Source organism: Channa argus, chromosome 3, assembly GCF_033026475.1.
Source record: "Channa argus isolate prfri chromosome 3, Channa argus male v1.0, whole genome shotgun sequence".
NCBI lineage: Eukaryota > Metazoa > Chordata > Actinopteri > Anabantiformes > Channidae > Channa > Channa argus.
Window position 1 is genome coordinate 7,542,242 of NC_090199.1, and position 70,749 is coordinate 7,612,990.

The 70,749-nt window shown below is 40.8% G+C and overlaps 5 protein-coding genes across 11 annotated transcripts; 3 read left to right on the forward strand and 2 right to left on the reverse strand.

The window, feature by feature from the left end:
- The first annotated feature begins 3,839 nt into the window (after positions 1-3,839).
- LOC137123550 (beta-1,3-N-acetylglucosaminyltransferase lunatic fringe-like) lies at positions 3,840-12,910 on the forward strand. The gene is made up of 8 exons (XM_067497433.1): positions 3,840-4,280; positions 8,269-8,317; positions 8,715-8,817; positions 8,895-9,048; positions 9,216-9,301; positions 9,395-9,554; positions 9,944-10,029; positions 11,356-12,910. The coding sequence occupies exons 1-8, from the start codon at positions 3,957-3,959 to the stop codon at positions 11,420-11,422; spliced, it is 1,029 nt and encodes a 342-aa protein (XP_067353534.1). The 5' UTR covers positions 3,840-3,956; the 3' UTR covers positions 11,423-12,910.
- A 1,935-nt stretch (positions 12,911-14,845) lies between these two features.
- Positions 14,846-38,460, reverse strand: LOC137123549 (protein tweety homolog 3-like). Of its 4 annotated transcripts, none has more exons than XM_067497429.1 (15): positions 37,916-38,460; positions 36,799-36,984; positions 29,881-30,077; positions 25,970-26,081; positions 25,654-25,874; positions 25,376-25,471; positions 25,170-25,242; positions 24,959-25,034; positions 24,176-24,231; positions 23,946-24,038; positions 23,139-23,231; positions 22,889-23,025; positions 20,889-21,062; positions 19,661-19,736; positions 14,846-17,709 (listed from the first exon to the last, which is right to left on the reverse strand). In XM_067497429.1, exons 2-15 carry the CDS (start codon positions 36,922-36,924, stop codon positions 17,575-17,577), a joined length of 1,665 nt encoding a protein of 554 aa, XP_067353530.1. In that variant the 5' UTR covers positions 36,925-36,984; positions 37,916-38,460; the 3' UTR covers positions 14,846-17,574. The 4 variants fall into 4 exon arrangements, with proteins under 4 accessions (XP_067353530.1, XP_067353531.1, XP_067353532.1 ...); XM_067497430.1 differs by having other exon boundaries at positions 37,810-38,460; XM_067497431.1 differs by lacking the exon at positions 20,889-21,062.
- Positions 38,461-40,013: 1,553 nt separating this feature from the next.
- iqce (IQ motif containing E) lies at positions 40,014-50,060 on the reverse strand. 4 transcript variants are annotated; one of them, XM_067498677.1, is made up of 21 exons: positions 49,598-50,047; positions 49,194-49,235; positions 48,980-49,025; positions 48,750-48,887; positions 47,878-47,979; positions 47,607-47,671; positions 47,153-47,266; positions 47,001-47,051; positions 46,844-46,914; positions 46,690-46,762; positions 46,384-46,424; positions 45,320-45,471; positions 44,605-44,660; positions 44,278-44,507; positions 44,019-44,126; positions 43,287-43,584; positions 43,082-43,168; positions 42,531-42,658; positions 42,334-42,425; positions 41,354-41,449; positions 40,014-41,100 (listed from the first exon to the last, which is right to left on the reverse strand). In XM_067498677.1, exons 1-21 carry the CDS (start codon positions 49,667-49,669, stop codon positions 40,976-40,978), a joined length of 2,187 nt encoding a protein of 728 aa, XP_067354778.1. In that variant the 5' UTR covers positions 49,670-50,047; the 3' UTR covers positions 40,014-40,975. The 4 variants fall into 4 exon arrangements, 3 of the variants coding, with proteins under 3 accessions (XP_067354778.1, XP_067354777.1, XP_067354779.1); XM_067498676.1 differs by having other exon boundaries at positions 48,980-49,028; positions 49,598-50,046; XM_067498678.1 differs by lacking the exon at positions 49,194-49,235 and having other exon boundaries at positions 48,980-49,028.
- A 3,044-nt stretch (positions 50,061-53,104) lies between these two features.
- Positions 53,105-59,246, forward strand: LOC137124061 (fascin-like). Its single transcript, XM_067498679.1, has 5 exons — positions 53,105-54,195; positions 56,427-56,583; positions 56,768-56,889; positions 57,190-57,360; positions 58,055-59,246. Exons 1-5 carry the CDS (start codon positions 53,364-53,366, stop codon positions 58,258-58,260), a joined length of 1,488 nt encoding a protein of 495 aa, XP_067354780.1. The 5' UTR covers positions 53,105-53,363; the 3' UTR covers positions 58,261-59,246.
- A 4,345-nt stretch (positions 59,247-63,591) lies between these two features.
- On the forward strand, positions 63,592-64,974 carry rasd3 (RASD family member 3). The gene has a single exon (XM_067498681.1). The coding sequence runs from the start codon at positions 64,028-64,030 to the stop codon at positions 64,661-64,663; it is 636 nt and encodes a 211-aa protein (XP_067354782.1). The 5' UTR covers positions 63,592-64,027; the 3' UTR covers positions 64,664-64,974.
- The last annotated feature ends 5,775 nt before the right edge of the window (positions 64,975-70,749 follow it).

Consider the following 70,749-nt stretch of genomic DNA (forward strand, 5'->3'; position numbering starts at 1 on the left):
CGGCTCACTTAAAACACAGAGAACTATTATTTCATCCTAAGCACACAGTCAAAACAGAGCAGTGCACCCAGCTCCTGACAAGACTGTAAATTCAGTTCACATCCATTCAGCCACCACAACATTCTCCAGATACTCACACACACACAACACAGCTTCAGCTCACACTGCGGTTGCACCGATATGGTTTCAGAGGAAATTAAAGCCATCGTTAAGAGAGGAGCTTGCGGACGAGGGCATGTGCAGGTCAGATGTTGGGCTGTGTGAGATCTGCCCCAGGATGAACGTGGAGGCCGCAGCCCATTCTCACCTTTGAAAGATTTTTATGACAACAAAACAAAGCAGAAGAAGAAATAATAAGAGGTCTGGTTTTCTTCTCCTGCTCATTCTCTCAACATGTGTCTGCTTCAATATCTGCTTAACTCGTGATAAGAAAAGCAGAAACCTGATGGGGCCAAAACATACACCCCATTAATCATAACAATATTTTTACTGGCAGTGAATGAGACACTGGACTCAAATATTGGTCCCAGTGGTCAAGCAAGCGTGGTAACTGACTGCCTCCGTGTTCATGCGGTGTGTGCAAATGGGAAAATGTGAAGGTGAAGTGTAAAAGACTTGGAATAAAATCACAGTACAAACACTAAATGTAGAATGAGAACAAGGTTCCATTGTGTCAAAGTAAAATTTATGTTAAATAACTGTCACCTGGAATTTCAGTTTAGATTAATATTCTGGTGCCTAAATCGAGATATTACAACTACCAACAATCAGTCGCTCCAGGCTTTCGTGGACCTGAAATTACTGAATTATAGTTTTTCTAAACAAAATGGTGATGTTATCATGTTTTCATTTACAAGGCTGCACAGAATTCATGGGAAACTGGTTGAATTGTTTGTTGGGATTGCAACATCCCAACTTCCTAAAGGGACTGAATAATGGTTCTTGACTCTAATAATCCGCTGACTTTTCTTCTAAAGCGCCAACTAAAAAAATGTCTGCACAACTCGGATATGAAAGACACACATCCAGACGCCTGTAGAGCCTCTTTCCCATTTTAACTCCAGACAATATCTGCAGAAATCACTTCTGCAGAAATCACTTGTGGACATTTGTGCCCGGCGATGGTCCGAGTCAGAAGCATTCTCACAGGAGAAACTCTGCTTGATTTCAGTGAGGGGTCAGCACATAAAGGAGGCAAAACATTTCCAAGCATCTTCTGTAAATGGTGAGAACAGGATGACTAATGGTTCAGCTGAACTACAGGGATAGATTGTGTCAGACAATGTGGGAGTTTTTATCCATTAGCAAGACTACTAGATCCCTGTGTCCCCAGGGGCTGTGTGGGGGCTGCAGCCAATCACAGCTGACACTGCACTAGAGGTGGCCCACACCCTACACAGGTCTCCAGTCAGTCACAGGGCTCAGTGGTCCCACGATGATGGGACAAATTACTGGAAGCTTCACTCCCAATAAGCAAAAAGAACATGTGTGCAACTTCCTACAGTACGCACTCAAACCATGACTTAAAAAATCCAAACATCTTCTGTGCAGCTCACTCGTAAACCACTTGGGATAAAAGCATCTGCTAAATGACTAAACGCTATGTCAGTGTTTCAGTAATAATGAGTTTTGTGACTCAAAATCAGAAGCAAGTCTAAAAGCTCAGTTCATTCTAAGTTTATTGCAGTAAACTTTTTTTTCCCCACTTTGAAAGTAGCAGTTTGCAAGGTTCACTTATAAAATGTTTCCAGAGCGTCATCATAGATTTCATTAGGATGTTGAGCTTTCATGGAGATGCAAATTTCGTACCATAAATTTTCAGCTGTTTTTCATCCAAAGCAATTTTCAAATTTTAACTCATTTTTCATTGCCTTAAACTGTACAAACTGCAGCCAGAGATGACGACCACATAGCGTGATCCAGCTTAAAGCCTGAGAAAAGAATGTGCACCCTGAATTTAGATTTAAAAGCCCAATGAAACCTTTTTGCTCATTTTAGCAAACTGCACTAGTCTGTGTTGTTCGGTGGTGGGTGTTTAATATACTTACTATATAAACCTTTTCTCTTTTCCCCTCTTTACAAGTGCTACATTGACTCATAGTTTTGTTGAGGCTTCTGGACAATTTCTAAAATGTAAGATTACACCGACTTTGCTTGAGGGATAAGCGCAAATATGCAGCACAGACAAACGACGCATTATTAGAGAGGAAACATTCCTCAGATGGTTGGTGGGTCTGGCAACCTGGCCATTTGGCACCCCTGTTGTCCTGTGAGTGTGTATGTGTTTGGAGTTGGCAGCACTACACACACTGCAATGTCACGGTCTTTTCCAACATCTGTCCACTTGGAGAACGACCCACCAGGCACGAACTGAAGGCACGCTGCTCTCCCGCAGCTTTTATCTGCTGTACGCGGATATAATGTGCAATGAGCTACCACGACAGAACAAACCCCGGAGCAGCACCTGCATTTTAATCTTCATATTATTATAAATACCAGGATTAGGCCTTATAATTAGGCCTAAGTTTGCTGAATAAAGAGACTAGAGAATGGTTTGTGATGTGATTCATTCAAGCCCTCACACGCACCAAACCTCAGCCAAGATGAAAACCTACAGGAGGCTTTGGGCTGAGCTGTTAGAACAGAGTGTTACCTTCTGAAAAAAGTGCAGCACTTCCTATTGGTCCAATGAGAGAAACTTGGAGAATCAATAGCAGCAGATTCAGTAGAGTTTTATAGTTATTGTCTGTGCAACTTTCTGCAAAATGCAGTTGTATCATCCATTAGCCGCCAAATCATTCAGTGATATACAGCAGAAGAAGTGATAGGCTACAGACCAGGTACAACCATGTACAAATACAAAATACTCCTATGTAAAAACTGTGATATTAAGAAGTGATCTGTAGGATAATACAAATCTGTCTACATGCTACTTTGCTTTAATGTACACAGTTGTTTGATTGCACAAACTGTTGTTAAGTATGTGGCATATGAGTGGGACACAATAGACAGGGAACAATTAATCTTGGTATTTGCGACAGACCTCCTTACTTCCTGTCTGGACCGTCTCATGTGGGCAATTCTTGGACCCATTTCTGGCAGGAAGTTCTAATTGGGTTTGCTCCTCCAGATATAGGCTGGTGGATTTTCTCTCTTTTCCTGGGCATATGGTTTGCGTCCTAAGTTGCCTTTTGTTTGTTTTGTTCTTCATTTAATTTAATTTCACACACACTCACTACAGCACGGGAGCCGCAGACTTACATATTTCGGAGTTTCTGTTTTTCTTTTGCGTTACGTTAAATGAAGTGTAACTTTGTCCTTACTCTTAATTGTGTATTTTATTTTAGCTTTACCTTTGCACGGATGTGTTTTAATAGAAATTCCAAAATCTCTTTCACTTAATTGTTGTTCTTTTAACTTTTTTTTTTTTTACCTTTCTTCAGCAAACCTATTTAAATTGTTCATATCAGTTGTTTGATATCTTGTACCTCACTGTAAAAGGAAAAAATTGGATCAAAACCGTCAAAGGTTTAGTTAGGGTTGAGGGGGGGGCAGAGGGTGACCTGAGCCCCCAGAGCCACCCCCTGTGAACATGCCTGTTCCTGAATGTGGACGTTCCCAAAGCACTGGCGCATGTATATGGTCACACAATGCTGTTATTCCCAAAACCCCAGCAAAGGAATTAGATTCTTCCGATGTGTTTATGTTAGTTGAAAGAGAAGCTTCTTCATAAAGTTGCCATGTGGCTCCACGGACCTTCCCCGCCCACACTGAGCGCTCAAAGCGGCCATTGGTCCAACAAGGCGCCGTCCCTCCCGCTGGTGGAGCTTTTAACGCAGCCAGTCAGTCGCTGGGACGGAGGGGGATCCACAAGACCCACAAGTGTCTGATATGTTTTAAAGTGGAGGAGAGACTTTAGTGGGCTTTTCTTGGTCAATGAACGAAGCTGTGTCACAATGTGGAAACACACCTCCAGCGCTGCCGCGGCTACCGCCGCGGTCACCTGTCTGCTGGTGACCGGGACGCTCGTCTTCAGCCGCGCGGAGCCGCGGGAGTCTCCGGCCGCAGCGGCGAGCGGCAAAGATTTCTCGGCCTATTTCAAGAAACTGACCCGGGAGAGGAGAGCGATAAGCGCCCCCGCGCGGAGCAGCGGTCCCCTCCGTCCGACGGAGCATCTGTCCCCCGCGGACCTGTTCATAGCGGTCAAGACCACCGGGAGGTATCACCGGCAGAGACTGGAGCTGCTGCTGGATACGTGGATCTCCAGAAGCGTGCAACAGGTGAGCTGAGAATCAAAGCACAACACATGAATGTGAGTGTTGAAGCTGTTAGAAAGCTTCAGTACATGGTTCAGACAGAGGTTTGATAGGGAATAACTACCCTTTGTTTTATGTCTACCTGTGCAGGCACTAGAAGAAAGTACTTTATTTTCATTTAGGCCAAATCATTTTGATCTTGCTTTATCAGCTGAAGGGCCACATGAAGGAAATGTTCTCTCCTAACTCAGCTCAAACGTCCACTATCTGGTTTGAAGGTGAAATATCCTCTGTAAATAAGGGAAGCTGGGTCCTAAACGTGTCCTTATCTCATGCAGCAAGCTGTAAAGCCTGTGAAATGTGACAGGCACGGCTCACTCTTTGATCCAGTCTGTGAACTGTAAAACAGAGATTGGGGCTTTTGTAATGTGTGACGGGCAGATCAGAGGTCTAACAGGACGACCACACTGCTGTTAATGGGATGACATGTAATTCAGGCAGGAGGGCCACAAAGAGGACTCAGGCTGACTCAGATGAATGAGCTCAGTCACATGGAGATTTGTTTCACGCCTGTAAATGCAGCAACGCATCAGGTGAAGTGTAGCATTAACATATAGAGACTTGGAGTAGTCCGCATCATAAAGGGAACACAGACGCGTTGACTTTATTATTTGCCTTAGAAAAGACAGTAGAAGTAAAAAGGTACTTGACTGTTCCCATTTTCGTGTTGCACACCAAGTCATATAACCGTTAAAAGTACTACAGTACATAAACTGATTACTTGCTAATTACTTTTCTGGGGATTTGTCCTGCACAACATCTAATGTAAACTCGTGAAATGTGATTCAGAGCTGTCCAATAGCATATTAAGCGGTAAAGACGATGTTTCACCTGGATTGAAGTGGTGCTTACACATTACTAAGCCTAATCCTGTAATTGAACCCAGCAAGGAGTGCGTTCATATTTGATTTTTACCTGCTCATATTTCACTGTTCTCAGTACATTGTTTGAATGGAGGTTCGTGTAAGTACACACTCTGTATTGTTTTCTTGTGTCATTGCTCCTTTTTGATTGTGTAATTAATCTGAATATGGCGGTAAATGATAATTGTCCATTTTGATCCAGTTTTTTGCAATTACAAATTTAAGTTTTGTCAGTTAAAATGTAGAAGAGAGGGGCCCAGGAGGTCTTGGGGCCCATGACGTCCTGGGGCCCATGAGCCAGATCCTGTACAGTTACTGTTCATATTTTCTGTTTTTAAAGGGTCAGTTAAGTGACAATTATTGACCACCAAGAGAAGCACAACAAGCACAAAAAGATGTAAAATGACTCAAAAATGATGAACAATGACGGGAAACTGTCTCAAATGACAGTAATTACAAAACAGACACAAAACCTCCAAAAATTGACACAAAATGAAATTGACAAAATCACAAAAAATAGACCATAGGCATGAAATGGCTGAAAACAGATACAAAACAACTACAACATGACAAAAAGGGTCAAAAACACAAAAACATATTCAAAATAGACACAACATGACTGAAAACAGACACAAAACCTTCAGACACAAAATGACCAAAATGAAACACAAAACAACGAAAAACAGAAAAAAAATGTCCAACATTTGATGCCGTACGACACCATGGACTAATTGTGAGAAAGTGGGGCCCTGAATCCATTCAAAAATACAAAACCTTATATTGTAGAAGCTAGAAACAGTGAATTATTGTTTGACTTTTGTTCTCAGCAACTCTCAGAATTTTAAGTTCAGTTAAGTTCATTTTAATAAAGTGAGCAATCATTGCAGCTCTAGACAATAATCCTTCCTCTTGCCGCTGATCATGTTCGAACTGTTTCGCCAGGTTGAGGATTAAAACATTAGGCCTGTGATCTGGAGGAGTCCTAACATGACCGCTGGAGTTGAAAGGGAGATGTTGGCACAGTCCCGAAGCCTCACAGATAAATGTCTGAGATCAAACGAGATGAACAGAGGCAGCTTTTTGGTGCGAGTCAAAGATGAATCTGCTGCTATAAAACACATGGGATTGTGGTAAACTGCACCCAGCAGCTTCAAAGCTGATAATCACATGCAGACGTAACTGTGGACTGTGCAGCGGTCTCTGCGATTTCCATGTAAGCCTCGGCGTTTGAGGAAGGACACGTTCAAGTCTCATCTCATGCTGCACCCACACTGTTGACATGTCAACAGTGTCTGTAGGGAAAATCAGCTGGTGTGTGTGTGTGTGTGAGATGCATATCTGCGTCAGCTCTCACGGTCAGGTGTGCGTAACTCTACCTTTTTCCCACTGCTGAGTAATGAAAACATGGCAACAAACACACACACACAAACACACCCTGGGAGCTCACCAGGCTTCTACACTTCTCATGGGAAGTTACAATGTGTCTGATCACAAGCGTAAACACACACACACACAACACTTTCTCCTGCCCCGTCATTTTCCTGCGTTGTAAGCTCAACTCCTGGTGACCCCCGACCCTCAAAGCCACATCTCCTCCTCCCTTAAACCCTCCCTGTAGGTATCACACACACAAACACTGAAGCAGTTGCACAGAGCAGAAGCGGACTGCTCTCATGGGGCTTAAGACACTCGGTGTGGAAAAAAAAGAGACTGACAAAAACTCACAGCTGGCTGGACTCTCTCCCTCTCTGCTCTGGCACTGATGTGATCACACAGTACTTGGAGCAAAGATTTACTGCTGAATTTGTGCTGCTGGCAGGCGGGTTGCAAAGTGGAATCCCTCAGAGCCTGCTCTTTTCACTGGGACAGTGCACGCAGTGAACTCAGAGTATCAAGATGTTCTCATGTGTTTTTACAATGCACAGTGAAATCAAAGTGTAACTGTGAAGTTAAAGATATGAAGTTTTACAGGTTAAGGGCGTTTCGTTTGACGGCTACAGGACAACAGCAAACCATCGACCCAATCACTGCACAACGGATTTAGGATGGATCTGATTATTTGCAAATGAGAATCAATTTGACCTCTACGTTGAATAGCTTTGGTATAAATGTGCTCTTCATCTTATTGTGAGGAGGTGCGGTTGACCCCAAACTGACAGAGCAGCAGTTCTCTCTCAGCTGGAATCTTACTGATTGTTGTCTGACTTTCCTCAAACGCCAGTCGTGAGGTTGACTGTTGTGGGTTCGGAGTGAAATATTTGAATTGCAGTTGTAATTGTGACATTCTAATACTTTCTTCCGATGTTTCCATTAGTGCCACCAGCAGATATGTTCAGTGTTTCCTTCTATAAACTAGCTACGATTTAGCTTGTGCAGTGTAACAGCTGCTGTAATGACTGTCCTGCTCACCAAATTCCTGGTCCCTAGAGGTTGAATTCCCTCACCAGATACATTTACCGTTTGGCCACAGAAATTTTTCAGGTCTTTGGGTTCATATCCTTGTTTCGTTTCCCTATGCTAAAATCCTAGAGCTCTAAATTCACTCAAATTAGCAGCATCCAATCCAAGTGAAGAGTCAGCTCTGCAACCTCACTCTCATTGTTTCCTTCCAAATGTATTGTCCTGGAAAACAAAGCCTCAGCATCAAGACTATGTGCACACTGCTGCAAATGTGCACCCGAGGTTTGTGTTTACTTCCTGTGGAAAGTTATGGGGTCTACATGGCTTCCTGAGTGCACAGTGACCCTCAACCCCATCACTCATCACATAAACACTTAAGCCCCCCCCCCCCCCCCCCCGCGCAACACACACACACACACACAGCTGCTCTGCTGCTGATAGAGGGGGCACTTACCTTTGTATTGGCCTCTGTCCATTGCCAACATCTAGCATTGCATGCACCCCACGTGTTGTGTGTGTGTGTGTGTGTGGGTGGGTGTGGGAGGAAACAGGTGGAGTCTCACCTGAGATAACAAACAATTATCTATGAACAATGATGGTGGAGTAGCGAGAGCTTCTGTATGATGGTGTTTATTTTCCCTGCTGGACACCGAGAGCTGCTGGAATCATGTCCTTGTGTTTTTCCACAGACGTACGTGTTCACTGATGGAGAGGACAAGGAACTGAAGAAAAGAATGGGTGAGTGTACACACACACAAACACACACACACACACACACACACACACACACACACTTAAACACGGAACAGTTTCGCTGACTAGCAGCAGTGTTATCTGCAGTGTAAGAGGCAGGAAAGCAGGAACCAGGCTGCTGATGAGGCACTACTGTGTTTCCATGAAGTGCAGGAAGTCACTGCAGGTTAATCAACAGGCTTTTCCTCATCTTACTCATGGAATTGTTTTACTTTCACTGAACTATTCTTTTCGCTATCAGACGCATTGTACGATTCAATGCTTAGGTTATTTTTAAGAAGATAACTTAAAACGCTTTTCTTGCTTTAGAACAAAACCTTTTTTTTTTCTTTCTTGTGTAATTCTTAACCTTGTGTGTGTTATGTCTATCATCAATCATCAGGGGCTCATCTGATCAACACCAACTGCTCAGCAACTCACAATCGTCAGGCGCTCTCCTGTAAAATGGCTCTGGAATACGACACTTTTATCAGCACTGGCAAAAAGTGAGACGCACGCCACACAGACATTAATCGACATACACAAACTGCATTTCACTGACTCGCGGCGCCCTCTGTTCCAGGTGGTTCTGTCACGTGGACGATGATAATTACCTGAACGTGGACGCCCTCCGCAAACTTCTGTCTCAGTACAGCCACGCGCAGGACGTTTACATCGGCCGGCCCAGCCTCGAACGCCCAATAGAGGCGACAGAGATGCTCGCCTCCACTGAAATGGTAACGTGATATAATTCTCACTGCAGTTACCCGCAAAGCTTCACCATAACATTTTGTATGGTTCAGTTATGTTCACAGCTTTTGTCTTAGTCTCAGTGCAGTGGAAAGTGTAAGAACGAGAGCTCTGGTCTGACAGATATCTCTTTGATCATGGCTGTTGTTTGTAGAAGAAGGTGCGTTTCTGGTTTGCCACAGGAGGAGCAGGCTTCTGTCTGAGCCGTGGCCTCGCTCTCAAGATGAAACCCTGGGCCAGGTAAAAAACCTCACCCCAAACTTGCGAGTTGTTCTTTTGGCCCTGTTTCAGCTGTTTAATCACACATCCCCTTCCATTTACTGTCTGTGTTAGCGATGGCACTTTCATGGCGACCGCCGAGCGCATTCGCCTCCCCGACGACTGCACGGTTGGCTACATCGTGGAGGCGCTGCTTGGTGCGAGCCTCATTCGCTCGGCCGTGTTCCACTCCCACCTGGAGAACCTGGGACTGGTGTCAGACATAAGCAACCAGGTATACAGATACGTAGAATTAGAGAAACCAAATTAGCTCTACCATGTAAACACATGACATGCATGACAAAAAAGGACGGGGCACATAGTTGAGAGAAAAGATCATCACAAATCATTACATGGAGTGATTTTGCCTCATTTGTAAATCAAAATACACCCAGAGCCCAACAAGATTGAAACTAAAAAAACTGTTCTGGTGAAGTTTAAATACGTTGGTCTTCACCTTACACTTTTCACAGGAGCTTGTGTGTGTGTCAGAAGAGACTGACAGCTCAAAGAGACACAGAAAAAACAATCTGAAACCTGATTTCTCCGAGTGAGCTGGTTACTTAAGTGGCCACACCACCTTCTCCTGGTCAAACTAACAAACTGTGCACTTGCTCCCATTAGGTGACTCTTAGCTACGGCACTGTGGAAAACACCAGAAACACCGTCAATGTGAAAGGACCGTTTCCAGTGAACGAAGATCCGACGAGGTAAAATGATGTGCATGACAGTGTTGAGTTGGTTCGTGTGGTTGCTTCACTGGGCAGTAAACAAAACAAGTGTGAAGCACATTCAGTGAGTGATAGTAAAGATGAGAATCAGCAGAAAAATACATTTGCACGGGAGGAAAATGTTCCGAACCACGGCGGCAGTTCATTGACCGTGCTCGCTGATCTAGCATATTTCCTGCTTGCCCAAACCGTGCGTGAACACACACACACACAAGTCATCACATTCTCTGATGGATATCTGGAAATTCTGGAGCCTTAGGAAACTTTTTAAACGCATGTAAAAGAAGTCTCCTTATTTGGCTGCTTGGTATAAACTGTTGTATATATTTTGATTATTCTGCTCGGCTCCTTTTTGTTGAAGAACCAGATTGCGTTTTTATTCATCCATCAGTTGAGTAGATTTGTAGCAAAGATAGAAGCCTGTTTGTGTTGTACAGTGTTTTCTATTTCAATATTCACATTGGATTCAAAGCTACTGGTTTCTGTTTATTGTCCTGTCTGGCGTCTAACAGTTTGGATCGGCTGCACTACATGCTGTTGAACAAAAAGCTAAACTTAGGTTTAGCTCACGAGTCCCAGAGGCCTCAGTCTATGATGCTCTACAAAGGATGAACATTGGCCCTCACATTAAGGGAGTTTAGTTTTTAATTGTTCCCAGCTTCCCCCTGGAAGCAGTGAAATAAGTTTGCTGACAAATTGGTGGAAGGTATAATGAAAAAAATTAAATATCTTTTCAAACAATGCGCAAGATATAAAGGCGTGGATGGATTGGCACAGGCCCAGGGGCTCAAAGGGTCAAGGAGCCCACAGAACAAGGCATATTTCTCACTGCAGTATCAGTAAGAAGAGAGACATTACTAAAAAATGATGAACAATGACCTGAAATGAGCAAAAACTGCCACATACCTATAGACATAAAATCACCAAAAACCACTAAAAGACTTAAAGGACCTAAAAGAAAGGGTGAGCGGGTCTTCCCCTGTCTCTTATAAAGAATCCGTCTTTGTGCAACGGTGAAGGTTTTTTTTTTATATTTTTGACACAATCCTAGGAAAAGCCATGGCTTTAAAACATGTGTAAGACCATTCTCCTTTGTGTAAGTGTGTCTGTTTGTGTGTGTTTTACTACTAGTATCCTGCCTTTGTTCATTTTGTGTATAAATATATATATATGTGTGTGTACGTGTGTGTGTGTGTGTTTGTGCATATGAATATGTGCACACAATTACTTGTATTCTTTGTTTTATTTTGAAATCCCCAGATTGTGGCTTCCAGGCATTGTGACACTCATTTCCTTCTTTTTCAGGTTCAGGTCTGTCCATTGTCTGCTGTACCCAGACACTGCTTGGTGTCCCAGCTCCTGGCGACTTTAACACCTATGCAGAGAAGCAGAGGGAGGGTCTGACTCAGAGAGACGAATAAAACTTATCTCGGACTAAACTGATTTTCTCCCATGGAGGCGGGAACTGTGGCAGAATAAAGAGAGGAAGTCCCACTGTTGCACAGTTTTGGCCTAAGGAGTCTCCAAACCACTTTCCTCCTGTCCCAACAGCGGCCCGAGTGTAACACTGACTTTTGAGAAAGGAGAACCACTTAATTAGTTTGACACCTGAACTCTGACCTCGTGACTTGTCGACCTGGTGTCAAAAGGTTAAAAACTGCAACAAGAGATGAAGAAGACTGAAAAGCCCAAATTCTCTTGTGGCACAGGAGATGAGAAGCCATGTTGCCACCCAACTGAAGAGGGGTTATCCTTCGTCTCTCTTCTGTTCAAACCTCAGTTGTTTTTATCAGATGATGCCATTGTACTCGCAAAAGTGACCGATGAGAGACAAGAACATGGCGAGAACACTAGGGTGAAGTACAGCGGAGTACGAATAACAGACCGTGTTAAATTCGGGAGCTTTACAAAAGTAACTATGTCTAATTTAGTGTGGGACATGTTTAAAATGGATCTGAGCTCGTAACTGCTTGATGCATTTATTTTTTTAGTTATGTTGCCACATTCCCAGATTACAGATCCCAGATTACACGTCGATGAGAAAAAAAAAAAAATGGAAATTTGACAGGTTGATGGTCTGCTGGTCACCATCTGTACCTGTGCAAACAAACTGACTGACGCCCCCTGAGCTACACCCAGGCCTCTAACTGCTGTTTTGCTTTTCCTCATGTTCTCGTACATTTACAGCACCCCATCTCCGTTTCCTTAGCAACGATAGATTACTAGCTTATGCAAAAATGTCACTTTATTCTGACATAGTCCAAGCATTGGATTCAGTACACTGCACAGGTTACAGTCAATACACTTTGTGAAGAAACCAGAGACGGAAAGATTAAACTTTACTCTTTTAGCATCAAATGATGGTGTTATACAATCCAGACTCCTTATCTGAAGTTTTATATCATCAGTATTATCCTCCCTCGGCAGGATGTTGTCACATATGAGCAAATTGCTGCGGTATTTCTGCTGTTTGCAGTTCATCAAAGAATAGTTTGAGGTTTTTCTGGAAATACGACTTCCATCAAATTCCCTGCAAGGTAATAGACATTTTCCAAAATATCAAACGATTATATTAAAAGCTGTGTATGGATAAGTGAATGAAAACTGTGCATTGGGATTTGAATGATGCTTTTTAACATGTTTCTAAAATGCTTTTATCCCCTTTGAGGTATGGTTGAGAAATGACTCATGTTGGGTCGCCTTCTATCTTTCTGTGCATTGAAAGCAGTTTGTGCAGCTGAATGAAAGTTAAGTTAAATTCTGTCCTGTGTTAAATGATTGAATATGATGTACGTGCTTTTTCCAGTATCTGGACTGAAGGTTGAAGTTAATAAAAACAGTTTTGTTTTGTTTTTTTCCAGATATTTGATTTAAGTTTTTTTTTTTTTTTTTATGAGAGACACAGCTCCAGCCTTTCACCCCTGATGTTGTTTGTGAGCTGTTAGGTTCCTGTTTGGAGATCCCTGCCGCCCCCCTTTGCTTCACCCATAACCCCACGAAATTCCACCACACACCCACACACACTCTGAAACAACAGCAGTGCTCTTATCTGATTGAGCCATGCACATGCCCTGCAGAGATAAAGGCAGAAAAGATTAGTGGGCTGCATGCCTGTGTGTGTGTGTGTGTGTGTGTGTGTGTGTGTGTGTGTGTGTGTGTGTGTGTGTGTGTGTGTGTGTGTGTGTGTGTCATGACCTCTCTCCCACTGTGAACTCAGGGATGTCTGGCTATGTGGACCGCAGGGAGCACAGTCATACAGTAGTAAAATACTTGCTGCTAAATGGAGTAGACAGTGACACTTGCTGGCTGCATGTGATCCTGGTATTAGTAGAAACTAACGTGCAAGTGGATCTACTGCACTTCAGCTTGTCCTGAGATGCTAATTCTGCCACAATATTAAAATCACCTGCCTATTGGACTCTGCAAGACCTGTGCAACTGTCGTCTTGGACCAAATCTCAACAGCATTAACTCATCATAACCATTCATTGAAAATGTTTTTGCACTTTTGCATGGTGCATTGTCGTGATGCAAGAGGCCACTGCCATCAAGGAATACTGTTGCCGTGTGTGTGTCATCATCCTCATCATCAGTTTCCATCACTTAATTGAGGTCAAGTCTGACTCACTGCAGAGCATTTGGACACAAGTCTTACTCTTGGTTTATAGAAACTAGATGGGTCATAACAACAGCCCCGTCACCGCTGTAAATATGGCAACCAACACACCGTTTGCCCGTCCATCCTCGATGCAACATTGAGGTTGGTGTGTCAACCATGACAGCCACTGATGTCCAAAGCAGATTGGTTTGCGAGAGGCTACTTAGGGCCAACCCAAACTACTCCTTAGCCTCCTAGAACTCCACCACCTGAGCTACCACAGTATTCAAATGGTGGCCACTGAAGATCCCAACAATCTTCTGATCACAGCTCAAAGCAGCCACTCCAACAGCACTTGGTAATAGCAGGGTGATAGTGGGGTAATATTTCAGAAATAGAAAGGTAATAAGGGGTAATATTAAGGTAATGGCACGGTAAGACAGGAGTAATAGCTTGTAATAAAAAGGGGATGAGGGGGTAATATTTCTGTAACAATACTGTGTTACGTTGACCATAAAAAGTAATAAAGTAATATAATGGTAATTTCTTATTGGTAATTTCAAGGTAAGAGCTTGATCTATGCAATAGATTTCTCTTCTTTGTTACTTTGTTTTATGTGTACTATATTTTTTATCAACATTAAAATCCTGTTGCAGGGTTTTTACCTTTACCTTGATATTAGGACAAATGACACCCCCATTTGCTTATTAATACCTAGATAATACCTCTATATATTGTTATTTACTAAATATTACCCCCTGCTATTACCAAGCTGTAACACACTACACAAATGTTACCACAACATTAGTTAGTTATTGCAAATGCTCTGTTTGTTTGTTCAGGATACAAAATTATGTCAGTAGATTAAATTTGATTTGGCTGAAGCTCACTGACCTGCACACTTTTCCCTTGATCAGCGTTTTTAGAAAGGGGTCGACACTGTAGGTCAAACAGTCAGGTTAGGTTTCATATCTGAACTGGTGTTTGCTCCCGTGCTGTTATGAAGAGACTTTGTTAAAGCTTGGTTTGTGTGATCAGTGCATGTGACCTTGATTTAACATTTCTCACTGAAGCCATTTAAGGATTTCTAGTTTGGTTTTCAAATGGTGGTATCATTCCCTGCTTACGTCACCTACTCCCTGTACATTTGGTTTCACACGTAATCACTCTGATTACGAAGAATCCACAGTCATGATCAGTACGTTAAAGTTGCTTTAATTTCATTTTTTTTAAAACATTTATTCCAGGCTGAATGATATCATTACCACAGTTTTGACATGTACATCATTAATATTTTTAGTTAAACTATCAGAAAATAAAAACAGCCATAGAAAACATTGTCACATCTGGACAGAGGTGTATTTGAAGTCCTGTAAACCCACAAACATTACGGACTCTTGAACGGGATTGTGGCTCTTTCTTAATCGAGTCCCAGACAAAACTGCACAGGAATTCAAATACAACTTTAAGTCAGGTATGCAGACTACACTGGAATAGTTTTATTAAAACATTGCAAGACAGAGAGTCATTCACCATTAATAAGAGAGGAAAAATGCTGCTCTTGCCTTTGTTCTCCTACAAAACAGGTAGCTATTATTTTATCTTTAAACTTGATTTTTACAAGACAGAACAAAATGTAAAAAACATGTTGTGATATGAAGTGTTGTAAGAGTTTAAAAACATTATGAAAGGCCATTAGTCTGTGACTAGTCCCCAAAGGAAAAAAAAAAAAAACACTGTAAAGTACTAGACCATAGGTAGCATTGTTACCATAACATGGACATTTTCTTTCGAGTAAAATTACACATGTAAGATTGTCTCGCTAATACGAGAAGTGGTCACTGATTAATAATGAAATATTAAAATGCTGTACAGGTGATTGAAAAGTGTTTCAATGTTAGGGCTCTGCTCACTCAGATAACGTCAAGCGTTCAGTTTTCCCTGTTTCTACCTACTACATCACCCATAATGCAAATGGTTATCAGTGAGGCAGGATGTGAAATTACTAGAGATCAAGATGTGAATCTAAATAGGTCAAAAGTAGGGTAAGACAGTTTTTAATGACACTGCGGTTTGTATTGTGTGTGTGTCTGTGTGTGTGTAGGTGTGTGTGGGTGTACATGAGGTCATGTCTGTGTAGAAATGACTCCGGGTAGATAGGCTGACCCTTGCTTGCAGCCAGTCAGACACACCAATCACTGTACTTACACACAGCTAACACTGAGATAGAGCAACGGCCAATTACGCTGCAGTGATGTCACACACACACACACGAGTTCACAACTACAGTTTTTATACACTGTACACAGAGTTGTAGAGCAGGAGGAAAAACCACTGGCAGTGTTGTAGGCAGTGTGTTTTACTTCTCCACCTCGCAAAGTCACCTTGAAGAGGATTTGTGCTTGTGGGTACAAAAAGGAAAAGGAAAAAAAATAAAAAATCACAACTGGTGGCTAGAGGTTGATCCAAGTTCACCAGTTAACAAAATAAAAGCACAAGAAAGAAACAACAAAATACTACAGTTGGTCACAGTATCACATCCCAAACATCAGCTTATGATAAAACATAAAAAAATACCCACTGTCCTAGACTTCCTAGCCCTAGACTCAGGGACATGATTTCTTTTTTTTTTCAGGTTTTGTGACTCAACTTCCATTCACTAATGTTGGAAAGCTACTCCTTTTTAGTGTTTCTTAAATATTTCTGAACACATCCCTGAATGAAACAAAACATGAAAGAGTAACAAAAATGTTTTCTGTCCTCTTCGATCCTGATCGTCCCCTGGGACCTTGACGGGCTTTTACATAGCACCTAGCAAACATGTAGTTGAGATTATTGGTCCATTGTTGCATTTTCAAGTGTCTGTCATGTTCCTTTTTGAAGGGAAAACATTCCACACAAACTTTTTCCGTTTATTTGGAAAACATCTGGAGGCCGTAGGAGGAGAAGACAAAATCAGGCATTTTTTCATTTTTATTTGTTTCTATAGTTTTTTGGCACAGGTTGAGCCATCTTATGTCGCTTGTCTCTCACTCCAACTCCCAAAATTCAAAGGAGTTATCCCACAACAGGATTCCAGGCTCATGTAAAAAAAAAAAAAAAGAAAAAAAAAAGCAAAGAGACGTGGTCACGCTTTTCAAGCTCATGATTCAAGTCTCATTTAGACAACTATGTTAAAAGCTAACTAGAGAATGTGGATGCAGTGGTAAAGGTTTTATCTAAACATGGCTTTGTGATTCACTGGCTTATTATTTGTACAGATGAGTGTTCAGTTAAACTATCCGCCTAATTGGAGGCGTTTGTCTTACACAGCAAATCGTTCCATGATAAACACGCAGCACACCACATTAGGATTCAACAGTCTACATTTCATGAACTCAGGATAAAGCACACGTTTACTATTTACAGCTCTGTACAGTCTGTCTATATGTGTGTGTTAACCGTTTGGTCTGAAAGTAGAACTGTAAAGGGTTTGAGAGGTGAAAATGGCATCTCTGTCTCCACTAGAGGGCAGTGTACAGATTCCAGTGGAGGAGGAGAAATTTCAAGACGGAGACGGTGCCAAGGTGCTTTTAAGGGTATGTGAGTTGATCCACCACAGTGATGGTGGAATGAGCTCGTGTGAGGTTTTGTGTCCACAAAGTAAAAGAGATGTAGATATAGTGATTTTCTAGGATGAAGATCACTATATCTTCTTCTTCTTTGACGTTTTAAACTTTGACCTTTAAAGTGCTGTCCTTTACTGAGGTGCTTGTTTGATGAGGCTTGCTTGTGCTGATCCATGTAAAATTCAGAGGATCTTTACAAACTGGGGGGTCCTGTTGGTGCTTAATTTACTCAGCTCTGGTTGAGCTCTGTTGAGAACTGTGTTAGGTCTTGTTGGCTGTGAGAACTGGATTAGGCTGTACTACGGTTCAGCTCTTATCTCTAGTGGACTGAGGACTGTGGTCGGGCAGCAGGGTGAGGCCGGCTAGCCGGGTCCAGCTGGTCATTAGGAACGGAGCGTCGGTTCTGGTCTGGCCGGTTGGTGGCAAGGTACTTTGCTCTCATACTGGAGGTGTACTAAGAGATGGAAGATGGATGTAAAAGGAAAAGAGGGGTTGTAGAGAAGAGAACAGCAGGTGGTGAAAGAGACACAATTGTATTGGAAAAGGACACAAACAGAGGGGGAAATGGGATCAGAACGGGGAAAAGAAGAATACACAAGAAAGAAAGAAATGGGAAAATACAAGAAAGACAAGAGAGAAAGATAAAAAAACATGGGTGGATTGTGATAAAAACATCTTTACACTAAATAAAAGAAGCACTCTCACAGTTAAATATATGCAAAGGTAGGTAGGTAGGTATGTAATAAGTAAAAAGATAGATAGACAGTTAGATAGATAGACAGATAGATAAGACAGATAGATAGACAGTTAGATAGATAGACAGATAGATAAGACAGATAGATAGACAGTTAGATAGATAGACAGTTAGATAGATAGACAGATAGATAGATAGACAGATAGATAGATAGATAGATAGATAGACAGACAGACAGATAGATAGATAGACAGATAGATAGATAGATAGATAGATAGACAGATAGATAGATAGATAGACAGATAGACAGATAGATAGAATGTGAGGCAAACACACAGGCACAGCAGAAACACTATGACCAGTCATTTGGACAGCCGGGGGTGTTTGATTACAACAGTGATTATACAGCTGATTAGGTCTGGATGATGTTATTGTAAATTAGCAGATGTGATTCATTTTTGTCAGTGGTTTGAAGTTAGTGCTCTAGTTCTGATGTAGAATGTTAGCCTGGCATGAGTTAGTGGTCTCTTCCTAGTTACAGTTGGAAGTCACTGGTTTCCACATCACTGCAGATGACAGGAGAGCATTTCTGCACAGGAAGGCGCCTGGTTGACAGTCCTGCCTAAGAATGATGACCCGTAGCCATTTTGATGGCTGCTACAGTTCAAAAGTGGTGGTGGGAAAACGTGCTCCTGTGAGTGTTTAATGGTGAAGGGTGAGGGGGGGGGGCACAGAAACAGAGGAGACATACACCTCAACCAGAGAATGCACACAAAGACACACTGTGGGAACAGGGGGGAGGGGCAGGAACTTTAAAGGTTTGGGCGTCTGTTTACTTGGGCAAGGAGCTGTCAAAGGTTTTCTGCTTCACTGCAGAGTATGATCAGGTGGCATGGAGCAAGCAATGCATCCTGAAAGGTGTGTAGAAGTAAAAATGGTGGATTTGTTGGATACAGTTTGACAGTCCATGGCTTTGTCGCCCCAACTGTGTGTATACAGATGATACTGCATGGAACAACATTCACAACTACAGGCCCAGCCGCACATTATCAAAGCCAGAATACTGTTAACATGAGGTGGGATTCAGACACCTGTCAGATCGTCAGGATTATCTTTTGGTACGGAAGGTGAATGAGCTAAAAACTACAGAGCTAAATATTAAAATCTTGTCTCATCCCAGAATAAAAAAAATATTTTGTAATCTGCAGGTCCTCTCGGAGTTTACAGATAGCCACAGTGAAACCTACCAGACTTTTTTTTTTTTTTTTTTTTATACATCAGAAATAGAGAACAACTTTGTATTAACAATATATTGGGGCTGATCAACAGTTACACTTCACTCAAAAAGTCAAGTCTCCCTTTTGATGCAGGTGCAGATCCTACTACAATACTGGCTTATTTAGAACTTCCAGGAAATCCCAGGCTGCCAAAATGACCTTCATGAAGGCAATCACTTATCACGGACTAGTTTCAGCACAGAGGATACTTGCAGTGGTGTAGGGATGGGGGACTACCTTCCAATATCCACACTAGCATGCTGTGAAGGCATCATAAATAAGATACAAGTGCAGTTATCGAAATTGGGCCTTTTCATCATGTTGTAAATGTATCAGATGCCATCTTGCGCGCGACGTTTCGAGTCTTTCACAGCAGCACTGTGGGTATTGGAAGATAGTGGAGGCAGAGTGAGATCTAGAAAGTGTGCACTTACAGAGGGTGGAGGGGACTCCCTGCCAATCAGGGGGGTGTTCTCACACCGAGGGTTCTGAAAGTTTGCGTTCTGGCTCCTGCATTACAGAATAAGAGGTTACTGCGTGTGGTCGTCCCACCACTGATGCTGAGCTGCCGAGCTGTGGCCAGCTCATAATAACAACTTAATGACTCTCTGACAAATAGGCTCAGTCACAATTAAAAGCCAGGGATTTAGTTAAATATAGTCAGGAATTGAACATCTCTGCCACATTTTTTTCTTAACAACGTGTATGTTTAAGCGTAAAATATTATTTTTAGGCCTCACGTGTTCATTTCAAGCACAATATAAAATGAGGCCAAATCGATTCTAGTTCCTTGTCAGTCAGACACCTACAAAACCTACGGCAGATATTTCTGATAAAATCAACAAATATGCTTTGCCTTTTTCTAGAGCTTCTGTGTGTATGATAGAATTACAGATTTCCGGTACTATCTTTTCAAACTGTACATATGTATTTTCACCCCGGTAGCTAAAGATAAACAAAAAAGACGTGAACACACATTCACTACTGTTCAATATTTAAAGCTCTGCTTCAGTTTGAAATGTCCTACATACTTATAGGGGAAAGCAAAAGTGGTTTGCAAATGTAAATGGAGTTTCCATAACCTTAAGATAATACAGGGACTAATTTTGTAGGGATTCAAAGTTTCAGATGTTTGCTAGCAGCAAACACCATAATGTGCTTGGTTACCTCACAGCTTAAGTAGTAGCAAGCAACGGAAGACTACAGATATATATGCTTATCTCTCTATTTCACTTATGTAACGTTTGTTTGCAGAGCAAGCAACTGCTGGCTTGTGGCAAACTAAACTGTGTAGCAAGCAAGTGAAATGATTAACTGATGCTATTGCGAGTGCAAACGTACTGCTTTGATCTGGGCTTTGCTACCGCCGTGGACTAAAACAGGCAAGCTGGTTGACAGCAAGTAGCTAATGTCTGTCGGCATCAAATGGAAAGCTGGAGATAGTTTGTACGTAACTCACCGAGTGTACATTTTACTTGTAGTGTGTCACAAAAGACGTGTGAGCCAAACATAGCAAAAGAACTAGCTATTTTAACTTACTGTATGGCAGGCAAAGATGCTGCTAGGCTGCTAGCCTGGGTCCTACGGGGCAAGCATTAGCTACCAATGGCAGGCAGTGTATTGATCCTGCCAGCCTCTAGCTGGCGGTGGGTGCTAACTCACATGTATTCAGTGACGGGGGCATTGCTGACAGTGTGAGCTGTAGCGGGCAGGCTAGCTTCGCTACCGTAGCTGGAGCCACAGCTGTAGAGACTGGGCATGTGAACGCGGTACAGGTTATCGTGAACACCACCCCGTGAGGCACCCGACTCGTCCTCTCCATCTTCCTCATCCGTCCTTCAATTGGTCAGGGTAAGGGCAGGGCACGAGAGGGCATGATGGGCAGGAGGGGAGAAGGTAGAGGGGGAAGGATATCCGAGAGAGACAAGAAAGTGTAAACAAGTGGTTGAAGAGGAGGTTAGGAGATGGGAAGATGTACTATGAGGAGTCCCCTCATACAAAAGACTGGTTAAGGCCATGCCTCCAGCTCCAAAGCAGCTGAACAAGAAGAAAAGCAACATGGACGGCATTCATCTACAAAACAGGTCCACTACAAGTACAAAGTAGTCTCTAATAATACTGCACAACCTAGAGAGGACCCATTAAGCTGTTGTGTGTTTCTGTGTGTGGTTACATATCAAATCCTATGGAGGTGCTGGATTCTTCAGTATTCTCAAAGTTCTCTTTATAGGTGGAAACATGCATTCTCTTTTGTCATGCAGTCAGCCTATGATGCCACCGAGGATTCAGTTCTGGAATTTACTTTCTACGAACCCGTACAATTTCAAGAATCTTTTATGTCATTCATGCATCTCTAAGTGCTCCATGGAAATTAAAGTAAAAAGGTCAGGAAAAAAAGGAGATAAAACCATTTTGAGACATAAAATGGTCAAAAAATGTAAAACGGCTAGCAACATAACAAAATGAGGCATTAAATAAGATATGTGCTGATTTGGAAGTTGGATCTCTGGCTACAGAAATGTACTGGCTTCTGCAGTGTTGGCTAAATTCCGTTCAAGTGCATTTTCAGAACGTAGGCTCAACCATTACGATTTTCTCTTTGCTGTTTCTGGCCAATCTGTATCCACATGCTAAAAAAAAGGTCACATCACGGTGGAAATGTTTAAAAGAAGTAAAAACAGAAGGCACTGGATGAAGAAAATGGTTTGGAAGGCCCTGTGTTAACAGAGACAAAAAAAAACACAGAGGAGATGCTACTATGCTAATTGGCCACCGGATGGAGCTGTTTCACTTATTCAACCAAAATGGAGCCCATCAAACAGACTCAGCTGTTGCAGGACAGTGAGCCTATAAACCATCCGTGAGTAGTTATATCTGCTAAATTCAGGCACATAATGGATTGTAGTTTAATACCTGCTAGGCCATACAGTTGCATTTCTGGCAATTCACAACCACCAATAAGCATAAACCACTATTATGCCACAGCTCATAATTCAAATCATTCACCAGAGTGAAAACCATCACTGCATGTATAGTCTAGAGGTTCGTTAAGTTTTCCACAGAATTATTTGGTTATTTGGACGGCTATTTAAATGGGTAGTTTGGACCATTCAGTTTGCTGAATTTCCTCAAAGCACCATCATTCGCTGAAGCCCAAAGTATTTCCAAATCAGGACAGGGAGAGAGGAGGTAGGGAAGGAACAGAAGGAGGACGTAGGTTATAAAAAACAAAACATGGCGAATACACAATCTAACACAACACTGGTGCTCCACAACAGAGAAACGAAGATGAGAGAGATGTACAAATATAGAAGCAAACAGCCAATGCTGTTTGACTGGCAGTGCTAACAGCCAATTACGACCAACATAAACAACATCTGCAGAGAAAACTGGATGGATGCAAAGATAAGCAGGAAGACATATGAAAGGATACAACAGCTGAGGCGCAAATACACCTTATGTATGACATGCAGCGGCATCTAGGGGATTCTTTTAGTATCAACTGAAGACGGTTAGAAAATCAGAGTTAACGAGTTAAAGCTAGGAGCTAGTAGAAAGTGTTAGCAGTTGGTGTACAGTGAACTACAAAGATGGGTTTTACACAGTAAAGCTTTCCCTGTGGCTCGTGTGACTCAGAAAGACTGTGTTCGTGTGTGTTTTACCTCTTGCCAGGCCAAGTATGTGGCACACTGCACACAATGGAAGAGAACATCAGAGCAGTGACAAAGGAGAAAAGAACCAGGTAGATGAGGCCCTCAACTCCATCATAACAGAGGCCTGTCAATGCTTGAACATAGTCCTACACAGACAGAAAAGACATAAGCGGCGAGAAGAAGAGAGGACAAAACATGAAAAGAAGACATCGGTTGAAAGTCTGATTTTAGAACGTCTCCTAACACACGCGTTACTCACCATGTGTAGGCTGCGACAGTCGACCAGTGCAGTCAGCTGGTGTAGACCAACCTCGGTAGAATTCAGCACCGACTGGATCTGCTCGAGACTCCCCTGCACATGTAAGGCGAAGGTCATAATTCTATGTTTGTGAACCAATTAGAATTTTCTTTATTTCTCTAAAAATGCGGCCTAGATAGATTTGTCCTACGTTCCAAAACTAGATAAAGGGAATCCAATTAAACAAACAAGACAAAAAAAAGTACTTATTACGTTATTTATTGTGGAATATTGGGGAAAAATATGTAACGTTGCCTAATTTATCCAAAAATATTCCTCCATTAGCTTTCTGACTTATCCGCATATCCTTGAACTGAGGACATACAATAATGTTTTTTGCGGAGAAGTGGCTTCCTTATTGCAACTGTGCCATGCACACTATTGTTGTTCCACGTTCTCCTGATGGTGGTGTCCAGTCAAACAGAAGCTGAAAATATCCTTTCTCTATGTTCTCCTTCAAATAAGTAAATTCTAGAGGTCACTTCAATAAAAAAGGTAAATTCTTTTGTCACTTTTCTCTTGTTGGCTTCCCTTTATCCAGTTTTAGGGCTGGTGTGAATATCTGATCATGGTTTAAGCCCTATTTATACAGAAATAGATACTAGGTAATATATAATGAAACAGATCATTTCAAGGGTTCACGAGCTTTCAAACGCGTTGATGCACATCCACACACACCACATAAAGTAGATGTGTTTTCGCTAACGCAAGTCCACTCATGCGAAAATATAAAGCCCAGGAGATCCCTTCACACACAAGCACACAAACCTTGGTGTTGGCATAATCACGTGTTGCTGATCTCAGTAGCTCTGCTACATCATCCTGCATCTCCACCAATGCTTTGTGGCTCCCTGACAGCCTCTACAAGAAATAAAGAGGCACAAGTGACAGTAACAAACACACACACACACATTGTTATTCGTTGTTGCTTAATAGGTTTGCCGTTGAAATAAAAGATCCATATGAATAGCAATTGTGACGGAAAAGGGTTCATTTACCTGCTGGAAGGGGTTAATTTGTCCAGAGCTGCATCTCAGGTAATACTGTAGGATATCTAGGAATATTCCGATAAATAGACAACAAGTGGAATTAGTACATACATTGAACATGCGGAGTTGAATGCAAGAAAGGAAGTGGGCATGAAAGCCGTATTACTCAGAGCCAGAGTAATTGTGTGTGTTTTTACATGTTATGGAGACAACATCTGTGCTCTAGAGCAAGACAGAGCAGAAACAACTGACAGACAACAGAACTCATTAGATGAGTGCAAAGAGGGAATTGAGGGAGCTACAGGAAGTAAATCAGCAAGTGAGAAGTAAAGAGGGATCTAAAAGGATGAAGAGAGAAAAAAGCACAAATGTGTTTGTGAGTGTCTACACACACGCACACATATATATTGTATCTGGGGCAAGCAGGAGGAAGCACGAGCAGGGAGTGTGCTGATGCATTGCAGTCAGCAGAACAAGTGCCAATCAAACACAATCCTCTATGATACACACATTCATACACCAACATAAACGCACACACTTGTTTCTATAAAAAGATGCAACACGTCAGGGATTTTTTAAAATTGCTTTGGCCTCTTAAGTCTTTCGAATAAAACAGCCTGAAAAGGTAAAACTCCCCTTTGGTTGAACGGCCCATAGCCAATTGACTTAGTAAACCTACTGTATGATAAGACACTGGTTAAATTTTTAGAAACACTAAGTTTGGAAACGCTGTTTATAACACAAAAATAGCTGCTGCCCGTTCAGTGATCCTGTAGTTTGTTGTTTGCATACCTTGGTCGATGACAGCATTTTCCCTGGTTACCCTGGTGATGTAAGTATCTGGGGAAACGCAGAAGTCGCTGGCTGACTGTAAGAAGGTAAGCACACATGACATTGTAGGCTACAGTAACATCCATGCTGAACACAGTGGCTCATGCAGTGGGTAGGGATTACATCACTGCAGAGCCAGGGAGCTCGGTGATGTTGCCATGGTTACACTTACAGCAGCGACAGCCAGTTCCAGTCCGAGAGACCCCCAGCTGATTATCAAAGTCAGAACCCCAAGCAGACACACTCTGAAGGACATAACAAACACAATCTTTTAAAAATCGGAATTCTGCTTAGCAACGTGAGATGACTTTAGATTTTACAGGATTTGACTCGACCAATAGGAGCAGCTGTAAGGTATGATGATGTTAAGGAACGTACCCTATCAGAGTGCCTCTAGAGTTGCGTATTAGGCCGAAAAGCACCAGCAGACAAATTAGTACATCAAACAGCAGCAGGCCCAGGTATCCCAACCACCTATAAATATACAAATTTACCACAGTGTGTGTCATACAAATTGGGGATACGCTACTCAATGCCACGGTCTGTCAACTACATCATGGTTGGTAAATGGATTTAGCAATCTGAAAGAATCATTTTTAAATTCTGAGTTTTCCCTTTGATGCATGAAATGAATAACATTACGTCATTGTACAGACCTGTAAAAGTCAAACGCCTCTGTCTTACGGGCCAAGTCCTCCAAGGAAATTTCAGTGTTGGACCAAAAGGGAACATCCACCATCAGCCTTACTAGCTCGTCTAGCTGACCCTGCAGCTTCTGGACAATGGACACGTAGTCTGTCTGTTCCTGGAAGGCCGTCTCTAACTCGACTAAGTTCTCCTCCACTGTCTGGTTTAAGGCCAAGGCGCTGTCGGACACCTAGACATGGACATTAACAGTAAAATCATTAAATTTTTATCATTTTAATTGGTAAGTTAATTCTTTGAACAAAAAAAAGAAAGTAAATAACCTACAAGTTTCTCCACCCCAGATACGGTGCGGTTGGCATGACGAAGGGAATATGCCAAACGACTGGCTCCATCACTTGACTCCCCATTTCCATAAAATCCTACAGCGATGCCAGCGCTGGAAGGCAAGAAAGAGGAAGTGCCAAGTGTTAACGCAATGACTAATTTAACCACCGGATGGCATCAAATTTCTCAGCATGGGTGAATAATATTTTTGTTTTCTCTCGAGCTCACAGCCATACATGCACACATTAAACAAAATAGCAGTACTGACTATTATTAAGTGCAGTTAATCTGTTAACCAGGAATAGGTGCCGCTGAGCTCTGGGTGCTTTGCTTTGGCGTCTCCAACAAGCACAAGACCAGCAAGAATGATGCACACGCACAGACATACACAGTCTACACAATAATTGGGTCACCAGACCGCACATAATATGATTCTTTTGCAGCTCTGTACCCAAATTCACACACAACACATACTTCAATATCTGAGGTCCCTGGCCTGAATATCCTTACCTCCAAACCTGAAAACTGTTTAACCGCATTCACACAACAACCAACCTGGCATCCACCCACCACCAGGACAGAGATCTTTTCTATACTCTTTATTTCGTCCCAACTAAATGGATTTCACTTCATATCCCTCCCCACCGTGCTTTTATTTTTTCCTTTACCGTGTAAAGCGCTGGTCCCCCATGTGTCTGTGTACTATTTGTATTCATGATGTCTCTTTCTAAACACTAACACTAGACAGACTTGTGCAAGAAAATTTATGGCCATTGTTAAAGCAATTCATTCTAGTCCATTAGATCTTGAGTAGGTCTATATTACATTAGGATTTACACACATCTGCACAACAATGGATGTGTACTTCAGAGCCTTATGTGGGACAGACACAAAAATAAACAAAATAAAATGAGGATCAATGTGCTTTTTATGTTGACCTCAACATCTTCTTTTTTTTATCCATCAATAACCCCCCCCATCCCACAGAAAATGACCTCCCTCCACTTATATTTACTCATCTTCTTTTTCTCTCCTACCACCTGTTCTCTTATCCCTCCTCCTCGTTGGCTCCTCTCTCTGTGAGATTTGTCTTACCAGTTCAATACCTGCTACTCCTCTCATGGGACTTCATGCCTTTATTAGCCAACAGCTTAGGATATGAGACATGAATGAAAAAGTCAAATAATTGACTGCAAACACTGACTAACTTAACTCTAATAGACAGCTCCCACATCCAAAAACACACATATAGGAAATCTTTTGCCTTGTTCTGGAAGATGCTAACTCAGATAGACAGGACAATGTTTTCACTTCTGTTCCAGTCCATTTTCAGCTGAAACAGACTTAGCTGCACCTCAATCGATGACAACCGTAAGAACTTGTAAAATCCACATAGAAAGGCCGCTAAAAGTGTATCTTTTGTTCCAGTACTAGTACCATCAATCTGCTCTTTCATTTAAACTGCAGGCCATAAACAAAAGCCTAGTAGGGAAATAATATTGCAATATAAATCAATTTAAAGCTACCACAGATTACCACTCCAATTCTAATTGGTGTATTGCGCCTACAAAATTTGAAAAAAAATAAAATAAAAAAGAAGTTTTTAGCTATAGATATTGGCCTAGATATTTAAACCATTCTGGGAAGCTGAAACCAGCCATTTGCTTAAACAATTACAAAAAATGTATTAATTGATCCAAAACATTGGTTAATTTTCTGTTGCAAACAAATTAATCAACAAATCAAATACTGCTGTAAAATCCAACAGTAAACAATCTAATAAAAGATACAGCTTTTATCTAAACAAAGTGCACCTGCACACAAAGGGAGGAAGTCCACATGTAGCCAGTGTTATGCCAAACAGCATATAATGTCATATTAAACTGTGGACAAAGACACATACACACGCACACACACACAAATTTGTGTATGCTCAGATCCATATCAAATATTCAAAAAGAAATGTTATAGATAATCATAAAATATTAAAACCTACAAAAAACACTACAGCACTGAGTCTCTCTCTCTTACACACACACACACGCACACACAGACGTAGCTTTCCCTGACTGTATAATTCATTTCTCGTCTCCGCATCAAATCTTCTACTGTCTCCATGGCAACCTTTCTAGGCCAGGGAGAAGGCTCTACAAAGAGAAATAATAAAAAAAACAGAGGTGCTACTAACAGAGATGAAGAAAGGGGGGAAGAAGTCAGGAGAAGGGAAGAAGAAAAGTGATGAGAGAGTAAATGAAAGAGGAATAGTTTGTGTTTTCATGTACATTTTTGTGCCAGGAAGAGCAGAGTCTAAAAGAGTCTACACATCCCAGTATCTGTGGTCAAAATACACTCCACGCTGCTGCTGGGTGTGTTAGATAAAACCTTTAGAGTCAAATAAACACAAACGGATGAGTGTAAGCACCTGGCTGTTACAGTTACCACATGGGGTTTCAGGCATAAACACGTATGAGTGAATGCAGTGCCATAGGATAGGCCAACCTGTACGTTAGGATCTTCCTGGTTCACTTGAGAAAAAGCGAACGGGATTTTTTATCTTGACGATTATTGCATAAAATAAGCTCTGTAACACATTTGTTCAGCAAGATATTCACCATTTTGCTGATTTAGGGTTGAAGATTACACACAATTGGGAGAAGTAAAAAGCTGTTGCTAGGCTATAAACAAGAAACACCACAATCACGTGACTGCAACGCCACTACCACTTTACTTTAAATTTTAATTTGATTTAGCGTTTACAGTCATAAACTAAACAAAGCTTTAAAGACGAATTAGTGAGAAGATGAGTCTCTGTATTCGGCATGATAATATTTAATGTTCCCAACAAACTTTGTAGTCCCATTTAGCCTCAAAACAATTGAGTGGGGTCTTTACTGATGACTTTTGTGTCTAAAAATAAAACATCTCTTTGTGTTACTCGGTTACATGCATTTAGGTATAAACTATTTCCAAAAACCCATGTTGCGGAATGAGAGAATCACAATTTCAAAAATACTAACTGATTTCTGGAAGTCAGGACTCTGGTGCAATATAGAGTCATAATATACACAAATGATGAAATCAAAAATTCTGACATTCTGCAAAACACATAAAGATATCAGTGTTTCTATGAACGAGAGGATCAGTGAACTCCATGAACTTTGATATATAAACTCATTGCATACATTACTAAACGTAGTTGCCTAGTTAGTACCGCATTTGTCGCTTATCTGGATATGAACCTGGAACACTGCAGGTACAGTATGCACATCCCTGACCTTCCTGCTCTTTTTACTTCCTGTTTCTTGGCTTTGCTGGTCAAGTGGATGCATTTAACAGTGCTATGAAAACAATATTTGTGGTTATTGAGGCAGAAGGAGGTTCTGTACCATAACATCAAAGCTGTTCTCATCAGCCTTTATTGAAGAATCTCTTTATCAAAATGCCAAAGATTGTTTTATATTGGGGCTTTTATTTCATTTTTTATGTTTAATAATAATAATAATAATAATTCATTAATGTCAACAAGTACTGCATGTGCAGACTGAGTTAACATGGTCAACTGTAGTTCAAATCTAATTTTTAGTTTTTTATTTGCACACTTTTATTTACATGGTCTATACATTTAAACAGCAGAAGGCTGCGTTTTACTGTCCATAGCCAGCAAATCAGGTCCAATGCTCCCCTGTCAATTTCCAGAGAGACGTTAGTCTCTGCTTTAGGCCCCAGAGCAACTGCTTTAACGGCGAAAAATATATAAAATATTTAAATCCTTACGCATTCCACCATGTTATAGCATGTGGCAATGTTGCAGGGGTACAAGTGGTTAAAACACTTGCACACATGATTTTATTGTAACTGTATTGTACTGTAACTGTATTTATTGTAACTGTATTGTAAGGATAACCCCTCACCTGCAGACGAGTGTGGCAATGATGACGCACCAGGCCGTGCAGCAGCAGTCAGCACTTGGCTGCTGCGAATGTGTATGGGAGTGTGAGGATTCGTCGCGCTTGCGTCGCCGGCAGCACAGCCAGAACGAGTAGAAGAGGAGAAACAGGAGGTCCAGGGCCAGACACACCAACGCCACAGCACCAAGCAGCAGAATAGACTAATAGGAAGAGGTAGTGAGAAAGAAACTGTTAGTGATAACAACAACATTTATGCTTTATGCTTTTTAGAGAAATGTTGGACTTGAATCAACCACAAAATGCATCATGTTAGAGAATTGTTCTCATTACAGGGAAAGAGACAATTTAGGAAATGGGGGTAGGATACAGGAAGCAGATTAGCTGATAGGAGTGGAAACCAGATACACAGACAAACCACTTGATTTTTTTTTTTTTTTTTTAGACGGATGCATAGAGATACACATATTGTGCTCCTCTCTCCAGCTATGTGAGACCACAAAAGAGGGGCTGTTAAATGGGCGTGGATACCACGAAATACACATTTGCACACCATCAAACGTGCACACCTTCATAGAGTGAGCGGAAGTGAGGCTGTTGGGGAGCTGTGTGCGCGAGAGACCCACCACACAGATCACACACCCTCTAATAGCTTTGAAGTGTAAAAGAAGGAAGGGCTGGTGGGAGCAGACAGAGAAAAGTGTGTTCGTGAGAGAGAAAGAGGAGATGGCTGTTGAGACACGAAAGAAAGAAGATGTGAAAGAAGATGACTGAACATTAAAATTGGACAAATGGAAAAGGACACAGATAAAGGTTTTATAGCAATTTGTATGGAAATCTCATTTCCTCATACACACTGCAGTGTTAGTTTTCCTTTTTCTTTGTGGGGTCGTCTGGAAAAGTCACTGTGCTCCACAACCACGCAGAGACAAGGGCACGTTTCAGGAAAACCAAACGTTCAACCTGCTAAATCACTTAAGACAAAGGAACGCAGTTCTGCTCAGTCACTAACTTCCAACATATTCAGGGGGCCTCCCTTATGGATGATAACACAATTCTACTCCACCTTCAAGACCCACAAAGACTTCCTGGCTTCCCAGACTTTTTTCACTGCTGGTTTTTCTACTGACCTCATTTTCCCTGGCGTTCCAGGCCCTAACCAAGTGGCTGGTATAGTGTACCGAAACATCTGTGCCAAGTACGGGCTGGAAGTCCCAGAATCAAAATGGCATACACCTCTTGTATGATTCCTAAAATAATTCAAATCACAGAGAGATAAGCGGAAAATGAAACTAAACAAAAGCCAAACTGGTCTCAACAGAGAGACAGGCGCTGTTCTAGGGTTAACAAGGCTACAAGTCTATAAGGAATAAAGTGAAAGTTGAGCTGAAGATGAAATGTCAGTTTTGCAGGTATTTGGATATAAACCAAATCACTGGACAATTTTGACCTGCTGACACAGTGAGAGAAGAAGTTTAAAGGGATAGAAAGGTATCCTAATGGTTACATGGCTTTCACTTTGACCATTTTAAGAAAAGCTTTTCAATTTCACAGTGTGGATTAAAAGGTTAAATGCCAAAACACACTAACATCTCTGATAGTACAAACTATTGCTTATCTGAATGATTCTTCCACCCTGTGGTTTGATTTGGCCAGCTGTCTTTCCTGAGGACCTCTGGAGTAAAACATCACATAAATCCCTGGTAACATTAACAACTCACACTGGAGCCAGATCACATGCTGTCACTAACTTGCCTTTGAAGGCACAAATCTCTTTTTACATTGCAACAATGCAGCCTTTTAAGATCAGCATTATGTTTGAACTGTGTCAGGTGGATCAGATGGATCAATCTGGTGGGTCAGGTTAGTAGGTTACAAAAATAGACCATTACAGCAGATATTGTAGGACACAGCACAATATTTGGAGAGAATAAACCTGCACTAGTGTGATGTGGCATCTGAAGGGATAAAAAGAGGCTAAAAACCTCAAGTTCTCAATTTGCTGACCAAAGATTTTACCTACAAACATTCAAATAGGAGACGTGAAGTCCAACATCCAAGTTGTTATCTGTAACGACTCACCCTGAGTAGGATCCTACTCAGGATCCACGCAGGGGGCTGGAGCCTATCCCAGCTGTCACGGGAGAAAGGCAAGGTATACCCTGGACCAGTAGGTTACTGGTGTCTTGTAATATTGGTGTTGGCTAGTGCTAGAGAAGCTAGGCTATAGTAAAGACGTGCTGTGCTCCACTTTTGCATTTTTTAATCTCTTTTGACATCAAATTCTATAACAGGGTTTAATAACGCTGAATGTTTTTATGGCATCCATTATAGATTGTGCAACAGGACCGATAACTGTATGACACAGACGCAGTGATTTTGAATAGAGCAAAAGAGGAGGGAGCCATAGAAACTGAGATTGAGATGTGGAGCGAAAAAAAACAAACAAGCAATCCACAGTAAATGAATTGGCAATTATTCTGAAAACTGATTCTGCTTTAGTTTAGCTTTAAAGAGCTTGTTATCTTTCTTTAAATAAAAAATTTCAATTTCAATTTGCAGTGATCTAAAACAATACAAGTGCAAACGTTTGGCTTGAGAAATTATGTTAACTGACGATGAAAACTGCTCTAACTGAAGCTGGTACTAGTATAACCCAAGTATGCATAAGCAGCAACATTTGGTGCCTAATGTATAAGCTTCAATATTAAACTTATAATCAGATTGCAGACCAGATGTCTGTAGCCACCTCACTCACTATGTATGACAGCCACTAGATTGACTTTCAGGCAGACAAACCATCACTTTAGATTAAGCGTGGATCAATTAGCTGCTAATAAGCATGGCAAGCTTGGCTGTGCATGTGCGTGTACTTACATGTAGCTGTGTGTATTTGGGTGCACATGTATACTGCTGGAGATCAGCTTGTAGGCTGGAGGAGGGGCTAAATGTTAAACAGCCAGGCACAGTGATCTACTTTCAATCTGTCCATTTAAGTGTGTGTGTGTGTGTGTGTGTGCACTCTTGTGAATGCGTCTATTTGAGCTGACAGGATCAATCGTTTCCACTTCAGTGAGTTGTCCTTGCACTCTCCCTGCCTGTGTGTTACTCTGTGTCCTGGCCACGCCTGCTGTCCTCTTAACTTCTTTCCTGAGGCGCTGACTGACCCTAAGTTCATTCTGCTAATATTCACCTGGACTAATGGTTCAAAGTGCAACCAAAACACTAACAGCAAAATTTGTATCCAGAAAAATGCCTTTTTTTTTCAATCTTCAGACACGGACAGCCCCATTTTTACAAGCACAAAAACAAGCAGAGAGCTTAGGGGCTTGGGTGTGCTGACACGCATGTAGCAAAGAGCAAACTGACTTGCAAGGATGGACTATCAATCAGAAAGTGTAGCGATTAGCAAATACACTCTTAGCCAGTCACATCCCTGAAACAGCTGTGCCAGTCAGAGACGCAAGACAACAGCTTAACAAATGAAAAGAGGCTTCTCCAAGAAATTCCACTGCCAACTGGATGGTGCAGAGCAGCACAATCTAAACACACAGCAGCCCCAGTCTGCAGCCACAGGCAGGTGGTGTGGTTTTTATTTAATCTGAACAGTAATATTAAAAGTAATTAATAAAACTGTATTCTACTGTATGTCATCATACCAAAAATGTGACGCATCCGGAATTTGCATTGTAATACATTTTAAGAATAAAGCTACTTCTGCTAAAAGGAACCTCGGAAAACAAGATTCATACCCTTCTCTAACCCTCTACCCTTCAGCTTTAAACCTAATAAATGCTAATTGTTTATGCCACTTTACACTCATATGCTTGTTGAGCACAGACCTATTTATATGGTTGATCTACATTTTAAGCATTTCTGGGGATCTGATCCATGTATTTAGTTTGAACTTGTTGAGAAAATCACAGAATGGCAGTGGCAGCAGATTAACAATGTATCTTAAACCGACAGGGGTCTTAGCTTATAACACTCTGCCAACAACTGACCTTCTGCACCAAACATGTGCTTGGCACCAAAATATCACGTTTTTCATTAGAAAAGTACCAAACGATCTGCGCTGTTTGCACTTGTTATTGTGATTCTACAACAATAGGGCCCATTGAAGATGAGAGTGGCACCTTGAGTCTTTAAGCCTTTTTTAACATGCTATGAGAAAATGCCTTCCACTGTACAAATTGTCGAATGCTCTTCAAAATGCCAATTGACTTACTTTTCACAGCTGTGTGTTTTATTACGGGTCACATGATTCCTCTGTAATGTTCTGCAGCTGTTTAACTGTGGCTGGTAGCTGACTCTGCTATTCTACTATAACACAAGCAGACAAATGCACACGCACACACACATGAATAAGCGCAAAATACAATTCCAATGTCTTGCAGAACATCAGGAAATGAGCTCCTATTTCAGCTCTTCCAAGAAAAAAAAAGTCATAGTCAGCATCCCTAATAAAGTCAAAGTCATCAAAAAGCAGCTGCACCAGTGCATGAATGTTAAACAGTTTGCATGTTAAGATGAAAAACTACTTCTTCACAACAAAAAGTGAGCGAGTGAGTGAGTGAGTGAGTGAGTGAGTGAGTGAGTGAGTGAACTATTGTGCAAAGAGAGTTTTTTGAGCAGCTTCAGAACTCAACAGCTGAATCCAAATAAACCTGTAAATTGTGTCATCAGTACACAGACGAAGCTCTTTCTATTGTGTGAGTGTGTATCATATTGTGGTAACAGATTCAGTGCACTGAAGGACACTCTGTGGGACATTGCTTGCATGTTCATGTGTGTGCGGGTATGTGTACGTGTGTGTGTCTGTCTATTTGTACATTTCTCAGCTGGATGAGTGGATGCATGAAAGCCTTTGAGACAGATAAACTAAACCAATCTAAAGGAGGGCTCCAGTGAAAGAGTGAAAGAAAGAAAGACAGCATTCTTTCACCACTGACTACAGCCCTCCCCTTCCCAATCTCTACCCCCCTTCCCTCCCTCTTCACTCCCTTCCCCTGCCCCATTCAACCTCCTTCTTCTTGTTCTTCGCACCCTCTATCCTTCCCTCTCCCTCCCCCTGTCTAGCCAGAATTAATGATTTCACCCTGAATAGAACCTCTATGTTCACTCACACACACACACACAAAGCCTGGGGGAGATCTGTGACCTCACCTCGACAAACATCACTAAGTGCTAAATACGCACTGACACTGAGAGTGATCATCATGACATATATATAAATATATACATATATCTATATCTATATATATGTGTGTGTCTCTGTGTGTGTGTGTGCAGCACATACAGTATAACATGAACAACCACTCTAATAACTAGAATAACATACGATATAATAACTAAGATATAATCTTAGTGCAGATTGCTCAGTGACATAGAAACAGTCCCATCTGCTAAAATATGTCAGGATGTAATTAGTATGAAAGGGGGTCCTTAAAATTCCAGTGGTCACACACATTGACACACACACAAAAAGGCTCTTAGTTAAACACTGAATAGCTCACAGGAAGTGGCTATTTGGCAATTTAGAAGCACCTCCCATGGCTCATCAAGCCTTCTCTCTCCTCTAGCCTCCAATCAGTCCCTTTTTATCTTTCTCACTCCTCCTCCCCCTTTCTCCCTGCCTCTCTCCAGTTCTCATCTCCCTCACTTGTTCATGGATGTGGGTGTCTTCCCACGCTCTGCTCTTGAACTTGCACGCCCTTCCTCCACTGCCTATACATGTCAGCAAACTGCATTAAGGGGGTGACGGCAGTCATGCAGGGCATGAAATGTGGGAATCTATATGATGTGTCTTGGCTTTGTGTGGGCTACCAAGGCTGTGTTTTCTGCTGCAGAGACCTGGAAGTCACCTTGTTTGATGATTCTAATGAAATGCGGGAAAAGTGGGCCAAAATCTCTCTTTCAGATGTGAGTGCTGCTCTCCAAAGCAATGCGGCACACTCAGGCAGTGTTTTATCAAAGAATGACTGCTTTAATGCTTTTAACTCATTTTTAAATGATAAACTCATTGTTTATCTAATGATATATAAAATAATAGTAACAAAAGTCCATCACTAGTACCCAGAGCGCCAGGTACTGTCCTAAAATTGCGTGTTATGTCCAAAAACAGTCCATACAAAATTAGTTTGCATCACATAAAACCTTTGGGAAAACAGCAGTGGGAAATTTAGGCTTTAAAACAAAGGAAACAATGAATCAATTATCTAAATTGTAGGTGATCATTTTCCGTCATTTGGCTAATCAATCCATTAGTTCTTGTAGAGCAGTACTCAATCACAGACTGGATATCTAAAAGATAAAGTTTGCTGTCCAAAAAGCGACTTTTTCCCTGCATACATTGTTTTATTTCAATAGTTTGGAAGAGGTAAGATTCTTCAACAGTCCAGAAGGAAAAGGCAAAAAACACAAAACATTTTACCCAGTGATAAGAAATGTTGGGTCTTTTTTTTCTACCTTGCTATTCATCCCGAAGATTTTATACTGCATCCTTTAGGGGTTGCAAGATTAAACATGTAAGATTCAAGAGTCAAGATTCCACTTTATTGATCCCATAGGGAAACCGTGTCGCCTTGTTCTAGCTGCTCCCCACGTGAAAGGCAGAAAAGAAAGGAAAACCAGGTTGGGAACCACTAGATTAACTAATAGTTTCTGCACTTCAATTATCTTTAACAATAATGGAGCGGGTAGGGGGTCACTTTCTCTCTCACACACACACACACACACAGATCGATGCAGAAAGGGATCCCACATCTCTGTGGTTGTAGGACAGCCTCAGTCACTACTTGGCCACTCTGCTGTGAAATTAGTGTGGGCAGGTGGCAGGAGGCAGGATGACACGGTGATGCTGCATGATGAAGGGGATGATGAATTCTGAGTGGGAGGTTAATTATTCTGCCATACTTGTCTTACCTTCTGGTAATCCGAGTCCTCGGGTCTGAAGTCACTGCTCACCATCTGAAATTCGATGTTGAAGTGAGGCAACCGGTGAAGCAAATTCACCCACCAAGGTGGTGAGTAGTTCACTACGGCGGCCATCCTGATGCAGCTACCTGCCAGCTGTCACTTCACGCTCAAAGCCAAATCTTCACACGGACGCTGTAAAGAAAGTCACGACTGTCGTGGGTAACAAAGCACAGATTATGCACGATTCAATCTACCTGTGATTTGCTTTAGTTAAGCTAGAAAACAGCTACTTATTACCAAGCACATTAAACAAGATAAAGTCACGTGTTGATAACATTGCCACCAAAACCTAAGGGGGCCAAAACTCTACAATACAAACATGACTTATTTGAGTTTTCTTTCAAATCCTTACAAGCTCAAATAATAAACCGGATAAATAAGATTATTTATTTCCAGTTTGGGCCGGTTTTCTTTTACTGATCCTGTTTAACTGTTAGTTACTGTTGGTTACTACCTTGTAAACACCGTGTGTCATTAATGTGCTGTAGCATGATAAGTGAACACATTAGTATTAATAAACAGCTCAGTCTCAATTCCACTGTTGCCCCAAATAAACCAAGTTAAATCCAGCACAGAGGGGACGATTTATCCTAAAAAAAAAAAAAAAAAAATTGAGCAAATATGAAGCCTATGTGGTCATACTATGTTTAGCCCCACAGCACATGAATTATGACATGACAATATCATGGCTGACAGCTACCTCGCATCACCCAATTTACGCCCATACGGTAAAACAGGCTTGGTGAGATAAATGCTTAGTAGACGGCGAAATGGCCGATTTCTCAAAGCCCAAAGATAAGCACCGCTCTATTACATTATATGTACTGTACCACCATCCTCCCATATTCAAACCACGAGCGTTGTTAATCACACATCTGCTACGTTAGGTCTATAAATTGTTAGCTAACGTTAAACCGGGATTAGCTAGCCTCATCCCGCTTTGTCCAGTAAAAATACCGCAGTCTTCGCGGTGTCGTCAAGGCAACGGGGAGAAGAAACTGCAAGAATCCGCTTCGGGTCTGCGTGTCTGTGGACATCCAAGCCGCTGTGTTGGGAAACCTACCAGGTGAAGTCCAAGCGGGTGTAGACTGTCGTTTAGCGGAGTCCTGGGAGTCCAGGCCGGCGTATATTTCACCTATTGTCTTCAGAGATCCGGTGGTGGATTTGAACACCAAAGCCGTGCGCTGCTGCATCAACGCGGCCGAACCGAGCTAACTCCAACGAGCGGGTCGGCTGCAGTCCCGACCACATTGAAAATAAAGCAATATAACGGCGCGGTCCGCTCACATTTCACCTAGCTACCTGGGGAGAGTACCCTTTTTTCTGAGCCCAAATGCTGCAGAAAACGAGGGGTTAAACCCGCTGACCCGCAGCCCAGTGTCCTTTTTTTTTTTCTTTTTTTTTTTTTTACAACAATGCCGTCGTTTCTCGGTTTGTGCCCGTCGGCGCTGCTCCCACGACGCCCGCCGGTTCCGTGTATCTGGCGCTGCGGTGCTTCAGTTGGATGCCGCTGTCGGAAGAGTGAAGCAAACACGGCATTTAAAAAAAAAAACACCCCAAACCTGGAGGACGGGGGTATTGCGGCAGCTCCCGCTCTGTTAATGTGTGTGGACAGGAGAGAGAAAGAGCAAATGCGCAAAGAGAACGCCCCCTAAAGGCCACATCCCGACAGTGCGTGTTTAAAAAAAAAAGTACTCAACACGGCACAAAACTGGACTAAAGTACTACAATCTTCTACTTTTTGTAAAAATGCCGTTATAAAAACAAGTCCTGCATTTAAAAAAGTAACCTAAAAAGTACAAAAGCGTACATACTGTATACTAGTTCACATTTCCTGACTATATATCAATGGCAGAGTTGCTAAGTAACCAAGTACATTTAAGCTAGGTAAAATTTTGAGGTACTTGCACTTTAATGGAATATTTCTAAGGTATGTTACTTATACATAATAAAAACAAATAACAATAGTACTGATTAAGCAACTGTTCAGTATAAAAGTACAGTTACCTAACTTAAATGTACTTAACACCTCTCAGGTAATGTGAAGTAGTATACAGTGTGTATCCTTTTGTACCTTTTTAGGTTACTTTATTAAATGCAGGACTTGAAGTTGAAGTGTTTAGTACTTTATTCGCCACCTATTGTTTTGCCCAGTGTTGTTCAGTGTTTAGTACTTCAGGTACTAAAAACAAATAATATTATGGATTAACCAGCTGTTCAGCAGATAGAAGTACAGTTAGAATTTAGAACGTCTGTAGAGGTTTTCTGGTCCACACCAAGTGTCTAGGTAATATTTGGTCTTTGCCATATTTTCTTTTACATTTGTGAGTTTCCAAAACACATGTGGACTAGACTTTAACTTTTATGCAATCACCATCACATTTAAGTGTTTAAATTACAATATCCTTGTAGAATTAATTCTTCACCTTAACTGGAGATAAGTGAAATCAAAGTTGTACATTTACTGGAGGTAGAGCATTGTTTCAGGCAAGTAATTGCACTACTAGTTGAGTACTGGTACTGTGTACAACTACCACCTCCTATCACTGAATTGTAGTGACTAATGCATTATTGTGTTTGACACTTGTGAAGCAGCTAATGAAGTTGGAGTACATTTGGACCAAATCACATGCCATTATAATTATACATTATATATTTTGAATCTAATAATTCTAAGATTCAAAATCCATTCACCCAGGGCATTGGATACTGATGCTGTGTCAAAGCCTGTGGCATGTTAAAGATGCGGACAAGGTACCTTTTCCTGTCTGCATGTGATGCACGGCGTTTGGCCTTTGCTAATGTTAGAATGCACAGCATGGGGCTATCTGTCAGAGCACCTCTCCAAAGTAGGAGATGGGGCATTTCTATACTTAAAACCACATATGAAAAGTAAATGTTTAATAACAAAACAAAACCCAAAACACACAATCCGAGGGTTGACTTTGTTTTGTTATTAAACATTTACTTTTCATATGTTGTTTTATCGTATCAAGAATATTATAGAACACACAACGACTCCAAATCGACTTGGAATCTATATTATAAAAAAAATGTCCCTCCAGGCTTTTCTATTTTGTTTTGAGACAAAGTACACATTTCAAGTGAAGTACAAATACCTAAACAATTAAGCCTTAGGGTAAAGAAAGCAAAAAACCGCAAAAGCTTAAAGGAGTTTTTATTACAAAAACAGTATTTTAATTGTGTCTGAAATTAAGTTACAGCCATCATGCGGAGAAAACTTCACTAATCCATTCTTTTTGTTGACCTCCTTTAATATTGCCATTTGTCCATTTCAGCACATTCAGACATTATGGGCATTAGACATATTCCCTGCATATTTTCCACTGTACTAGTGTGTTTTTGTATTGCAGCAGACTGGTCTATTATTCACAGTTTGGCTCAATAGTGCATCAGTTGATAATCATCCCTCAGTCATTCCTCAAAATCGGCCATAATTTATTCAGTATACATGACAAATGAGTGCTCTCACATTAATGTGTTACAAGTCAGGCATTATTAAAATATTTCAAGGCTGTGAAGCATAGAGGACTTCACAATGACATGGCTCATCGGAACCACAGAAATGAATACATTTACTAATTTTACTTTAAATATCCATGCATTAGGCACTTTGGCAAAGAAAACCACATTTGGCTCAAACGATAAACCACAAGAACGAAAGTTTTAATTAAATCCTAATTAAAGAGGGTGCTCATTTAATGTTTGCACGATTGCCTTTCCTCCACTTTAAAACACTAAAATAAACACTATAAACAGATAAATGCATGATTCTGTCAAGAAATTGGCTGCATTGTTCCTATCCAATATAAGAACATGATCAAATAAGGTCTTTATGTGCCATTATTCTGTCATAAAATATCTGCTCCAGACGTCCCAGAATCTTCAAGCTCTGGGACAGAGGACAAAATAGACAAAGAGCAAATATAGTGTATGTTCCATACTACCCTGAATAGTATTGAAATATCCTAGCTACTGCTTACAGGTTCAACAAGAACCTAAAAACTAAAACATGGCCCTTATTAGAAACACACACACACACACACACAATAAAAAAAAATCTCTTTCTCTGTCACACAGACACACACACACCTCTGAAAATCTATAAGATTGGGTCTTCTCTGGTTCTCAGTGGACGCGATGGAGACACGATTATGTCATCTGAATCATCAGAATCAACCGCAGCGGCTCCTCCAGACTCAGCTGTGCAGTGGAGCTCTGTTTGGTCTGTAGGAGACATACAGGTACAATTGCGTTCACTTGTTGGGCATCATTTTAATTAATTCCATTTGAAAACACAGCCCTAAAACACAAAACACCTTAGAAATAAGACATCAATATTTCTAATATCACGAAGACTTGCTTAATATAGCATTGTTCCCTACGGCAAAAATGTTATGTTAGATGCACATCGCCAGGTATAAAATAGAGGTTAACCTTAAAATTGTACATGCTTTTAACAATGCAAAGAAATGCTGACCTATTGTGGGTCTCATCCTTGAGATATGAGTGTTAGAGACATGCCATGGATCTTCTTCATCGCCTTGTTTTGTCACATTTTCATGGAGGGTGGTACCTTGAAACAAAATAATGCATAACCAGCCATTAATGCACAATTCACACATATCCTCAAAAACATGCAGCAGATTCAACTATAGTACTTAGATATGGACCATATACATGGATTTCTATGTATGGATCTTGCGAAATCAGTGTAATACTTAAACCACATTCTTTACATTTCACACAGAAAAACATGAATCCTGTACAACACTGAATGTGACATAACATCAGTTGCAGTCATAGCACTGCACAAAAGAAAAACTTCTTTTAGTGTAATCATGTAAAATAGTGAAGTCCAAAATCTCTCAGTGAAGATCAATGCAACAATGCACGGTCAGCCTGCAAACATGCAGAAAAAACTGCTGACATTGCTGCTCTGCTCTATGCACCCATGTTCTGCCAACCTATTGATGAAGGGGAAAAGCAAGGAAGACAGCAATGAAGTCTACCAGACCAATTAGGTCAGGCAAGGTGCCAAGGCAGACATGATGCAATTCTGAAGAAGAGAGCAGGGTGATGCTGTGGTGTTGCATCCTCAACGAACCTGGTTGTATACATGATGTGTGTCCCGTCAAAGTTGCCTGCCTTTCTACTTCAAATGGCAAAGAATAGTTGCACAAAATATTGTTTTAATTTAGTTGTTTATTTACAACACTACTCTGTATAAACTGATTATTTAAAAAATCATGTCATTATATGTGAAAGCACTCTTTTCTCTCAGTACAACCTTTGCACGTGTGTGAGATTTAATTTTCCCTTAAACATTGATCCTCAAACAAAACTGTAAACAAGCTATGTGAAAGATATACAAATCAAATGTATGTTGTTGCTTTCTTCTGAGTTTTTTTCCATGCATACAATAAAGCTTTCATTACAGAAACTATGTGTGAATCTCACCTGTTCTGCTAGGTGTGTGTTTTGAGCGAGCTCTTCTTGGTGCCGGTGAAGGCAAACTATTTCCCACTGGAGAAGGCACAGAAAAGGCTGGACTAATACACACACACACACACACACACACACACACAAATACTGCATTATGTCATTTATGTTTTTATGGATGTGATACTTTAAAACTTTGTTTATAAATTACTCACCTCTCTAATGAAAGACCACAACGAGTTAGGTGTCCTCTAAAAGCAGACTGTATCATTGTCAAGGCAAACAAATCCATCTCTCCTTCTACAGAGGAAGCTGCGTCACTGTGGTTTGTTACCTCGAGAGCCTGAAAAGAGGACACGAGGAAGCAATGGATCAAAAGGGAAAAACAGCACAAGAGTGCAGTAAAGAAAAGGAAAGTTCGTGAGTGAGAGAGAGACCGACATGTCAAGAGACTGCAGATTATTGCAGTAGTAACAGAAAAAGCCTTTTAGAGCCATCTAGTGGACATTTACCTCAACGTCAGCTCAGATTTATTAGGCACAATTTACAAATAATGATGTGTAGCAGGGCCTTACATAGGAGGACAATTTCTCCTTTAGTATACATGTTGTAATGTAGCCTCTTAATAACACTTAACAGGTTGTGGCCAATAGTGTAAAAGTAGCTGTAATGCATTTAAATATGATGATACCAATTCAAAACGAGATTCCTGCTGCATAGCACATAGACCAACTGTGTGGAAGTGTTTTTGTATTGAAGTAAAAACCTTATGCTGTGTGACTTTCAGCAGGTCCTTGAGCTGTGACTCTCTCAGGAGATGGCCTCTTAATGATGACTGCAACATCACAATGTCCTGTGAAGGGGTTAGAGTTGGAAAAAGGAAATCTGGGACAGAGTGTCTGGACAGTTTTTTAAACATTTTAGCTAACACACCAATAGCCCCTTTTACGTAATTGTGTTGTGCCACTCACCCTATTTCTGTGCTCCCTCCAGTTTGTCTGTATGATCCGTGCTGCTTTCTCCCTCTTTTTATGTTGTCTGCTTTCACTCTGCTTTTCTACATCTCTATCCGATTTTTTCCATCTTTTCTGTTCCCTCTCTCTACCTCCAGAGTCCCTTTGCTCTCCCTCCTTCAGACCTGATCTGCCCTGAGTGTCCTCATGCTGCTCCACCACAGTGGCAGGGCGAGACAAGAGCTCAGCTTGTGAAGGTTTGATTTCATCTCCCTCCACAGCTTGAATCCTCAACTCCAACTGTTCCAACTCTTGTCTGACAAACACAAACACGCATAAACAATTTGTTAACAATGCAACTGGCAATCACAGTGGATGCCCCCTGACAGCTAGCAGTTAGCTAAGGCTTTATAAACCCATGACTTTGGTTTTGAGCTAAACATGCACTTTATTGTCTGAAAGGTTTTTGACAGGGCAACTACGATGTCACCCATACATACTACGTAACACCATTTCTTTATAGAGCACTTTTCAAGATAACTTTTAAACTGTAAAAGCCAACTGACAGTACTTTAAAGCCAGTATGTAAAGCAAAGTACATCTGTAAAAAACTGCTTTCCACGTTTAACCACGGTTTATAAATTAAATCAATTGCTTAAAAAAATATGAGATTAAAACATAACATTTAACATTACAACATAAAAACATACATGCACTTTTCAGAACCTCATAAATTCGGAAAAAACGTACTTATGTTGCTCTCTCTCTTTCTCCCTTTCATGCATTTGTTCAGCCTTCCATCTTTCGGTTTCTTTCTCCAGTTCTTCTCTTTCTGTCCTCAACAGTCTCACTTCATCACTGAAGAAAACACAACACAAAGTTAGTCTCATAGCTATTCTTAGTGATTTAACATTATGGGGGTAAAGACTCGCTTAAGAATAATATAGAAAATATTTTAAAACCATAAAAAGTAAGTGAACTTAGTGGTGTAATGTTGTTGCTCACTCACTCTTTACTCAGCAGTCTCTCTTGAAGCTCCACCTTCTCCTTCCTCAACTGGCTGAGGTGTCCTCTCAAATCTGAAACCTCCTCCCCATCTTCAGTCATTGTTCCCACGGAGACCACTGCCCCTGTTGCCATGGTAAACCCCTGAATCTCAGTCAGCGTGGCTTGGACCTCCTTATCCAATCTACCGCTGCTTTTCGCTGACTGGGTGTGTCTTCTGCTTTCCTCCAGCCTCTGGTTGGAAGAGAGATGTGTCATCTAAACCAATGTCCAACACAGATGACTGCATGTTTTTACTGTACACAGACAACTAGCAACTGTTCCATCTCACCTTCTCCACTTCCAACAGCCTTCGAAACAATCGCTGTTTACTCCAGTCTCTGTAACCTAAGGAACATAATCACACACTGAAAGATTTTTTAACCAGCATGTATAATAATTATATGGGGTATAAAAAAATACTTATATTTAAAGTATATACAAACAATTATTTTCATTTCATCTTTAATGAGAGCATTCCAAGAATTATCCTTTGTGCTTATTATAATGTAAACAAACATATACCATGATTTACAGTGTATTTTTTATTTTATATATATTTATTATATGGGGTTGGATTGTTAACTAAACTGTTATATAGGTTTCATGAGTTAACCATTTATTCCTTCCCAGTCCTTTCAGTTCAGACAACATAAAACACTCTAGACTAATACCGTTAGTTTTTCCTAATGAGATAAAGAACTTATGAATACCCACCAATATGAGTCAATAACTTCTAATCTTTACTTGTAACTTCCTTTGTTGAGAATATGCTTTTGTAATATTTATTTCAAATGTCATAATTAGACCCCGGCTTTTGGAACCTATTCAAGTACACACACACACACACACACACACACACGTTTTACTCCAGTACAGGGTATAAGAATGTCTGAACAGTAGGTACAAAAGTAAAACTAAAACTAAAAATTACATAAAGGAATAAAGGATAAATAAAGTAAATGAGTCTGGAAAAACTGAAACTGGCATGTCAGTGAGATTCTGACCTTTGATTCCTTCAGCAGGACTGTCAGTATCGAGTTGTTCTCTGAGCACCATGTTCTCCTTTTGAAGCTGCTTTAGGTTCTCCGATAAGCGGTCAACTGTGGAACTTAGAGCCTTCTGCTGCCTCTGAGAGCATTTACTTTCTGTTCGACTGCTGTAGGCAGAGACAGAAGACTTCATGAGTAAGATAGAGAAAGTAGGGAGCAAATCCATCTCAAATGCTGGAAGCCTATTCCTCAGCCTCAGCCAATTTGTGACGGTGGCCACACTTTACATCCAGTATCCAAGTCTTTTAGCACCAGCTTCGTCTTACCACTCTACAATCTTTCTTACAGTACTTCCTGCTTTTCTAAATACGTTTGCAGTAACAGTATAGCTTATTATTTATTTAGACATACGAAAGAGGCCTATAATAACTCTTACAGTGCATCCAGTAAGCAAATTTAATAAAAAATAAATAATGAAAACTATTCACGTGTACAAAAGTATTCACAGCCTTTGTTCAATACTTTGTTGAAGCACCTTTAGAACCAATTACAGCCCCAAGATTTTGAGTATGATGCTACAAGCATCTGTCAGATGACCTGCTTTTCCCATTCACACTGATCCAGACATGGGCCACTGTATCTGTATATAACATAATACTGTATGTTGTTACAACTTCCTGAGGCACCCAAACCCACACAGACGTGGACGAAATTGTTGATACCCTTCTACACAAAAAACGAATCAACATTTTTCTTCTAAATAACTTGAAGATGACAAGCAAAACTCAAAGACCCAAATTCGATTTTGCTTTTGATTCAAAAGAATATTTTAATACAACAGAGGCCAAAATAAACAGCACAGTGATTACTGTTCTCCAACTCTCAGAGGCTAAATGACTGATCACAAAATTGAAAAAAAAGTAATGTTAGATACAGAAAACTGTTTAGATTCGCTTAAATCACAAACTAAATCGTAATTTTTTCAAGTTATTTGAGAGAAAATTCCGGGTTTCTGCATTTTTTGTGGGGGGGTCACCAACAATATTATTCATGGTCCTGGTGTATTCAGTCATCCATACCTTTTCTCTGCAGCTTCTAGAAGCATCCTCAATCTCTGGATCTGAAAGCACAAATATGCACTTTGCAAGATATTCTTTCCCACAGAAAAGTAAATATGATGATAACAACTATGATGACTTTCACAGCAACTGAAACACAGAGTACTCAAAGAAATACATTATACCATTTAATACTATTATGCTACTATATTATAAAATATTTAATATCACCTTATTCCACTAATTTTTTTGGAGTTGTTTTACGTTTTTTTTTAACAAATCTGTATGCATTAATCAGTAATATATATTAAAAATGAAAAAAGTTACCTCTTCAAAGTAGGTTTCCACTGTGATTTTCAGCTCCTCCAGGTTAGTGCTTCTTAGCTCACTTTGCAGTTTACTAGAAAATAAAGAACAAGAACATTATGCAGCTTCACCTATGGACCAAAAGAACAGACATGTAGGTAGGTAGACAGTTTACCTCAGGGCATTTTCTTTCTCTCTACACTGCTGCTCCAACTTTAATATTCTTTGTTTTAGACCATTGACAACCTTGAAGGACAGAATTAGTTTCATAAGCCTGTTCAGGATGCATCCGTGTTATTTTCACCAACAGACTAAACCTACAATATACTCACCACACTCCCCTCTTTTTTCTTATCCACCAAACTACGCGTATACTCAGATCCCTATATGAAAAATAACAGAATCATATGGTTTTTGCAATGTCTGTTAAAATCTATAGTTTAATCTTTTTGTGATAGAGATTGGAGTAACTTAGTTATCATACTTTAGTAGGATCCAATAGTTCTTCTATCTGTTTCTCTCTTTTAGCGTTATCTTCTTCCAGGCGACGAAGTTTGGCTTTCATTTTCAGGTTGTCAGACTTCTGTGCCTGCAGAGTCTGCGAGGAGCAGCTTGATTAATTAGTCACATAACAAAGAAAGAATACAAACACTCACTTCAAGCAAATTCCAAGGTGCCAAATTTTAATAAGCTAAACACATGGCCTGTTAAATCTTCATCATCATTGCCTTTTTGAGGACTACTGGAACTGGTAGGCATTCAATGGTTTGATCAAGGTCATTTCAGCAGAACAAAGATGTCATGTTACACTGACCCTGGATGGTGGTGCTGTTGCTGTAACACCACCCGGACAAACAGTGTGATCTGTGTTCTTTTTTTTGAATAGATAACATTAATTCGTGAACGCACCATATACACATACTTTTGAAACTCTTTACCTTCTTGAGGTGAATAATCTCATCATACATGTCCTCCTTCTCTCTCGCTTCTCCAACGGTGAAGCCTGCAAAACACAGTTGCAAAATCCACATCAATTTCATCCGCACCTTGCAGTGGGAAACAACTGATGGTGTTAATATCCAATCAAAGTCTGCTACTGTCTGCCACCCTCAGCAAACTGCTCTGCTTAGCAAAACGCCCTGACCTTCAGTGGATCTTCCCTTTTCCTCGGCTAATTTCTTGTTCTGACACACCTACACATTCTCTCACCATTCGATGCAGAGTGGAAATGTTTGAGTTTCCTTGCACTCAAGGTCTGTTTAAATAGCTCAGGTGTTGTGTCATATTCAGGTCTCAGTGTCTGGGACAGATCTGGATAATAGGACAGAGAGACAAAGAGTTAACGTCAAGACATTTTACACTTTAAAATTCCATTATTGGGATTTGTGTGATTGCGATTTTTATGAGTGATTTTCAATTACACTATCTATTTTACGTATGTTTGATGACTTGGACAGTTTGATGTTGAGCTGCTGCATACAGGTGTCCTTGATAGGATAACTGAAGTTGCACTGATTTGAAATGAGACATTCTCCAACACAAATCAAATGCTGCATCTGACTCATGCTTTAACGCCTTTTGAGAACATTTTGTACTGTGTGCAATCTGTAAAGCCCCACCAATCCATTTACCTTTATGATAATAAATCAAATGAATGTTTACATCTTTGTTACCTCCTTGTATTTTTTATGCAGACTGGAGATTCTGCTCTTAACAACTTGTTTCCAGCTGCAGGTGACTGTTTTCAAGCCAAGAAAGCTGCTAAAAACAGATGTACCCTGCCAAATTGCTGACAGATTAAGTTGGCGAATAGCTGATGAATTATGGCGAGGATAAAGGAAGCTAAAGAGCCAAATATTGGCTTTAGCATTGATTTACTTCAAGCACGTTTTCTCACAGTGAAATATGAGGAAGAACAAGCAAACCCGAATATTTTTGTAACACTTGCAAAGTTATTTATGATCAGCTGAAAAAACAATCTGATTCTCTCACTCCCTCTATTTCCATCTGAGCTCCACAGCTGTTCCTCCTGAGGAGAGACTCTGTCTGTGCAACTGTAGATGTGTTTATTTGTTACCTACCATGACCGTTGCTGAGGGATGTGAGGCGAGCTGAGCCATTGTCCCCTTTGGCGTCCCACAGGGAGGCCCTCGGCAGTCTCCAGGCTGCCACTGCTGCTCTTGTGGGGTTCACGTTCAGACTGGTCAAGTATGGAGACCCTAAACATATACATATGTAAGCGATCACAGAAGTTTCAGCGTGGTTGCAGCATATGGAAATATTCCCCGAGGAGAAGCTAATCACGGCTTACGTGGAGAAGCAAGAGTCTTCCCAGAAGATCTTTTCCTGCTTGTTTTCTGCTAAAGGACAAAAATAAGGACAAAAAATAAGGTGATAATCAGGAAAAAAAAAGGTGTGTTAATAAAACAAATTCTGTAAGGCAGAACACATGAGTAAAGCAAAACAAAATGAACTACATTAAATGTTGAAATACATATTTATGATTGAACAGCTCATGTGTTTACCTTGTCAAAAATATCAGCTGAGAAAGAAAAGCTATCCTCACCCTAGGTTGGACGAAGGATTGAATGAGAGACAAACATTACACAGGAAAAACAATCCATAGGATTGAAAACGATACTGCAATTGTAGGTTCAGCTTCCCAACAGAGTACTGAGAGATTTTCAGTTAAGATTATAAAAAAATAATAATCTATCTATTTCTTGGAGTAACAACCCAAAGGGGGTGGGAACAGCTGTCATGAAATACTGTTTGTGCCATTTTGAGCTCAATGCTGGATGTTGACCGTAAAGTGGTTAAAACACAGCTTGCAGACTTAAAACAAAAAGGAAAGTGCAAATATAAAGATTCTGTGGCAAAATAACTTGTGTGTTTTGTTTTATCACCAAAAAACGAGCTTAGTACTCACCAGCTCCTCGCAGTCTTCATCTGTTTGAATATCACTCGCCTCCACTGACATCTTAGCAGATCCACTAAACATAACTATAGAGCAAACGTTACGTGAAGTTGGAAAACGTGACTTTTCCCGTGTGTCTTCAGCTCATGTTCTCGTTTTTCCAAACCAAACAGCTCCCTTCAGGTTGCCCCTCTTGCTAGTAGTGAAAAACATGGGGCAACAAAAGATACGTTAGCTTTGCTACTACTTCGAAATAATCGTCCACCAAGCTGCAAATTTCAGCCGTATGAAGTCGGCAACGGAGTAACTGACACTGTTAACCCGAGCTCCCTAAACTCTGCTAAAACGGATTTTTCTTTGCGTGCAGAGGTTGGCTGTTTCACATCAGTGTTGGAGATTTTGTCGTCTAGCAACCAGGTAGCTTTTACTGAGCCGCGTCAAGCTAAACAGGAAATCGCATGTACCAGTTGTAGTGTTTGATAGGCTTTCAAAATAAAATAGGAAGAGGGAAAAAATACATGATAAAAGATCGCTAACTTGTATCAAATTCTTTCCAGCAAAACGAACACCGTTTCTGCCAGTTTTTCCTTTTTAATATTTCTATTTTATATTGTTGTAAATGTCCATAGCATGTAAATGATATTTCAACGCGACTTATTTTGAAAATCCAAGAAATCTGTACATTTGCAGCTAAATTTTACTTTACTAATCTAAACTGAATCAGCCAAGTGGTAATTGTATTTATTTTTTAACCTCTCCTTGATTCTGACTCATCTCATAGCGTTGTGGTGAGAGTTGCTAGAAGAACTGTTAACTAGGATGAGATGAGGAAACAAGGTAGTGAGAAAGTTCTTGACACTTGTGTTTCCTGTGCAGTGCATTGACCACAGCAGGTCAAAACGGGCCAAAGGTGGTAATAGTACACCAAATCAATATTCAAGTCAATGTGCAAGTACTTGTCTAAAAACATAGACTATTCCACCACAGGAACAAGTACCACTTCAGAGTTATTTACTGAACTTTGGGTATTGTCTTTACTCTGCACTGCAAGGTTGCCGATGCCTCTCATCCTATGCCCCAACTTGTTGGCAGAAAGTACGAATACACTTTTGAACAGGAAGTTTTAAAAAAAAGACAGGCCTCTACACGTCTCTACCAGAAGTGATGTCACCATCACCACCGCCTGGACAGAACACCATGGCCTCTTGTTAGTGTATCATGTTCTCAAACACAGTGACACATGACTTTATTACATTTCTTTAACAGAATTAAGTTGCTAGTTTTTGTCTGAATACGGAAGCCTATCAGAAATGTGAGTGAGCAAACAATACTACACTCAGCACTTGTTTCAGTTGTCACTGCAAAATCAACACCCAGCACTGTGGAAGGTCTTCTGTGTGGGGAGAGTCTTATTGTGAATTTCTTTCTTGGTTTTCTGTGACTAAGTTACATTTGAAAAATTAAACCCACGGGCATTCAGCAATATCCTCAATCCACAGCAGAGAGTAAATTGGTCTTCTTTTAATGTCATTGCCTGTGTGCATCAGTGTAAGGTAAAATGTTGCACAACAGAGATTGTACATTGTGTCTCTGCCACCTAGTGAAAGTCAAAGTGTATCGGATTTTATCTGCAGGTCGGAAAACCTGGAAGCAAATCCAGCAGGTTTTACTTATTATGGATCTGCAAATATACTGATTACAGCTTGTTAAAGTTGATAGTTGTGTGTGTGTGTGTGATTGTGTCTGTGCTTTTTTTGTGAAAGTTTGTGCAAACTACTTAAATGTCACATGAATAAACTAAACCAAGATTTAAAAAAAAATAAAAAATATTCAAAGATGAAACTGTGAAATAATCAAATAACTTGTGCTCTCTGTTGTTTTTGGTTTCATGCATCTAAATATTTAATGCCTAAGCAGACAGGATGGGGAGAGTAAGAGGGGAGGGGCCACATTGTCCTGCTGAAGGCAGCTGTTTCAGATGTTGTTTACTCCGTGACTCTATTCACATTTTATTTAATGTTGCTGCATTTAATCTTGCTGAAAATTGACAAAAATGTTAAAATCTATCAACATAAAATAAACTACACTGTCTGTGGCATCAGATTACGTTTGTTAGATGCACAATTTAAACTATATAGGAACTGACTCTAATTTATGATGCATGATTTGTTTTTATGAAACTAATACAGTTTAAAATAAGTATCATGACAGCAGTCGTCAGTCATGTGTGAGCTGATGAAGTGGCTCCATCTTGTGTTAAACAGTTGCTACTGCAGAAACGCAGACACCATACGTGTGAACGCGAGTGTGAATCGTGGTCTGTGTGTGTATATGTCTCTGTGTTGGCCCTGAGATAGGCTGGTAACTTATCCATGATGTACCCCGCCTGTCACCCAATGACATGGCTGGGAGAGGCTGCAGCCCTCTGCGACCCTAAACAGAATAAGCGGGTATAGATAAGGAATAATGGTAGGCAGTAACTTTACTGCCAAAGTGCGGGGTGGGGGGGGGGGGGATTTGGCCATCAATAATTAATTGGTTATTGTTAATGTCTTGTTTAAGGGTATTTCATTTTGAATGTAACATTAAAAAAAAAAGTGCTTTACAAATGGGGCTACTTAAAGTGGAATTAGTAATTATAATCATGGGGAGAACACAGTAAGAAATGCAATGACATCTGATATTGCTGATGGCTCATGGAAGATACGGAACTGTCAAAAATTTCGGACAGTCCTAATCTGCGGACGCACATGTTGTGCAGCTGCAAACTCGATGGACCTTTAGTACATTATTGAACCAGTTGGGAGGAGATCATTTGTTTTCTTTTGGCTTTTCAGGTAAAGGCAGACTGGTGAAAACAAATTATAGGAAGTGACATATTTACAATAAGTTTTCATATTTTGTGGGTAAACGTCCACCGGTCCCCTGTGGCAAATATGCACATGCCAGAGTCCAGGAGAGTAGGATGGAAGGGCCAGGCCAGACCAGCAGAGGGAAATGGGCGAACTCACAAGGAAGAGAATAAGCTCAGGAAACAGCTGGACATGATAACGGAAAACACACACGTATGTTCCACTTCACAAGTTTTCATTACCTGCACTGCTGCAGTTCTCAGTCCATAAAAGAACATTTTCAGTGCTTAATGTTGTTCTATCACACACTGTAAGCTTTGCACTGCCTGCCGCAGCATGGCCTTAAGTAGTTTGATGTATTTCTGTCTTTCATGTGTCTGAAAGTTACTTTTCTAATAAACCATTAATGTTTCCCACATCCAACCCAGCACCCACACACACACACTCACTCACACGCACAGTTGAAGACAAGTAGTGCCCTGTCAGTTGGTACATGGCTTAATCCATTTGGAAGTGACACTGAGCAGAGAGTTAGAGGGAGGGGAAATGGGGGAAATATACATGTGAAGGAAATCAGTGATTGTTTGATACTGAATGGGCAGTGCTGTGTGTGTAGGTATGTGTGGCTGCAGGGGGCAGGGTGCTTTGCAAAATCTAGGTTCTCCCTTCAGCTCTGCTGCTTGTATCTGGGGCGTGTACCACCTTAGAAATCTCATAGTCCTGCTACTCCTAGAGACAGTCGAGGTTTGCAGTCTGGGGACACTCATCATCAGTCAGCACAGATCTGCTCTCACTCTCCCTCTCTCTCTGTCCCTCCCTCAGACACCCCCACATTTACTCTCTTTTTCGCTTTGTCCCTCTTTCTGTCTCTCTCTCAGCAAGCACCGCATCTATTTTCTTTTTCTCTCTTGACACTGAGAACTGAGATGTCTGCAAACGGCGCCGACGGGGACTTGCTCCAGATCCCTTTGGGGCTCATCAACAGCAACGGGAAGTATCTGACCGCGGAGGCTTTCGGCTTCAAAATTAACGCCTCGGCCAGCAGCTTGAAGAAGAAGCAGACATGGACGCTGGAGCAGACCGGGGAGGACGGCAGCGCGGTCTTCCTCCTCTCCCACCTGGGCCGCTACCTCGCCACGGACAAAGACGGCAACGTTACCGCGGACAGTGAGACGCGCGGCCGCGACTGCCGCTTCGTCATCACGGCGCATGAGGATGGGCAGTGGTCGCTGCAGTCCGAGCCCCACGGTCGGTTTCTCGGCGGTACCGAGGACCGGATCACCTGCTTTGCGCAGACCGCCTCGCCGGCAGAGAGATGGAGCGTGCACCTGGCTGTGCATCCCCAGGTCAACCTGTACAGCTTTGCGCGCAAACGCTTCGCCCACTTGAGCAGGCAGGGCGGGCGGCAGGAGGTGTCAATTGACCGGGATGTCCCATGGGGTGTGGACTCCCTTGTGACACTGGTCTACCGGGACCAGCGCTACCACCTCGAGACGTGTGACAACCGCTTCCTTCGCAACGATGGCAGGCTGTCCATCCAAACGGACAAGGACACCGGCTACATGCTGGAGTTCCGCTCCGGAAAAGTGGCATTTCGCGACTGCAACGGCCGCTACCTTGCGCCAGTGGGCCCCTCCGGCACAATGAAGTCTGGAAAGAGCACCCGGGTCGGGAAGGATGAACTGTTTGGCCTGGAGCGCAGCCACGCGCAGGTCGTGCTGACTGCGGGCAACGAGAGGAACGTCTCCACGAGGCAAGGTGAGGCGGTGCGGCTCCAGAGCCAGAGAGAGAAAAAATCTCTTTCACCATACTGATGAAGTCACTGCATAACTGGGCACACAACACACGCAGCTGTTGCATGATTGTGGTGTGTGTGTGTGTGTGTGTGTGTGTGTGTGTGTGTGTGTTGGCGCCCCAGTGTTATTTCATTTCCCTTACACCATATGTTATTCATCATCATGTTGGCCCTTTCTCACCCGGCTCTCCCTCATTGTCAGGGGCTGCGCTGGAGGGGGTTGGGGGTTGGAACTCGAGCCTCCCCAGGTTCCAGAGTTAGGTGTTATAGGTACCTTCTGAAGACCTCACTTCTGAAGAAAAAAATAACATTTATAAATAAATTAAAATTACATTACATTTGCCTATTTGTATTTGTAGAATGTAGACGCAGTTGCATTATCCCTGCAAGGGATTTGTCATTATTATTTATAAATCCTTGGAACAGTGTATTTGACATTTCGTAAGCTAAACAAACACTTTTTAATTTAAATAAATTCAAAACCTTTTTAATATTTTTTTATAAACAAGTCCCTTATTTTTATAATGTACCCCAGTCTGGCCACACTATTAAAATATTTGTAGATCCACCCCTGCTCATTTTGGACAGTAGCTTAACATTTTTCTGCAGTAATTCTCCCCCTGCATCGTGGCTGCTGGCTCAGGGTCCACTTCCGTCTACAGTTATCCCTCATTCTTTACCTCAGAATAGACAGAAAACAGAGAGGAGTGTGTTAACGAGACAAAAGGGAAAACATGGAGGAGAAGCAGAGAAAACAGAACAAGGGAGGTGTGACTCAGACACTTCTGCTGAATGTGAATCTTTATGCCACGTGTAACCTCTTTGTCTTATCGCCATCCAGTCTCTGTGCTTCCACACAAAAGGAACTGATATTAATGCATGTGTGTGTATTCCAGGGTAGATGAAAACATATAATCTGTGTTTGAATGAGATGAGTGTATTGACTTGCGGCCTGGTCTTTTAATTAGGTTATGGCCATAATAGCAGAGCGGTGACACATAAATTATAGAGGTAAAAAAACATGCCGAACATTTCACAGTTCATTCTCTCTTTTCAAAAGGACCAGCTCTACTTTAGCCTCTCCAGTCTAATAAATCTAAATGGGACAGTAGCCTCAATCTGGGCATTTACAGTTATTTATTTATTTTTATTAACCAGGACTTGAATAGTGAAAAATTGTGAGTCCTTTATTGAGCAGCAAAATCTTGTTTGTGCTATGCTGGTGAAGTGTGCAGCTGTGCAGCTATTGCACCTATGGCCAAGGTGAGCTCCTTGGCCCACCGGCAGGTTTGAGGGGTAAGAGTAATGGTTAGTGATCAGTAAGAAATAATGTTAAGCAAAGTATAAGAAATAAAAATAGAGCTTTTATATTGCAAGGAAGCAAATTGATTGTGCAGGCTTGAAAATTGTTTCTTTATGTGCTATGGCTCTGTGCACATCTGTCCCAAGTAAGTTGTGGTACATTGAGATAAACTCCCGTGATGCTAACAGGGTTAGCTCAGCAGTTCCGTGTGTTTTACCATTAGAAAAGTTTAGGCAATTAATGTAACTTTACAGATCTTGGTGCCGACAGACTCACAGAGGACACAAACTCTGAGACAGCTAAGATTTATAAACACATTTTTGCTGAAAAGGTTCTCGGCGGCATCTGACACGTCCGTTCATGATTCGGCGACACTTTATTAGTAAAATCCTAATGTGTAGCACACTACTCCTCCCTGAGGTTGCAAACCATTATCAAAACACAAGGCGGGTCCTTTTGTGAAGCAGGTGCAGTACACACAGATTTTTGAATTGTAAGTCCTCCAGATGTTTCATTAAAGCCACACAAACACAGTACAATCCTTAAATAATGCATAATTTGACCTTCTTATGTCAGGAAACACTGCTTGTGTTTCAACACTGAACAGTTATATCCCTGTGTTGCTTTATCTGTTATTTTGTCTTCATGTCCTTCCCAGTTAAGATTCTCTGTTCTATGTTGCAATCAATTAAAGAGGATCATCACCATTTCCATTGCTGCTTTCCCACTCAGGCCTGAAACACCCCTAGTGTGGGTAAAACAGTAAAACAATTCAGTGTGAGCCTGCTCTTTTTCAGAGTCTATCTGGGGAACTTTCTGAGTTACAGAATTGGAGACTTTCAGACAAGGAGAAACCAGTGAAAACTAACAACAGCCTGTCCTAATTTCTAGGGATGGACCTCTCAGCTAATCAGGACGAGGAAGGGGACCAGGAAGTCTTCCAGCTGGAGATGAGCCGTGAAGACAGGAAATGTGCCTTCAGAACAGCTGCTGGAAAATACTGGACCCTGACGGAAAATGGGGGACTGCAGTGTACAGCGTTCACCAAGTACCCGCACTCACAGTGCACCTTCACCTCACACACTAGAACCAATTCTTTACTTTCCACTTTAAATATTGAGTATTATTTTGTGGGTGTGTGTGTATATATATATATATATATATATACACACACACATACATACACACATACTGTATATATATTCACAAATTGATATATATATATCTCAAAGGTCTGCCAATAGCTACTTTGAACTGGAGTGGCGTGACGGTGGTGTATGTGTTCGTGCAGCCAATGGCAAATATGTGACTGCCAAGAAAAATGGACAGCTGACTGCTGCTGTTGACAACGCAGGTCAGTCACATGTGATATTTCTGAACTGACTTTTTTTCTGACAAAGTTATTACTTACCAATTTCACATTGATGATTCTGGTGTCAAGTGAAGTAAGTACTTTGTCTTTAGTAGGATTTCTCAGTTTTCCATCTAATGGCAGGGATAATAACAGAGCCAGTTTTCCCAAAGCATGTAAAGTTTTAGATGTTCTTAGTACTCTTGGATGTGCATGGAAAACTATTTTCTTAGTATCAGGTCTGCCTTTAAGGAGCAAGGCCTATATCTATTTGACAAAAATCTAACCAACCTGTCACTATAGGGGAGGCCGAACAGTTTCTGATGAAGCTGATCAACCGTCCAATCATCGTCCTTCGTGGGGAGCACGGTTTCATTGGGGCTCGTAAAGCTGGAACGGCAACTCTGGACTCCAACCGAGCATCCTACGATGTTTTCCAGCTGGAGTTCCACAATGGAGCATACTCCCTTAAAGGTTGGCAAAAGGAAGTATTTACATAAGTGATGTTTTTTTTTTTTACTAAAAAAAAAAAGAAATAGTCAGCGACAGTCTGGCCAAGTCGGCAGAGACAGTCGTTGAGAGTGTGTGTGTGCTGTCTAAAGAAATGCCAACTGTAACCCCAACCCAATGCCACCTTACCTGAACGTAGCGCTGTTTTATAGTTATTTTATCCTCAGTTCTCCCTGTAGACGCTGTAGTCCTCGCTGTTATCCCTTTAAGATCCGTGACACTTTTACCCAAAACATTTTAAGTTAAAAAGTCAAAGTTCCAGATTGCCCCCGTACTTGTTTTGGTACAAGAACAGGTGAGAATTCCCATTCACGCGGGATCTGAAGTGAGGAACGTGCACTTGACGGTCAACGGAAACCTTGTTAAATACAAAGAACTGAATCAGATTCAAAGATCCTGTAGATTTGACTATGACTGAAAACAGTACACTTGTGTATTTAGTGATGCTCATTTTAGTGCTTCCCAGAGCTATGGCTAACTTATCCCCAATATTTAAAACATCTAATGGTAATAACCGTCAGTCAATTGAATACTTCCATAACAACCAAAACACTCACTTAACTTCCAAACTGTTAATAAGTTAATTTGGTCCAGAAACATATGAAGCCTCGGATACTGTTTGTGACATAGGCTTCACCAAAGTGTGTTGTTTGTCCAGACTCGCAGGGGAAGTATTGGTGTGTTGGAGATGACACCGCGGTGGTGTGCGGCAGCTCCACGCCTGTGCCGTTCTTGTTTGAGTTCTGTGACCTCAACAAGATGGCCATTCGCGCTTTGGGAGGAAAGTACCTTAAAGGAGACCATGCTGGAGGGCTAAAAGCCAGTGCCGACTCCCTGGAAATGGCCACCCTGTGGGAATACTGAGGCGGCAGAGCCAGACTTCACTCTTATCTGACACAATGCTTCAAACTATTGATAGATACTGTGGTAGCTATTTTCTTTTGTTTTGTTTTTTTGCGTATGTGTGACTGTGAGTAGTTGTCTGAATGGATGTGGTGGAATCTACAAACATGTCGAATGCTATAAATCGTAACTTGAAATATTTAATCAAACGTTTACTACTCCTCTACTGTCCTGATTTGATCTCCTATTCATTTTAAACTATAAAGCATAACGCACTTAAACTAAAGGGATGTAACTGATTTACACTTTTCGCTGTAAATAATGCTTTCATATCTGAGTGCTTCTAATACATAGTAGCCATGGAAACTTTCGATGCAAAAGTGTGTCGAGGCTGTGAAGAAAGAAATGCATTGGCCAGTTTTCCTTTCTCAGTCTTCAGAGTGCAGGGTGACCAAATCTGATACGTCGGAGGTGTCTCTTTACGACTCGATCCTCTTGAGTATTTCTGGTTCATCAGATGAGCCTAGGGTTATATAGAAGGTACCCGTTGAATAGAACACAAAGAAGTTTCGAAATTCATCCCTTCACTGAAGGACACTTCTTAGTAGAATCCTATTTGTTTAGAAAAAAATGAAAGAGGTGATGGATAGTTACTGTACAGTACACACTAAAATACACATGAACACATAGGCACTAATAGATGAGTACAATAGATCCAACTGTGAAAAAAGTCATTGACTCAAAATCTGCACAATAACGTAGAGTCTGACTGCAAGACGTTAAAAGCACATGTCAGTTGTGATAATTGTCTGCCTTAGATTGGGTGCTGCTGCTGCTGCTGCTGGTGTTTTTACAGAATGCTATAAGTCAGTCATTTCTCTGGCTGTTATAGTGACTGTGCCTTCCATAGAGCATTTCATTCATCATTCATTTCTTTTTTGTGTTTTTACTTTTGACCTGAACTGGATAAAAAAAATAAATAAATAAAAGTGTCATCTTTAACAGTGGATTTTGGTCCTTAGTTTCTTTTCTTGCATTAAAAGAATCTATTACTTCTGTGCTTACTGTTGCAGTTTTATATCTCCAGGTTTGATTATTAATGGATATTTCACAGATCTTACCATCAGCAATTTGTATTTGATCTAGTTTCTACTCAATAAGACACCAATTCTTTGCCCGGGAATTGAAAGTAGCTAGGTTCTGTAACTGTCTTCCCAAAATCTCAGGTTAATCTAAAGAAATGCAGCGCTCACGCTACTACACAATCCACCAGGAATACAGTATGTGCTTGCATACATGTGATGGGCCAGTGCAGCACATTGTTGAATGATGCCATTTGCCAAACCAGATTCCAATGTGTCCCCCACCCCCCACTCACACACACACATACAGTCTAACATTAAATACTGGAGAATTCAGTTGGTGGCCAAAATAACTGTACAACAATTATTGTTTAATGGTTACATCAAGTGACATATATTGTTACATTTTTGGTAGGCAGTGATGAGTATTGTGTCTATGCAGCCTGTTTAACAGTAGCTTATATCTGCTTTTTGAAAACTATCCATTATACACAAACAAGCTACACTATTGCAGAGTCCCAAATCTCTTTCATTTCACCTTGAACACAGAATGGATAGGGTTGTGCCTTGGCTTTATTTCAGTTCCTTGCCCCTGTTACTAAAACAGAAATCTTGTTCTGATAAGAAAATCCATTGTCATGCTTTTCGCAAATGCTGCTGTGTGTGGGAGAAGGAGAAGAAAGAGTCTGAATCAGGCCCCGCTGGGATTCCTCTGAGCCAGAACTGTACAAGAGAGAAGAAGGCGAGGGAGGTAACCTGCTCCATTTTCTGTGTCCTTCTGCAGAGGAAACTTAACTCTCGTCCTTCCTGTCATATTAATGTGTGCCAAATTTCTTGTGTTCAGATACAGACACGTCCCGAAACAGACCAACAAACCTACATTCTCAACTGCAGGATCTCTGCATGTTACCATGGTAACAGATAATGGCAGGGGTGAGATTTGAGGAGGACGAATGTTTGAATATGTAACAGACCCACAGATCAATAATCATAATGAACCTTGTAATACTCAAACAGTCACATACCAAATGACCCAGTTTCTAAAGCCTGCAATAGAAACCCCTTAAAAATAAGCACAGACATGTGATAGTCCCTAAATTAATTGGAGCATCCCATATGCTCACACTAATACAATTATACCCCAACTCCCATTTATTTTCAATCTCTGTTTGTGTGCAGAAAAAAACACCCAAAAGTGTTTTGCCAAATGTGCGAGCCATTAAAAGCAAAAAAAAAACAAAAAAAAAAAAACTAACATGCTATTTGAGAGGAAGAATAAGCAGAGGGGATATAAAGCAAAGAATTATGAAGAAGATTATGAGCACGAAGAAGATGATGTGCAGCATCAACATTAACCATGTGAAGTGGGATGCATGTGAGATAAATGCATAATAGAGGAGAGACATGAGTCAGCAAAAGTAATTTCTCCTGCAGGACTTATGCAGAGGAAGAAGCTTAACTACTATCAAACTGTTTGAATTGTTGGCCTGTAAAAACTATGTATGAATCTTTTGAGAGTTTCAGATAAACAGAAGTATAAAAGAATCCCTCATGAGTGTAGGAAACATTGTGGATATTCTGATCTAAAAACAGAGCAACAAATGTTAACAATTGCAATCAATCCCACTGTACTAAAGGCAAATCACCCAAAAGCCACAAATGTCAACATTTTCGTGGGCCTAAAATTATTCTTTACCTCTTCTTATTTTTTATGGCTTTGATCTATGATGTACTGAATACAGAGCCATATTACAGAAAGTTCTTAACTTGCAGATTGTATCCTAAATATTTAGTAACCATGGTAACTAGAGTTCTTCTTTTCCTTTGGGCTGTTCCCTTTCAGGTGTCGCCACCGTGAATCATGTGCCTCCATCTAACTCTGTCCTCTGTATCCTCTTATCTCACACCAACTAACTTCATGTCCTCTCTCACTACATCCATAAATCTCCTCTTTGCTCTTCCTCTAGACCTCCTGCCTGGCAGCTCCAACCTCAGCATCCTTTTACAGATATATTCACAGTTTCTCCTCTGAACATGTCCAAACCACCTCAATCTGGCCTCTCTGACTTTATCTCCAACACAACTAACATGAGCTGTCCCTCTGATGTCCTCATTCCAGATCTTTTCCATCCTCATCACTCCCAAAGAGAACCTCAACATCTTAAGCTCAGCTACCTCCAGCTCGGCCTCCTGTCTTTTCTTCAGAGCCACTGTCTCTAAGCAGAACAACATCGCTGGTCTTGCTGATGTGTGTGTGTGTACGGTTTGTGTGGCTTATTATTCTGTGATAGTGACCATATGAGATAAACAAAGTGTTCTAATCTAATTTAATCTCATCTAATCATGGTAGTAAAACAGGACATCAATCCATTGCTGACTGATGATTTGCTATTGACCCCAGTGTTTTCCAAATGTCTTTTGTGTAGCTTTCATTAACTGTATTTTCAGGGATTTCTTGTTGTGTTGACAGATTAAATGCTACTGTAACATATTTCTAACTCGTTATTTTCCAGTGTATAAATAAACGACTTGTCTTATTAACCCGATTGCCATGTGTTGTTTCCATGTGTACATTGCTGCCATCTAGTGGAGATAATGTGAAATTGATTTGAATTAATAAAAGGAGAAAGTAGTTGCAGCATTTAGTGATATTTTTGGTAAAAGTGTGCATTTAACTTGATAAAACATTAATTGGTGAATGTCATTTTTCTGTTTAATTTAAAGTTTCAACAATGTTTTTTTCCCAGTTTTGTGTGGAAGAACTTGACTGAGTTGCCCAGAACCCTGACCCCCCCCTTCAATCCATCTTTTGGATGAACTGGATGTTTTATCACCAAACAGTGGCTGACATGTTTATTGCTTTTCTATTGAAACCCTTTATAGGTTTATAGCTGCATGACTAATCCTGGCTTTGACTAAACTGTGTAGTTTGCTCGTGTTGAGAAATCACCTACTGATGCGCATTGCAAACATAAAAAAGCCAATATTAAGCAATATTTCCCACATGGTAGGTCTTACCCAAAACACCAAATGTTCTTAATAATGCCTAAAGGTTGCAGACAGGTGTTGCAAACAGTGGCTCAGGTGAGTTTGTCATCAGGTTTGTTCTTTTTTTGTTTAATTTCTTCCTGCTGTATTTGCTCTATTATATCAAACAGAACAAAACTGACCTTCTTCAAGGGTAGAGATAACACACAGAACTAAATTCACAAACCAAAATGCATGAACACACTGACAAATTATCACAGCCTCTGTTTACCCGCTGATAGCAACGTTCCACCCAGACAGTGTGAGTCAGCAGGAGACGGTTTGTTCTGCATCTTGTGACAAGTGACACACGGGAGGTAAAACAATTAGGTTGTCTAAAAATCTGCTCTTGCTACCCATGTGTTGTGTTATCAATCTGTTAGACTTTAGCACTAAGAGCTTCTGCAGAACTGTACATATGGGTGTGGTCCAGTCAATCATAAGGTGATCATTAGGATGCTGAAATTATCCAGAGCAATAAATCTGCTCATGAATGCTTTAGATCTTCTGCCAAAACTAAAACTACACCACATCCAAATGTAATTCCCGTGTTCTTAAATAACAAGTAGTGATATTCAAAAAGACATAAAGATGAGTTTGTTGGTGGATTAAAGAGAATCCTTCCATGACTCATACCTGGAGCAAATTGTACTGCACATACTGTATCTGTATCTTGGTTGTGTGTGCGCGCGTGGAGCATCATCGCTTCCTACTGAGTTCCTAGGAACATGATAACAAAACCATGATGGGAAAATGGACCAAGAGCAAAATCAATAAGTGAAATTAACCCAAAAAAGGAAAATGAAGACATAGCTAGTGTGAATGGCATTTTTTATTGGGGGGGTTACCTAAATGATTCCAGTGGAGGTGGACTCAAGTTTTAAGGCAAATAATGTACTTTTTAATATTGTCAGATGTGGTTGCTTTTGTTAAATATTTTAAAGAATATGGGAATTTGGTTACTGCTCTATTGTTTATTATTGTGGAAACTAATGTATGAGTCTTATTTATAAGCACATACACGGTGGTTCAACTGTTTACTGTGTTCCAATCATGTTTCACCAGCTCTGTTATGAAACTTAAACTATATTTAGCTCATCTTCTGCCATCTTCTAAGAACTATTTGACTGTCACATGAGTGTAATATGGGCCTTTATATCTCTGTTCAGTTGTAATTTTAATTAATTGACAAATATGCTCATGGTGTGGAAATATGACTGTTTGCTTTTTCATATGATTTCCAGGTTCATGAGAAAGCCAGTGTTGGCTGAGGACCCAGTGTAAACCACAGACTGCAGTGTAAACACACGATGGAGCTGTAAATTGGCCACAGTGGCTCCTTCCAACATGGCTGGTGATTGTCGATGCACCAGTGAAAAGACATTATAAGTGAGTTTCCAGTACGTTTCCATGTTGCTGAATCTCCGTGCACTGCAGGGTCTTTAAATACAGTCTCAGCTGGACTAATTCGAAACGTCCTTCACCTCACGTGTCACACACACACACACACACACACACACACACACACACAGAGAGAGGGATCTTATTGGTGCAGAGCAGCGGCGGTCACACTATAAAAAACCCACCTTCACATCTGAGGGCTGAGAGCTCGCGGCATCGACAGTGGACACGGGGCTCGGAACATCAGGAGACAGCTCGTCAGTCCGGTTCCCATCAGTATGCCTCAGTCAGGAAGTCCAAACTCGGTCCGGCTGGTTTTCCTCGGTGCTGCCGGGGTCGGCAAGAGCGCGCTCATCCACCGTTTCCTCCACGACCGCTTCGAGCTCAAATACACGCGCACAGTGGAGGAGCTTCACGTGCTGGAGTACGACATGGCGGGGTCGGGGAAGATGCGACTGGAGATCCTAGACACAAGCGGGAGCTACTCCTTCCCGGCCATGCGGGAGCTGTGCATCCGCCACAGCGACGCATTCGCCCTGGTGTACGCGGTGGACGACCCGGGGTCTTTTGAGGAAGTGCGGCGGCTCCGGGACGAGATTCTGGAGCTGAGGGGCGGCAAGAGCGCGCCCATCACGGTGGTCGGCAGCAAAGCTGATTTGACTGAAGCCGAAGGTCGCGAGCTGTTGACGAGTAATGTCATGGCCATAGTGGAGGGTGAGTGGGACGCAAACTTCGTGGAGGCGTCCGCGCGCACAGGTGGAAACACCGGCGGAGTTTTCCGCGCGCTGCTGCAACAGGTGAACCTGCCGCACCGGCTGAGCCTTGCGGTGGGGAGTCGCAGAGACACGGTGCCCAGACCTGCAGCCAAGAAGAGACCACCACTGAAGAAGAACAGCAGCTGTATCCTGTCATAGCAACATGTTGTCTGTTTGACATTGGACTCTGCAGCTGGACTGCTCGTGCTCAGGTGTTAACACAGCTGCTTTGACCAGATGTGGAGGGGTCTAAGACGAACAATAGCATTCGTGATAGTTCAAATGCGACCTTTGATCGACTCATGCACTTTATATGCGTTTGTGAACAGTTTGTTAAATTTTATGTCAATAAAAATATTTTTTATGATTTTGGTCTGATTTGTTCAATAGCCCATTTGTAAACCAAAATATGCACTGAAATATAAAATACCAGCAAATCAATTAAATTTAACAAAGTGTTTTATTTATAAGACTTTGCATTAGTTTATTCCCACTGTCCCTCTAAATACTGAAGGAAAAATATTTTCAAACAACAAGCATGTGGAGGAGCCACCAAAACACGGGTGAAAGTGAATATTTGGTTTGCTAATAGAGACATTATTTATTAAAGATCAGTTAGGCAAAGGCGTCAAAGTATAAAGTAGTTGTAGGTGTAGCAGCATTTCTCTGTGTGTGTGTGTGTGTATATATATATATATATATATATATATATATATATATATCTACATGAATGTGTACCCATACACACATTTACTGTATGAATGTACTCAGATTTAAAGTATGTACACAACCCTCTATGACTACACAAGGACATGTAAGCAACATAAAATAAGTTTAAGTGCCTCAAAGTTAAAATTATGTATCTTCTGTTTGGAAAAAGCACATAAACTCTGCCCAACAAAGCACACAGCTGTCTTATAGATATGTACTATAATGTACCAACTTAGATACAAAACCGATTTCAAAGTTACTGAAGATACTGATCACTGACTTACTGAAGTTGAATTTGGTAAGAAAAGAAAACTACTGGGGTCCAAGTGGATCTCGGTCTTATCCCTGATTGCTCTGTTAACTATGGGATTTGGGCTACAAAATACAACTAGTACTGATGTTTTAGCAAATGTCATAAGTCCAGTGCTTTTCTAAATGTATAGTGTTTACAGAAATTAAGTAGCTTGTGACAATAGGTCCTGTTACCAATAAATAAATACATACAAACTTACCTACATAAATAAAATTTTAAATTGTTACAATGGATTAGTAAATAAATCCTCACAGCCTGTTTTGTGATGATGAATTGCGCCTCAGATGGAGAGAATAATTAGATGAGCCCTAAAAATAGCTCCTCTATTTTTGTGAAACCTGAATCGTGACGTTTTGAATTTTCAAGAGGGACCAAGACAATAAACAAGCCAGCAGATCTCCTGGTCTTTTTATTCATCTATTCTCTCCCTCATCCACTTGTTCTCCTCGTACCTTCCTCTCATCCCCATGTCAGTTGGATGGAAACATCCCTGAAGTGCTTCCTGGAGCACACAATGGCCTCATAAAAAGACGTGGCCCCTAGCATTGTGTACTACACTGAGAAGTACTTTTGGCAAAAGACAGGAGGATATGCCACAACATATTTCGTTCTTTCGAGATCATCAAGGTTAAGAACAAAATTTCCAAAATTCAGTTAACGCTTTTTGTTTTACTGCTTATGATTTGTGCAGCTAAAGCCACTGACCAACATAGCAGAAAGCATTACTGTGAAAAAGACAACAGCCCTCGCAAACCTTCTTTAAAATGTTCTAGAAATATTGTTTTGTAATAGGGTTTACCATGTCAATTCAGGTTACAACTTATTTGAGTGATATTTTGGACTACTTTTACCTTAAAATAATACATTTTTTTCCATAAAAGGAAGTTGGTATTACAACCACGTAAAACACTGTTGCTGTTGTAAAGCTCTCTGATCACGGAGTTTTTATGTTTATTTTTTATCATTGCTGAACTTTTTCTGTTTCACACTATGACCAGTGCGCAACGGCTGTATGGAGCTGGAGCTAGCGGCTAGTCAGTAACTTTAACTTGTGTAACCTTGTTAGCAGTTCGGTAGCTATCTGGACACATTACCTTGTTAGAAGGTAGCTGGGGGATGGGGGTACACAGTAACGGACTGAACCAAATATAGGATTATCTTATAAAATAATTCTGTTTTTCCTTCCTGTGTACCTTCTTCAAACTTCGTGTTTTCAGCCTTCCACAAATGGCTCATCCACTCGCCGTCTCGAAACAAGCCTGCCATGGCCGGCGTAGACCAGTAGACCAAGCCCTGCAGCAGTCCCAAGCCCAGTCTGCGCCTCTCAGAGCAGTGAGGCTCGGCTTGACCCCGAAGAGCCAAGTTCCAAGCTGGATAAGCCGAGGGGACCAGATGAAGGAGCTGCTGGGATCAAAGTCCAGCAATTTTAAAAAGACAAACGTTTAGTTTGTCTTACAGTCTAAGAAACATTTGCTATAGACTTTAAATTTACACTTTTTTTAAATCCCAAAACAAAAACCATAACTGTTTGATATGAGTTGGAGCCTTTTATGAATACTGCTTGATTATACATTTATTAAAGATTGTGTGTGTGTTAGTCTGTCTGTCTCTGTCTGTGTCTGTCCGTGCCCATTAATTTCAGAGCTATGTCACAGGCCTCAAGCAGCAGTAGGATGTAGTTGCAAGCTGAAAATCTGATTAAACCAAACTCGATTAATCCCCAAAGAAATGCAAACATACTCAGGATACACTGTAAATATCATGTAAAGTCGTGCTGATCCAACAGTTAATCTGAGTGAATTATTAAAATTAAGATAATAAAAAACTGTAACTGAGAAGATTCTGAGCCAGTTGTGAGCTAGGCTAATGGCTTTAGTAGAAATGTCTCAAAATATTTTTCAACATTTTTTGCCTTTTTACTATGTAAAATCAAAAAATGATTTAACACGTGCTTGTACAGACGTTTTATAGAAATTGGGTTTGCAATTAGACGTTACATGACTAATTATGCAATGGCTACATGGCAGCAATTGATTAACATAAAGAACACTGATAAAATCTTACACCATTTACAGTTTTATAAAACTATAAAAAATATGTCACACATTTAATTTAAATTTTCAGGCATTCACTCAATAATTGGAAAATGTTGTAACTTTTTTTATACACACAGAGAACAATGTATTGACTGGTTTATAAGATTTGTTGCTGTGATTTCAAGGCAGCATTCTTAACATCTCCTAACACTATTTACAGGTTTATATGAAAAGTTTTTCAGTTATCACAACCTGATTTTTTTTTTCCCGAATCGAACCGAATGACCAAGTCACTTACCAAACAGGCCTGATGCTGAACTCCGTCAGCAATAAAGAAGTAGCTACAGGTTGAAAATATGATTCTACATAAACAATACCTTTGGTTTTAGAACGATAAACGTTCATGTATAAAGTATACAAATCCATGTATTAGCATTATACAGTGATATCATGAGACAGTATTATACTGCAAAAAGGTATTGAGACAGTCAAGTCACACGGGGGGCGGAGCAAACAAATTCAGGATGAAAGCACTAACAGTCTGTGATGATGTCATCACATTGAACCCACAAAAAGCCTGAGAGTTTTACTTGGACAAACCAGAAGCTATTGGACCATTGTTACAGCAGACAGGTAGGCTAAGCTTGTCTGATGGACTAAAATACTGCTGTAATAGTTTGACCATTTTAACGTAGAAGAAAACGTTGTACACAACTTGCTTAGCATGAAATAGCAGAAAGAAACAGTTAAAAAACAGTTATCTTTTAGCTGCTCAAGAGACAAACATTCCCTTTAGCATTTGGTGGACACCTACAGTTGGCTGAAAATGTTTGTATCCACTTAGTTCAAAAGAGCAAAAAAATTAAAATAACTTTTTTTTTGCAACATAATATTTAATGCCCATTCAGTAAGTACAAAGGTTCCTTCCTCAGAAATGAATCAAAGCTGAGTCAAAAATGTGTATAAAAAGTTAATAAAAAGTTAAAGCTACCAGCCTTGTATTACGCTTTTTAATATCTTTTACGGTTTTTGAATAATCATTAGTTTTATGCAGCTTTTGGGAATTTCTGCTCTCCAGCAGAGTGGTCACACATTCTAAACTTCTGCTTAGTTTTTTCTGTTTTTCTCTTCTGCTCAGTCAGTTTTCAGCTTTTATAGACTAATTATATGATAAAACAATAGAGAAAATTGTCAGCTTTCCAAAAAATGCACTTCTCATTTTGATGAGACTTACGGTTTTCAAAGGATTTGGCCAAAAGGACAGATAGACGTCACAGAGTTTATCCCCGTGTTAGGTAAAGTATTCTGCTGCTCATGGTGTAGAAATGTTCCAGGTCCACAGTTAACAGTGGGATGTGGGGAATTAGTGACATCTTGAGGCTGTGTTGAACGAGTAAAAGCGCTTTGAAAACAAGAGACCCCAGTTCCTGTCCTGCAAAGGTATTGAGACAGTCAAGTCACACGGGGGGCGGAGCAAACAAATTCAGGGTGAAAGAACTAACAGTCTGTGATGATGTCATCACATTAAAGCCACAAAAAACCTGAGAGTTTTACTTGAACAAATCAGAAGCTATTAGACCATTGTTACAGCAGACAGGTAGGCTAAGCTTGTCTGATGGACTAAAATACTGCTGTAATAGTTTGACAATTTTAACGTAGAAGAAAACGTTGTACACAACTTGCTTAAGCATGAAATAGCAGAAAGAAACAGTTAACACAAAGCTGTTGAACAAAGTGGATCTTTTAGCTGCTGAAGAGACAAACATTCCCTTTAGCATTTGGTGGACACCTACAGTTGGCTGCAAATGTTTGTATCCACTTAGTTCAAAAGAGCAAAAAAATTAAAATACACTTTTTTTTGCAACATAATATTTAATGCACATTAAGTAAATACAAAGGTTCCTTCATCAGAAATTAATCAAAGCTGAGTCAAAAATGTGTCTAAAAAGTTAAAGCTACCAGCCTTGTATTATGCTTTTTAATATCTTTTACGGTTTTGGAATAATCAGTTTTAGTTTTATGCAGCTTTTAGGAATTTCTGCTCTCCAGCAGAGTGGTCACACATTCTAAACTTCTGCTTAGTTTTTTCTGTTTTTCTCTTCTGCTCAGTCAGTTTTCAGCTTTTATAGACTAATTATATGATAAAACAATAGAGAAAATTGTCAGCTTTCCGAAAAATGCACTTCTCATTTTGATGAGACTTACGGTTTTCAAAGGATTTGGCCAAAAGGACAGATCGACGTTTTATCCCCGTGTTAGGTGAAGTATTCTGCTGCTCATGGTGTAGAAATGTTGCAGGTCCACAGTTAACAGTGGGATGTGGGGAATTAGTGACATCTTGAGGCTGTGTTGAACGAGTAAAAGCGCTTTGAAAACAAGAGACCCCAGTTCCTGTTCCTGTCCTGGAAAGGTATTGAGACAGTCAAGTCACATGGGGGGCGGAGCAAACTAATTCAGGATGAAAGCACTAACAGTCTGTGATGATGTCATCACATTAAAGCCACAAAAAACCTGATAACAGCGTACATCCATATGCATGTTATTTGAAGCATTCTGCCGCTCATGGTGTAAAAGATTTTCCAGGTCCACAGTTAACAGCGCATAAAAACACATTATATTACATACACATTATCTTTTTTACTTGTAGTCTTCTCAAAAGGAACCTGAACTAATAAACTTAATTGCAGTTTAACAGTACAACACTCCACCTCCCATGAGCACTACAGTGTGTTTGTCAAAGGTGAAATTGTAAGAAAATAACTTCCATAATTTATTTTTAATACTTCCGGGTAGCATTGATAGTAAAATAGTTTGTTGCTATGGCTCCACTACCACAACTAGCTGATTTATCTGCTGTTATCAGCCCATAGTTATGGTTGGTTATGTCATTTACTACCTAAAAACACCAGACTGTGCTTGTGGTCACACAGTGTTAAAGACAAATCAGTGCAGGGAAGAGTGACACTTCTTTCATTTCAGATAAAAACCAGACAAACAGCAGAGAGTGAAAGCGCATCTATGGGCTCCCAGAATTCTTCCACAGAGGCCGAGCTTCTATCCGGGTCACCTGAGCCGGATCAGGTAGACTCATTTGTCTGTCCCACTGTTCCTGAGGTGCCTGTGAGCCATGTGACGGAGCTACTAGAATTTTCCCCAGACACACAGTACGTCAAAAACCAGTATCT

Bases quoted from the DNA above. Each gene is read 5' to 3' on its own strand.
- LOC137123550 (XM_067497433.1), top strand. From the start codon at position 3,957: ATGTGGAAACACACCTCCAGCGCTGCCGCGGCTACCGCCGCGGTCACC. The intron at 4,281-8,268 runs GTGAGCTGAGAA...GTTTTTCCACAG, and splicing joins TCTCCAGAAGCGTGCAACAG to ACGTACGTGTTCACTGATGG. The intron at 8,818-8,894 runs GTGAGACGCACG...CCTCTGTTCCAG, and splicing joins TTTATCAGCACTGGCAAAAA to GTGGTTCTGTCACGTGGACG.
- LOC137123549 (XM_067497429.1), bottom strand. From the start codon at position 36,924: ATGGCCGCCGTAGTGAACTACTCACCACCTTGGTGGGTGAATTTGCTT. The intron at 25,243-25,375 runs GTACGTTCCTTA...TATGTCCTTCAG, and splicing joins TCTAGAGGCACTCTGATAGG to AGTGTGTCTGCTTGGGGTTC. The intron at 17,710-19,660 runs GTAAGTGCACAC...TCCATCTCTTAG, and splicing joins GGGAGTCCCCTCCACCCTCT to TACACCTCCAGTATGAGAGC.
- iqce (XM_067498676.1), bottom strand. From the start codon at position 49,669: ATGTTTAGTGGATCTGCTAAGATGTCAGTGGAGGCGAGTGATATTCAA. The intron at 43,169-43,286 runs GTGAGTGGCACA...ACCCCTTCACAG, and splicing joins GGAGGGAGCACAGAAATAGG to GACATTGTGATGTTGCAGTC. The intron at 42,659-43,081 runs GTTTTTACTTCA...TCCTCTTTTCAG, and splicing joins TGAAAGTCACACAGCATAAG to GCTCTCGAGGTAACAAACCA.
- LOC137124061 (XM_067498679.1), top strand. From the start codon at position 53,364: ATGTCTGCAAACGGCGCCGACGGGGACTTGCTCCAGATCCCTTTGGGG. The intron at 56,890-57,189 runs GTCAGTCACATG...CTGTCACTATAG, and splicing joins TGCTGCTGTTGACAACGCAG to GGGAGGCCGAACAGTTTCTG. The intron at 57,361-58,054 runs GTTGGCAAAAGG...TTGTTTGTCCAG, and splicing joins TGGAGCATACTCCCTTAAAG to ACTCGCAGGGGAAGTATTGG.
- rasd3 (XM_067498681.1), top strand. From the start codon at position 64,028: ATGCCTCAGTCAGGAAGTCCAAACTCGGTCCGGCTGGTTTTCCTCGGT.